This window comes from Dendrobium catenatum, unplaced genomic scaffold (assembly GCF_001605985.2).
Source record: "Dendrobium catenatum unplaced genomic scaffold, ASM160598v2 fragScaff_scaffold_1076, whole genome shotgun sequence".
Classification (NCBI taxonomy): Eukaryota; Viridiplantae; Streptophyta; class Magnoliopsida; order Asparagales; family Orchidaceae; genus Dendrobium; species Dendrobium catenatum.
In genome coordinates this window covers 384,073-456,067 of record NW_021319538.1, presented here as the reverse complement: position 1 = coordinate 456,067, position 71,995 = coordinate 384,073, and the positions used below count along the sequence as shown (strand labels likewise).

Sequence of the window (71,995 nt, the reverse complement as noted above, 5' to 3'; positions counted from 1 at the left end):
TTTTTTTAGCCGAAAAATCTGACGGAAATCAGCCTTTTTACTAAAGTGAGTCATGTTCCACGCAGTGTATCTAAGATATTACAGACGCCAGCCAGAGAGAGAAGCCTAGCCTTCCAACCAGCCAACCGCTTAGAGATGGACAATAATAGAGGTTGATAATCAGTCGAGTAAAGGTTTTTAGAAGAAAGAAGAAGCTCAATATATGTCAACTTAGTGCAATGAGTAGAAATGTTGAGAGCAACGCAAATATCCATAGAAGAACTGATGTACTTTGAAATGATGAGCTTGCTTTTATCCTGATTAATCTTTAAATTAGAAAAGTTAGAGAATGAATTTAAAAATTTAACAAATCTCTCACAGTTTTGAGCGAAAGCATCTCCAAAGACCAGAAGATCATCGACATATAGGAGATGTATAAGATTTAGTCCTTCAGTAGAAATACCAATGAATCTATCCTGGGAAGAAGGGTTATCAATCAAGAAAGTGAATGCATCCATAATATGCAAAACAAATTTTTGAGATTAAGTGGTAAGTCCTCAGGAGTAAATGGCAAGTCCCCTGAGTAAAAGTGGTTGCGAGCCAAAGACAAGTTCAGTCAGTGAAGTCATGATTATAGACCTTATAGGTGTATGCTTTGTGTAATTTGATATGGGACATCTATGATGGGCAGGTTGCCATTATTTTGGGTAACTACTGAATGAGCAAGTTCCCTTGGGCGAGTTCACCTCCAAGCTAAGGCATAGCTCCGCAAATCCTTTAGAGGAAGCCATCGAGAATGAGTGCATCTTGAATTTGATTCTATTTTGGTGATCTCATACATGTGAGTTGGTGCTGGAAATTGCTCTACAATTTGATTCTATTGGACAATTAACAACTACTTGATCATAAGTTGGTGCTGGAAATTGCTCTACAATTTGAGGCTTTTTTAAGCGAGCATTATTTTAACTCCTTGCTTCCTCTGACTGAGTACTAAAGATGGAAACCTATTTAGACAATTGTGAGTTATCTACAATATTATCTTTAATATATATATCGTTTACAAAATTGTTAAAAAAATCTCGAAACGATATTTACATTATTTTTATTCTCTATTGCTCCAAAATTTCATGCATGTTGATAGAAAAGACAAATTAACACTTAACAATCATATACACAATCCTACATATGGCAAAAACTAGATCGTGAATTGGTCGTTCATAAAAAAAATAAAAATAATAATAATATTTTTGTCACATTCCTCAAAAATTCCTTTGTGATCATAATTTATTGTTTATCCAAAAAAGATTAGGATAACACTTATTAGTAACCTTTCCAAGCAGTTAACATTTTTATATATGAATACAACCAAAGAGTCCAAACCATGTTAATTAAAGTGTTCTGTTAAAACACTGTTTTTTTTTTTTTTTTTGCATTTTTTATCCTTTTTAAATTAAATTATATCATATTCCTTCTCCTAAATCTTTCATGAAACAAGGCATCTTAAGAGTGGACAAAATTTTTTGGTAGCTGTGATTGACTTAGCCAACGCCTGTCCGGACATATAAGGGCTAATTAATTATGATAAATTGATTGAATTTAAATAGGAATATTTAATATCGATTTATACACATTTTAAAATTTATATTTAGTTATAGATAAATTTATGTTTCTCTTCTTAGTGGAGAGAAGGTTTAGGGACCTCAAAAAATAATTAAAATTAAAATTTAAATGTTGCCCATCGCAGTCATATACACTCATCAAAAGTGATTGAGATAATACAAATTATATTTACGTAAGATAAGCCAACGGCTTCTTTAATTTTAAGCATCTAAATGTTAACTTTCCAAGTTAAAGAATAAAATTTAAGAGAATGACATTTGAAATAAATAAGCCAACGGCGGAGGATAGCGACAAGAGGAGGTGACAGCATCAAGTGGCGGCCAGCGATTGCAGTGGGTGATGTCTGATGGTAAGTGACGATAATGATTTAGAAATTTGAAGTGTATTTAGAATTCGGCTAAATCTAATGCTATTCTATTACACCAAAAGTTAACAAGAGAGTAACTTTCAAATATTTAAAATTTTACAAAGTGTTTATTTTGCTTCAAACTGAAAAGTCTTTTAACTAGTTTAAAGTGAGATCAAAATACATTTGTGTGTGTATATATATATTTCTGTGTGTGTGCGCGCGCTCACTTACATACATGTTAGAGAAAACTTATGACAATATGCATAAAGTGTTTTTGATATCTTTATTTTGTGCAAAGTTCCTATATACACACAAGTAGAAGTTGTAAGATATATCAAATTTTTTTAATGAAAAATTCAAGAAGGGAAAAATCACAAGGTCTAATCTAGTAGAAATAATTCACTATAATATTAAAAATAGAATGCAAACTTCCCCACGAATAAAAAAGACATAATTAAACAGTTGTGATCAATAATTGTATGATTCACATTGCTGAAAACACAAAAGTAATGGAAGGTGAAAATAACCATACAACATCAATCGAGTCATGACAATATAATAGGGATCATGTATCTCCAATCGAGGTTGAGGTTGTCAAATGATGGGATTGGATGTTAGTAGTTAAGCAATGGTAGCAACATTTGTTAATGATTAATTGTCGTTGGCTAAGATTGTCAGACAGTGCAATAGAGTTCTTCAAATATCTTTGCTATAGAATATTTCTCATGTAAAAAAATGAGCTATATTTATAGCTTTTTAGATGGATATTTTGAAAAAAATTTCTCAAAATAATAACATTCAATCAAACGGTTCACATTAATTCTCTAAATCATAGATTATTTCTTTTAGCATTTAAGTCTTTTAATGATATCCGAATAATGCGATTTTAAGCTTGTTGGATTTCTCTTATCGAGATGCTCGATTTGACTATAAGCATGTAAAATTTAGATTTCATTTGGTCATCCAAGTAATGTCATTAAACTTTTAATTACGCTTCAAGTCCTTAGTTTGTGTTCATTTGAAGTTTGATCAAATAGATCGTTGTGTTGATGGGTTCATCTCATTGAGATGGTCAATTTGAACACAAGTTTGCCAAAATTATTGTTTTGGTGGTCCAAAATTTAATTCTAAAAGTTTTCGATTCAAATATTACCTCAAGATTAGTGTTGATCAAGTGATTTTTTTTTTAAATGTAGTTTTGCCCTCATATTTTTGAACATCAAAAATTGTGTTATCCAAAAATTATATATTGAGTATTCCATAAAATTTATCGCATAAAATTATAATGTAATAAAAAATGCAAGCCACAATCACTCTTTAGATGTCAACATGAACCTACCCTCACGCACACAAATCATGTAAAATATTGTCAATTAAAAAATCATCTTTTCTTAAAGTTAGCACATTGACCGAGCAAGGATTACTAGAAAATTTTGCCCTAAATTGTTTAAAATTATTTGAAACTAGAATTAGAGGCTTAGCTAGGCTCTAAACTTCCCAAGATTGAGCCCCTAAAGTCAAAGCATGGTCCTGAAGGCTCTATTAAAATATTGTCCTAGAGCCCCTTTACATGCTTCAATAATCCTCCAAAAAGAGTAATGTTTTTTGCATTAACAACATTGTGAATGATTTGACTTCATCAACGAGTGATCAAACTCCACCCAAAATTCTAATGACAACTCACATATTCTTTACTCAAGAGAATTGAATAAGAAAATTATATTGATCGTTAGACCGGGCTGATGATGTAAGATCTTCCATCACTAGCGATGCTTGATGAACTTTCATAAGAAATAACATTTTCTCATTAATCTAGCAGTTTTTCCTCCTGGAAGATCAGACCAAGCGCTTTTTCCACCACGAAGATATGTTACAATTCATGAGACGAGTTTATGTGTAAGTTTTCATTTTAATTCCTCCAACTCCTGAACTGCATAAATATCTTGAGGACATATGAGGTTAGCATATCCCAATTTTCATGCATGTTTGAGGAAATTATCATCGGATTCTTCAAAATTTATGGTACAATAGCAACACTAGAATATTTAGAAAGAATACATAGATTCATACATGATTTTCAAGGTTACATCCCTTACTAAAGCAAATGGTTTAACCTTCGAACAAGAAATCATTTGAATTAGTTAATTTTGCTTTTTTTGAATAATAATTTGGGCCTTCCTAAAAAAATGGGGTGAGTTAAAAGATATGGATATTCCCATTCATGCCGTTGAAAAGAAATACAAAGAATTATCAATATTTGAAAATAATGATGTATATACCTTAATAGATATGTAAATGATGACCTTTTTTGCACGTCAATCTATATATTCAAACAAGCAGATCTCATGCTTTGAGGTTAAAAAAATCAAACAAAAATTTGGAGGTAATCACTCATGCTTCAAAAGCTTTATCCAAATTACCTTTAAAAAATCATGTTGAAATATCATGTTTGAAGAAGAAGACGAATGAAGCTTTGGAATAATCATGTTCAAAGAAAAATAAAATTGATGAAACTTAGAAGATTAGTTGGTAGAATGTAAGATTGGGCTATCAACTATGCTACTTGAATTTCTTCATAGCAAAAAGAGTCCAATTCAACACAAAATGATGGGGTTTGGTGTTAGTAGTTAAGTGATACATAATGGTTACAACTATAGAAACAAGTCAACCTGAGATGACCTAAACTAAACTTGGCATGAATTCCATGCCAGCACACATTTAATGTTTGTACAATTTTAAGTTATTCAATATTCATTTTAAGTTTAGAAGAGTCATGATGGCATTAAAAAATTGGAAGAAATTATGTGTCAAAAGTCCTCTGAGGGCGTTGTTATACTATGTGTAGCAGCACTGCCCTGTCTATGTTGAGGCAATTATCAAAGAGAGCACTGTAGCACTGGAATTGGGATGATGTGGCACTGTGTTCTATGCCTAGGTGCATCTAGAATATTCGATGGAGCACTAAGAAATTGATAAAGGTAGTGCCACAACTCTATATTAAAAATAAAATTTTATATAAAAATAATTATCTAAAACCTTTAGCAACTATCACCCTTACCTATCGGAGAAGGAGAAGAAAAGAAAAGAAAAGAGAAGAAGAGGAGAGAGAAAGAAGAGGGAGGCTTTTGGAGGCCGTGGAGTTGGGTTCATCCATCGGTCGTGTTAAGAAATTGTTTAGCACAAAGTAGGCTTATATTTCTCTACTTTACCTTTCAATTTGGGTAATTTGGATTAAAATTTAGGAGGTTTAAATTGATTTAAAAGAGTTTTCGAAACTTTCCTACATTTCATTTTTAATATGTTGCAGAGATCGTAGTTTTTAACATTTTGATAAGTTAAACTATGAATCTTGCCTTTTTATTTTAAATGTAAAAATTTTCATGTGTTTTATTATCTAAATAGATTTTAATAGAAATTTTTGTAGTTTAATAAAATCTCCCACTTGGTGTTATAATTGTTCCCTATGAATATTTCTTTGAAAAGTCAAGGGTATATTCAACTTTTATAAAAAGTTAAGGTTGACTAAATTAGGTTAGGCTAAAATCTTTTCTTAGATTCTGAAGCTTGAGATGATGGTAGTTGATGATGAAAGTCAAGTGAAGGTGATAGCAATTACTGATTATTGTCATTAACAGACATCATTGAGCAGTGCAATAGAGTTATTTAGATCTTTTGACTTCATAACCTTCCACTTGGAAAAAATATAGTCTAGTTTATATCATTTTTTAAATGGGTATTTTGATAACTTTTGTTAAAATAAAAACAATCCATCGAATGGTCCTCATATTAATTCGTGTGATCATAGATAGATTATTTCTTTCAACATTCAGGCACCGTAATGATATAGGAATTAGAAGATTTGGAGCTTATTGGATTTCTCTCGTAGAACCACCCAATTTGACATTTAAAGTGAGAAATTTGTAAATTATTTGGTCTTCAACAAATCTCCTCAAGTTCTCAATTATATTTCAAGCTTTTCATTTAACTTCACTTAGAATCAGATTTGATCACTTGTGGTGTCGATGAATTTATTTAAATTATGAGAATTCTTAATTATTCATATATATATATATATATATATATATTAGCAACATTTAAAACAAAAAATCCTCTCCAATTTTTTTTTTTTCAAGAAAATTTATATCTCAAGATATCAATACGCAGATAAAATTTCTCATCTAAACTCCGCAGCTGACCGCTCTTTTGGCCCTCACCGAAGGCAAAACATCGGCCCTGCAAATCGGACAGCTCGCGTGCGACATCAGCCACCTATCAATACAAGAAGCGTGATAGCAATGGTTACAGTCCAGCAAACGCCGAACTCGCTGGCCGTCTAAGAACGCCGACAAGCACACCGAACATTCCTCCTCTCCCTTCCCCTCGTTCCGCTTGTACCTCCTCGTCGGAATCCGCCGCTCCAAGTCCTCTTTCTTCATCTTTCCGGTCACCACCAACTCCTTCACCGATGATGAGAAGACAATTGCAAAGGCGTTTAGTACAAGAATGAAGACGGCGGCCACCGCCGGCCCGATGAAGAAGTAATAGTAGCTCGGAGCAGCCATGGTTGCTTTTTCTGACAATTCTAACGCTACTGCGGTTTATATAATGCAAAGAAGGGCTCGTTTTGTAAATTTTTATTTTTATTTGTGGTTAACTAAAGTCATTTTGAATATATTTTAATATAATATATATCACTGAACATTTCCTCTTTATATACTTTTGTAGTTTTGAACGTCTTTAAGCCTGAAGGTGCCATATGGCTCAACTTGGTAGTTTTTTTTTTTTTGGTTTTTATATTTATTTGAAAATTTTATCCTGAAATAAGAAGATTTTCTTAATCAAAATTATAAATTTGAATGCATTTTTTGAACATTAAGGTCGGATTTTAGAAATCAGTAAAAAAGTCATCTCAAATAAACCTTCCTAAAAGAGGAACCTTATTTAAGACATTAGCTAAGATTTAGGCTTCCTTTGGGACGGTTTTTTTATTGCTTTCTAAAACAGAGTTTTAATACAAAATTTTTTATTCTTAATACAAAATTTTTTATTCTTAATACAAAATTTTTTATTATAAAAAAATTGTCTCAAACGAAGCCTTAGTTTGGGACAACTTTCTTACAACTTTCCAAAATGGCTTTGTAGTAAAACATGTCTTTTTGATTTATATGAAATTAATTTTGAGATATGAAAAATTAGAATTTTAGTTTTTTTAAGAAGCAATAATAATAATTGTGGTTCATAATTTTGAATAGCTTATTTATCTTCCATTGAGGAAATTGAATTAACTTATTAGAATTATTTAGGAATTTCATATTTTCCCCGAGCTTTATTTTTAGTTGATTTCTCCGAAAATTTATACTTAGGGGCTGTTTGGTATGGAGAATTAGGAGAGGGTAAAGTAATTTATTTACGCGCATTTCATAAATTAGGTCGTTTGGTTTGTTTTGAGCGGAACATAAGTAATTCCTCTGAAGCATCAGCAGTGTATTGCGACTGGCCGTTCGTGCGACTTCGAAACTCACTCAAATTGAGCGGGTTAGAAATCCTCTCGCGCGAACTAATGAGAAGAGCGCAGAGCGCGTGGGAAGAACAAAGAAAAGGGAGAACTTATAAGCTCTCTATTATGCGACACCATCGTGTGAGGTTGAACCCTTGGGCAAACTCTCTCCGCCGTGACAACCACTCTCTCGTCGCACAGTTCACTGCATTGAAGTCGAAGCTCGCCGGCGAAGGCGAGATCCGGAAGGGAGAAGAGAAGCCGCAACCAGCGATTGGCATCGACGGAGCTTGCAAGAGTGATTCGAGTGCTGTGCTGACTCAGGATGTGTTTAAGGTGGAGGAGGATTGGGAGGAGACTTGCGTCACTGGGCTCTTCACCGACGTGCATGGGCTGACTCTAGCTTGGTTCTCCGCTGACCTCGTCGTCGACAGCAACTGGTAATAATGGGGGATTTACGGTGATGGTGAGAGTGATAAAGGCGATGATTTCGCCAGCGAGAGTTGGGAATCTAGGCGGGTTGCTTTCTTTTCTTTCTCTTGAAGAAGAATTTTTGTAAAATGCAAAGTGTAATTAGATTTTAGTTTTCTTACTTAGGTTCATGTCTTGCCACTTCCTCCGTAAAAAATGTCGGCTCCTTTGACGACTGCGAATAAGTGCTGCAGATGGAGACGGATATGGAACTAGAATCAAATAATACTAATTATTATAAATACACTATTTTTATAAATACATTAGTTGTAATGCCAAAATAAATTATTATCAATAAACTACTGTGGATATATACCTAACCAAATAAGGGAAACAATTATCTTGCTTTTATTTTGCAGACAATCAAATAGTCTCAAAGTATTCGGAATACAATACAATTACTTTATATTTCATTTACTTTACACTGCATTTATTTTTCAAGCAACCAACTAGCTCCTTAATAAATGACGAAATATATAAATCAGATGGTCTCGTTCATTTGTTTTCGATTCATTTGTTTTCAATTGATAATCTTAGAATCCTGTAGCTCCATCGGAGCTCCCCCACCATCAAATCCTAGTCAGCCAACCACCTTTAGATTTTTTGTCACCTGACCATTGTTGTTAGATATGGTGGAATTCTAATTTAAATAAAACAAACCCCAAAATCATAAAAATTAAAAAATTCTCATATTTTTTTAAAAATTGAGATAGGCATAATGTATCCTACCTATAGCCGAATAATTTTCAAAACTGAACTGAAAAACATAAATTGGACTAAAGCTGCCCAAACCCAAGATTTCTCTCTCTAGAATTTTTCCTATCTCTTTACCTTGCCACCTTAATTAAAGAAAAGGAATTAAATATTTGATATTTTTATATAAAAATTTGACATGGCACCGATCTTGTGCGCTATAGCACTCCCCGTAGGAAGACATTGCGCCAGAGCGCTGCACCCCAAAATCGTAGGTCCATGCCCCAACATCCTAACACATAATTAAATTGATAAAAAGATAGAGAGCTAAATGTGCAGCCCTGCCTACCCCAATGTCATAACGTCGATCTCATGGAAAAAAATAGATTTTCAAATCATGCACTCTAACTTCAGACCAAATTCATACGCTTGTATACATACAAAATATCCTCAAACACATTCAATCATAGAAACTTAGTTAGCTAGTTTTATTAGGTTTGGTCAGAACAAGTTTAACTGTATACAAGTTATTTATCTCCATCAAATCAATGTGGTTGTGTAGTATTGGTTATCTATGTTCACTAACTACTTTTTATTCTTCTATTCTTCCTATAGTGCCTATCTTCTAATCATTGATGTCAACTCATGCTCATCGCACCTTAGATGAGGTATCCAAATTTATTTGTGGGTAACACTCGATTATAATGGCAGGTCTTAGTAGGTTAGAGCAAGATAACAAAATGAGAAAATAAGCTAATGTGTAGAGTAAGTGATAATCTTTAATATCTCTGTGAATAATCTAAACAACGTTGTCTCCAAAATATGGCTCTTCACTCCCTTATTTATAATCTTAAGAGGGCTACACCTATAATAAAATGGAAAAAATAATATATGATTCAACAACAACAACATCAAGCCTTTATCATACTACGTGGGGTCAGCTACATTAATCCTTTTTCTCCCTTATATTCGATTAAGAGTCAAATTCTCATTTAGTGTTGCAACTTAGTTTTCAAAAAATACGCTTTTATGTCATGTGAGTTTTTGATGATACCAAAATATTATTATGTTGATTACTATTTCTCCTAGCACTTATTGAAAAAATTATGCTTGTGTTGTTTGAGTGTACCAACATTTTTGGATAATCATACTCTAGACTGTTGAAGAATTAAATACAGATTAGATTAGGGTTTCTTATAATTGAAGTATGTACTTTTTATATATTTTTTTTAGTATGAGAGAGTGTGATTGTAATTGAGTAACCGCGCACACACACACTGGGGGAGTGAGTCAAAACTTGTATTTTTAAAACTAATTGTGATGTACGATTCTTGAATCATAATGGACGATTTGGCCTAAAAGTTCCTCCAAAACTAAGTTAATCAAATCATGCCTTAGCAATTTCTTTTGAACTGTTCGTATTGTATGAACTTTGGTTCATACGGACGACGTCTAGAGTATGAAACAAATACATACCAATTTGTCTTGAACAAACTCATCATTTTTTGTATTGGTCATACTATACGAATTGGAGTTCGTATAGACAATGTCAAGAGTATGAAATGGGTGCGTTCCGGTTCGTCCCATTCGGGCAGGTTAAATTTTTGAACTGTTCATAATGTAAGAAATTAGTTTCATACAGACGACGTCCAGAGTATGAAATGAGTTCGTCCATGTTTATACCCTATGAAGTCTGATTTGATTTAACAGTTTGAAATCTATGATGTAGGATTCATACAGATGACTACCAGAGTACAAAATGGGTTCGTACGAAATCATACAAGATAAACTTGTTTAGTTTTTAATTGTTCATATTGTACGATGTCAATTAGTACATACAATAGATAGAGTACGAAATTAGGTTTGTAGAAGATCATACATGAATTTTTGAACTGTTCGTACGTACGAAGTATGATCGTACTTATGATCTAAGTACGTCCATATTGAAATTTTTAGTTTTTAGACGATTTTTTTTTGTCCTTTCTATATAAGGGTCCTAAAAATTGACTATCAAAGTCTCTTCTATGAATTTTCTCTTGAGAGTGAGAGTGAGAGTGTTTTGGGTGAGTGTTTAGAAGTGAGGATTGAGAGATCTTACAAGTGAAAATTGTAAAGGGTTCACAAATTTGCATAAATGTGAGGATCTCTTTGTATGTTCTTCAAATCACTGTCCTACTTCTTTGAAGACTCTTGAGAGAAGATTTTTTGGAGAAGATCCAGTACTCTACCATCACTAGGAGTGTGAGAAAGGACGTTGGAATTTTGCCATCACCGGGAGGATGAGAAATGACGTTGGTACTCTACTGTCACTAGGAGGGTGAGAAAGGATGCTGGTACTTTGCCGTCACCAGGAGGGTGAGAAATGACATTGATACTCTGCCATCCCAGAAGGGTGAGAAAGGATGACGATATTATGCCGCACCGAGGTTGGTGGAAGAGATGTTATTGTAAGTGTTTCTCCGCCTTGCTGTGGGAGCAAAAAGAGAGTCACTTTGGTATAGTGCATTACCTGAAAAAAGAATCTTCATGGAGTGGACATAGGTCTAGTTGTATCGAACCACTATAAAAATTATGTGTTCTTATGTCTTTATTTTTACTGCACTTTTATTTTATGTACATTTACTTTCCCTGGTTGAAAACATTATTTATTTGAAAAATTTATCGTTGTACAAAAAAACTTAAATTAGTTTTATGAAAATCCAAGATATATATATATATTTTAAAAAATTACCAATTCAGACCCCTCTTGGATAACCTTGGGACAATTCTATTAGGTCTAATAACCCATTTGAACTTTTATTTAGATCTAATAAAGAATTGACAAAATGACATGTGGACTAACCTGGGTAATGCACTCAGTCCCCTTTACATCTTTCATAGTCCTATGACAGGTATCTTGAGCAAACCTTCAAGGGCGAATTAGTCGTTCATAAAAATTAATGAAATAATGATATTTTTTGTCCTATTCCTCAAAAAGTCATTTGCGATCATAATTTATTGTTCAACCAAAATTGATTAGGATAACTTTATTTAGTAACCTCTCCAACCTATATTATCATTTTTACATATGAATACAACCAAAGAGCCGCAATTATGTTAAGACACAATACATCAACATATAAACCCTTTAAAATAATTTCTTTAATTTTAAGCCTCTCAATGTTAAATTTCCAAATCAACCAATCAAATTTAAGAAAATGACATTTGAAACAGTTTCTTTAATTTTGCCATTTGTAGGATTATATGTTGGCGATGAGTGAGCTTTATCTACCAATATATAGCTTTGACAGTTATGTATGATTTATGTACTGCAAGCCTTCGCCTTGCAAGCAAAATACAACTCACGATGGACTACATTACAAGCAAATCACACAATATAATATAAATGGATAGGGATTTTTTTTTTTTAGAAAGATGAAATTTTAGAATGCTGAGCAGTCATTTGCGATCATAATTTATTGTTCAACCAAAATTGATTAGGATAACTTTATTTAGTAACCTCTCCAACCTATATTATCATTTTTACATATGAATACAACCAAAGAGCCGCAATTATGTTAAGACACAATACATCAACATATAAACCCTTTAAAATAATTTCTTTAATTTTAAGCCTCTCAATGTTAAATTTCCAAATCAACCAATCAAATTTAAGAGAATGACATTTGAAACAGTTTCTTTAATTTTGCCATTTGTAGGATTATATGTTGGCGATGAGTGAGCTTTATCTACCAATATATAGCTTTGACAGTTATGTATGATTTATGTACTGCAAGCCTTCGCCTTGCAAGCAAAATACAACTCACGATGGACTACATTACAAGCAAATCACACAATATAATATAAATGGATAGGGATATTTTTTTTTTTTAGAAAGATGAGATTTAAGAATGCTGAGCTAGAAGGGTGAGAAAGGATGACGATATTATGCCGCACCGAGGTTGGTGGAAGAGAGGTTATTGTAAGTGTTTCTCCGCCTTGCTGTGGGAGCAAAAAGAGAGTCACTTTGGTATAGTGCATTACCTGAAAAAAGAATCTTCATGGAGTGGACATAGGTCTAGTTGTATCGAACCACTATAAAAATTATGTGTTCTTATGTCTTTATTTTTACTGCACTTTTATTTTATGTACATTTACTTTCCCTGGTTGAAAACATTATTTATTTGAAAAATTTATCGTTGTACAAAAAAACTTAAATTAGTTTTATGAAAATCCAAGATATATATATATATTTTAAAAAATTACCAATTCAGACCCCTCTTGGATAACCTTGGGACAATTCTATTAGGTCTAATAACCCATTTGAACTTTTATTTAGATCTAATAAAGAATTGACAAAATGACATGTGGACTAACCTGGGTAATGCACTCAGTCCCCTTTACATCTTTCATAGTCCTATGACAGGTATCTTGAGCAAACCTTCAAGGGCGAATTAGTCGTTCATAAAAATTAATGAAATAATGATATTTTTTGTCCTATTCCTCAAAAAGTCATTTGCGATCATAATTTATTGTTCAACCAAAATTGATTAGGATAACTTTATTTAGTAACCTCTCCAACCTATATTATCATTTTTACATATGAATACAACCAAAGAGCCGCAATTATGTTAAGACACAATACATCAACATATAAACCCTTTAAAATAATTTCTTTAATTTTAAGCCTCTCAATGTTAAATTTCCAAATCAACCAATCAAATTTAAGAGAATGACATTTGAAACAGTTTCTTTAATTTTGCCATTTGTAGGATTATATGTTGGCGATGAGTGAGCTTTATCTACCAATATATAGCTTTGACAGTTATGTATGATTTATGTACTGCAAGCCTTCGCCTTGCAAGCAAAATACAACTCACGATGGACTACATTACAAGCAAATCACACAATATAATATAAATGGATAGGGATATTTTTTTTTTTTAGAAAGATGAGATTTAAGAATGCTGAGCTAGAAGGGTGAGAAAGGATGACGATATTATGCCGCACCGAGGTTGGTGGAAGAGAGGTTATTGTAAGTGTTTCTCCGCCTTGCTGTGGGAGCAAAAAGAGAGTCACTTTGGTATAGTGCATTACCTGAAAAAAGAATCTTCATGGAGTGGACATAGGTCTAGTTGTATCGAACCACTATAAAAATTATGTGTTCTTATGTCTTTATTTTTACTGCACTTTTATTTTATGTACATTTACTTTCCCTGGTTGAAAACATTATTTATTTGAAAAATTTATCGTTGTACAAAAAAACTTAAATTAGTTTTATGAAAATCCAAGATATATATATATATTTTAAAAAATTACCAATTCAGACCCCTCTTGGATAACCTTGGGACAATTCTATTAGGTCTAATAACCCATTTGAACTTTTATTTAGATCTAATAAAGAATTGACAAAATGACATGTGGACTAACCTGGGTAATGCACTCAGTCCCCTTTACATCTTTCATAGTCCTATGACAGGTATCTTGAGCAAACCTTCAAGGGCGAATTAGTCGTTCATAAAAATTAATGAAATAATGATATTTTTTGTCCTATTCCTCAAAAAGTCATTTGCGATCATAATTTATTGTTCAACCAAAATTGATTAGGATAACTTTATTTAGTAACCTCTCCAACCTATATTATCATTTTTACATATGAATACAACCAAAGAGCCGCAATTATGTTAAGACACAATACATCAACATATAAACCCTTTAAAATAATTTCTTTAATTTTAAGCCTCTCAATGTTAAATTTCCAAATCAACCAATCAAATTTAAGAGAATGACATTTGAAACAGTTTCTTTAATTTTGCCATTTGTAGGATTATATGTTGGCGATGAGTGAGCTTTATCTACCAATATATAGCTTTGACAGTTATGTATGATTTATGTACTGCAAGCCTTCGCCTTGCAAGCAAAATACAACTCACGATGGACTACATTACAAGCAAATCACACAATATAATATAAATGGATAGGGATATTTTTTTTTTTTAGAAAGATGAGATTTAAGAATGCTGAGCTAGAAGGGTGAGAAAGGATGACGATATTATGCCGCACCGAGGTTGGTGGAAGAGAGGTTATTGTAAGTGTTTCTCCGCCTTGCTGTGGGAGCAAAAAGAGAGTCACTTTGGTATAGTGCATTACCTGAAAAAAGAATCTTCATGGAGTGGACATAGGTCTAGTTGTATCGAACCACTATAAAAATTATGTGTTCTTATGTCTTTATTTTTACTGCACTTTTATTTTATGTACATTTACTTTCCCTGGTTGAAAACATTATTTATTTGAAAAATTTATCGTTGTACAAAAAAACTTAAATTAGTTTTATGAAAATCCAAGATATATATATATATTTTAAAAAATTACCAATTCAGACCCCTCTTGGATAACCTTGGGACAATTCTATTAGGTCTAATAACCCATTTGAACTTTTATTTAGATCTAATAAAGAATTGACAAAATGACATGTGGACTAACCTGGGTAATGCACTCAGTCCCCTTTACATCTTTCATAGTCCTATGACAGGTATCTTGAGCAAACCTTCAAGGGCGAATTAGTCGTTCATAAAAATTAATGAAATAATGATATTTTTTGTCCTATTCCTCAAAAAGTCATTTGCGATCATAATTTATTGTTCAACCAAAATTGATTAGGATAACTTTATTTAGTAACCTCTCCAACCTATATTATCATTTTTACATATTAATACAACCAAAGAGCCGCAATTATGTTAAAACACAATACATCAACATATAAACCCTTTAAAATAATTTCTTTAATTTTAAGCCTCTCAATGTTAAATTTCCAAATCAACCAATCAAATTTAAGAGAATGACATTTGAAACAATTTCTTTAATTTTGCCATTTGTAGGATTATATGTTGGAGATGAGTGAGCTTTATCTACCAATATATAGCTTTGACAGTTATGTATGATTTATGTACTGCAAGCCTTCGCCTTGCAAGCAAAATACAACTCACGATGGACTGCATTACAAGCAAATCACACAATATAATATAAATGGATAGGCATTTTTTTTTTTTTAGAAAGATGAGATTTAAGCGGTGGATCGACAGAATTTAATATGTAAGAACGCTGAGTCAGATTTTGAAGTCTTTTTGTCTCATTGGACTATCCGTTTGGATGATAGATCACTCTTCATTTCTTTAATAAATAAATTGTTTATATATTTTTTTCAAATAAATTCCTTGTTATTGAAAATTTTACTTTGCTTATTATCAATTAAAATAAATTAGTGAAAATGTAAGACGCGTTTTCATGAACTATCATAGGCATTTTGTAGGACATTTTCTCTGTTAACGAATGATTAAAGTCAAAAGACTTATAATTGGTGGGAATGGAAGGGTCGTAGTCGAGCAACATTAGTTCAAGGATTGTATTCGAGCGATGGTGCTCCAAGGATTGTAGTCGGCGAGCGACTGATGTCAGAGGATCATATTCGACAAGTGATGGTGGTCGGAAGGACTAGTTGGCGACGAATTAATGAAATAATGATATTTTTTGTCCTATTCCTCAAAAAGTCCTTTGTGATCATAATTTATTGTTCATCCAAAATTGATTAGGATAACTTTATTTAGTAACCTCTCCAACCTATTATCATTTTTATATATGAATACAACTAAAGAGTCACAATTATATTAAGAGCTCTCGTATCAATAGGAGAGGGTACAATCCTAAATTACATAAGTTTTTGAATTGTAAATTACATACAGAGAATAGAAATATGAAATATGGCTAAAGCAGTAACTACAACATTAAAGAACAATTCCAAATTACCTTTAAAAAATCATTATGAAATATCATGTTTGAAGAAGAAGAAGAAGATGGATAAAACTTTGGCAATATAATGTTCAAAGAAAAATAAAATGGATGAAACTTTAACACTATCAACTAACGTTAAATATCACAAAGATTATTCTCCATTTGAATTTCCTATGAAATTAAATTTTTGTAAAGATGTGTTGAATTATAAATGCAATGGTCATCAACTACTTAATAATTAAATTGGTGAGTTATTTTTTGCTTTATCTTCTTCTTTAATTTTTGCTCATGTTGCATATGTAATTATTTAAAATGTTCAAAAGAATGGATATTGATGTTGAACTAAACATCTCCTTAAAGGAATGAAATATAATATTTGTAAAGATTAAATATCTTTAAGATGAATATAAATGGATATATTATGCTAAGATTAAAGATGTGATTGCCTTAGAAGATTAGTTGGTAGAATGTAAGTTTGGGTTATCAAATGTGCTACTTGCATTTCTTCATTGCACCGAGAGACTGATTCAACCCTAAATGATGAGGTTTAGTGTTAGTAGTGATCAAGATATGTGTAATAGTTACTACTATAGAAACAAGTCAACTTGAGATGCTAAACCTAGTAACAATTCTGGTACATGTTAAATGCTTATAAAATTTTAGTTATTCAATATACATTTAAGTCTAGAAGAGTTTGGGTTGCATTATAAAAATGGAAGATATTATGTGCCAAAAGTCCTTTGAGAGCATTGTGGCACTATGCATAGCGGCACTGCCCTCTCTATATTGGGACAACTGTCTAACGAAGTACTATGGCACAGGAATTGGGATGATTCAACACTATGCTCTACGTCTTGGAGCATCTTGAATATTTAATACAACACAAAAACTTTGGTAAAGATAGAGTCACAACATTATATTAAAAACAAAATTTTTATGTATAAATAAATACCTAAAAACTTTAGCAACCCTTGCCAGTTCCTCCCTTAACCCTTAGTTTTCGGAGAAGGATAAATAGAAGAGAAGAGAAGAAGAGGAGAGAAAAAGAAGAGGGAGGCTTGTGGAGGCCATGGAGTTGGATTCATCCATTGATACAATTAAAATAATTGTTGAGCACAAGGTAGGCTTATGTTTCTCTACTTTAATTTTCAATTTTGGTAAAATGAAATCAAGTTAAAGGGTTTAAATTGATTTAAAAGAGTTTTAGAAAATTTTCTTCATAAAACTATGAATTTTGCCTTTTGGTTTTAAATGTGAAATTTTTTATGTGATTTATCATCTAAATAGATTTTAATAGAAAGTGTTATAGTTTAATAAAATCACAAAAATGATGTTTTAATTGTTCCCTATGATTATTTCTCTGAAATATCATTATTAAAAAGTGTACAATTTTCATCCTATATATGTTACCAAATGTTGTACATGTATAAATTAATTATACATGTTGAATATGTTTTTATTTCATGCTCATAAGTTGCATTTGCATGTTCATGTGGAAGATGTGAAATGTGGGAGATGATCAAGTTCAAGTACATGTAATGTTTCAAGTCCCTTATATGTTTTTATGTATTCCTCTCTTTCGTATTGAAGAAAAGTAAGATGATCAAGTGAAGTTATAAATGAATATGGAGTTTTAATGGGAATCGATTATGTAGCCATCTATCTTGTATAGATTTGAGACTTTATCAATTTGAGGTATAAGTGGAAGTGAAGTTATAAGTAGGCATCAGGATATGTGCATAAATCATATTTTCAAAAGTTGCATTAAGTTGTGTTCTATTCTTAATACAAGTACAAGTTCAAACTTCAATTATAAAGATAAGTACAAGTGAATATAAGTTGATATTATTGATACATGCAAGTTTAATTATTGATAAAGTTGATGCAATGTGCAAGTTTATATGTTACTACTTATAAATCAAACAATGTACCATGCTAACACGTTAAATCAAAACCCTTTAAGAATTAAGTAGATGCTGAAAAGATAATATAAATGAAATATTTCATACTTATCCTGCTATTTTAGGTATGATGTACAATTCATCGCTTTTTCCTATTCTCATTTATGTTATTTAAATTAGAGATATTGATTGCTTTAGTAAAGAACATAATGCTTACTGAGCAAGTAGTTTGTGCACATCATAAATTATATGTTATTTCTCAAAATGTTAAGGTCTAACTGAGTAGAGTAGAAACTAATCTCGTTTAAGGCCGTCAAGAAACTAGTTCAATAGTGGTATTCTTTTTATAGGTCAATCCTTATTCATGTATTTTAATGCTTTGCAAGTATTCTAGACTATTATTTTTAATAGTAAAGTGATTTGTGATCATTTGTGCACCTTTTATTTTCATATTTCTGAATCATTAGCTGAATCTGGTAAGAAAAGAGTCGAGGGTGAGTAAATTAGGTTAGGTTCAATTCTTTGCTTAAATCCTAGAGTGTGATACGATGGTAGTCAATGATGAAAGTTTAGTGATGGTGAATATAGTAGCTAATAATGGTCATTGACAACTATCATTGAGCAATGAAATAGAATTATTTAGATATCTTGGATCCATAACCCTCTTTATGGAGAAAATGGAGCTCAATTTATAGCATTTTAAATGGTTATTTTGATAACTTTGGTCAAATAAAATAAAAATAAAAAAATTCCCTTGAACGGTCCTCATATTGATTCACTTTATCATATATAGATTATTTTTTTCAGCATTTAAGAACCTTAATGATGTGGGAATTAGAAGATTTAAAGTCCATTGAACACTAAAGGAAAATCATATATTACCGTTGGAAAATTTTTCAAAAATTTCTGCCATAAGTTTTCACAGAAATTAGTTCATGTGGCGGGTATTCCGACAATTGTTTTCTTGTAAAATTTACTTAATTTCTGATGGACATTTCCGCCAAAAAATTTGCTGGTAAGGGCCCTATTTTGTCCCAAGCCATCCTCCGCTCTCATTTTCATGTTCTTTTCCACCAAACCAAAACTTTCGCCCTCTCCATTGCTCGTCGCCATTCTAGGAGGTTTCTAACTTCTTCCATTTCTTCGATATTTGAGAGGTAAAACTTCCTTGCTTCGTTCATTTTTCTTTTTTAAATGATTTGAACAGTTATATTTTATTAAAAATGCATTTATCCTTTGAAAAGTTGAACCATTTCATTAATATTTTATAGAAATAGGAAAATAGTTTTAATTAGAAGTTCCTCTTATGAGATATTTAATCTAACTTGATGAGATTTTTATATCCTGCTTTTATTATTTCCTCACAAATGTGTTGGAATAATATCATAAAGTTTTCCCTTCACACATGTGGTCATAGGCTATATATGGGAGGGAGGGCAAAAGAGGAAAGTGTATGAATTAAGCTTTCAGTATATGCATATGAAACAAACCTATCCAACTTAGCATCATATGGTGATAGTGGAATTGAGAAGATTATCAACCAAAGGGTGGATGCTCTCACATAGGAGATTGAAGAGATGAGACAAATACAAGCTAATATAATGATGCAACAATTCGAGATACATGCAGAATTATGATCAATATAAAGAAAAATCAAAAGAAGAAGAGCCACCTATCAATACAAGAAGTGTGGAACCAATGGTTACAGACTTACAGTCCAGCAAACGCCGAACTCACTAGCCTTCTAAGATCTCTGACAAGCACACCAAACACTCCTCCTCTCCCTTCCCCTCCTCCTTCTTGGACCTACTCACCGGAATCCGCCACTCCAACTCCTCTCTCTTTATCTTTCCGGTCACCGCCAACTGCTTCAACAACGATGAAAAGACAATTGCAAAGGCGTTTAGCAGAAGCATGAAGACGGCGGCCACCGCCGGCCCAATGAAGATGTAATAGTAACCTGGATTAGCCATGGTTGCTTTTTCTGACAGTTATAATGCTGGTGTGGTTTATGTAATGCAGAGAAGGGGTTGGTTTTGTAAATTTTTATTTTTATTTGTGGTTAACTGTAAAGGTATTTTGAATTTTTTTTATATAATATATATCATTGAACATTTCCTCTTTATAGATTGTACATTGGTTAGTTTTGTACTTTTATAGTTTTGAACATTTTTGAAGGTGTCATAGCGTAGAAAAATTATTCTGTGCGGAGGTTGAATCCTATGTACATGGTAGTTTTTCCTTTTTGTTTGGATAGTTATGTTGGCATAATGGATGGAATTTTTAGGAGGTGGCAGAGAAATTTAATGATTTTTATACTTATTTGAAAAAAATTTTATGAAATAGGAAGATTTTTTTATCAAAATTATAAATTTGAAGGCATTTTACTAACGTTGGGGGAATTTTAATGTGAAACAAGTTTAGGATCCATTTGGGACAATTTTTTTAATACTTTCAAAAGTAATTTTAGTACCAAATTCAATGAAAGTTGCAGAAAAGTAATGGTAAAAAAGGTTTCAAACAAAGAGTTAGACATAGTTTGAGACAGTTTTTTTATTGCGTTCTAAATTGATTTTCTAGCATAAAATTTTTTGAACTAAAATTTTTTGCATTAGAAAGTTGTTTTAAAAATCAGTAAAAAAATTCATCTCAAACAAAGCCTTCGTATAATAGGAACCTTATTTAAGACATTAGCCAAAACTTCATTTGTGACAGCTTTCTGACTACTTTCTAAAATGACTTTTTAGTACATAAAATATCTAATTCAAGAAATTTTTGTACTAAAAAACTGTTTTAAAGCAATAGAAAAACAGCCCCAAACAAAGCGTAAGTTTAGATGTAAGATTTAGGATTGGCTGAACCACATTAATATTGTGATATCGTCCTTGCTCTATAGCTTAAATTTAATTACTTTAATATAATATCAGACCTACACTCTATATTTTAGCTTAAAAACTTAGAGGTAAATCCAAAATGTCACTCTTTGTAGCGATTACTTTATTAAAATTATTTTTAATATATATGGGATTAATTTTGAGATATAAAAAATTAGAATTTTAGTATTTTTAAGAAGTAATAATAATAACCGTGGTTCATAATTTTAAATAGCTTATTTATGTTCAATTGAGGAAATTGAATTAACTTATTAGAATTATTTAGGAATTTTATAATTCACCGAGCTTTATTTTTAGATGATTTTTCTGAAAATTTATATTTAATAATTGAAGAAATATTTAAATTAGATGCTCTCGTTCAATATTTGTTTTCAATTGATAATCTTAAGATCTGAGGAGGAAGAAAAGAAAAGTTTAAAGGAGAATATTAACATTTTCGAGGGAGGTGAAGAGAAAATTAAAATAATAATACTAATTAAGGATAAGGAGAACAAATTACAAATATAAAAGATCTTGAAGGCCTTAGTTGAAAGGCATTTAAGAGAAGAAAGAAGAGGAGCTATTCCCACTACCTAAAGCACCAAAGTTCAATCCAACTCAAGAAAAATAAGTAAAAAATGAAATTATTTTTGAAGGATTTGTCAAAGCTTTTAGAGAATTGCTTTCGGAGTTTGAAAATTTGTAGGTAAATATTTCACCATTGATTTTTTATTTATTTATTCTTTAGACAGGTATCTTGAGCAAACTTTTAAGGGCGAGTATTCTAGGCGAGTCTAAGCAAAGCAAGACTTTGAGAATAAGTGGTAAGTCCTCCAGAGTAAATGGCTCCCCTTAGTGGAAGTGGTTGTGAGCCAAAGATAAGTTCGGTCAGTGAAGTCATGATTATAGGCCTTATAGTTGTATGCTTTGTGTAGCTTTATATGGGGCATCTACGATAGGCAGGTTGTCATGATTTTGGGTAACTACCAAATGAGCAAGTTCCCTTAGGGTAGTTCCCCTCCAAGCGAAGGCATAGCTCTACAAATCCTTTAGGCAAAGCCACTGAGAATGAGTGCATCTTGGATTTGATTATGCTTAGGTGATTTCATACAAATGAGCTCGGCCTAGGAAGCAACTACTTGATCATAGGTTGGTGCTGGCAAATGCCATACAATTCAAGGCTTGTCTAAGTGAGCAAAATTTTAACTCCTTTCCTCTATGAGTTGTGTAGATAGAAACCTATTTAGACAACTATATGTTATCTACAATATTATCTATAATATATATATCGTTTACAAAATTGTTAAAAAATCATAGGAGCCAAATTTAAATTATTTTTATTCTCTATTGCTCCAAAATTTCATGCATGTTAAGGAAAAGACAAATTTACTCTTAACAATCATATACGCCAAGGCAATTAATCCTACATATGACAAAAACTAGACCTTGAATTGGTCTTCCATAAAAATTAATAAGATAATGAAATTTTTGTCCCATTACTCAAAAAGTATTTTGTGATCATAATTTATTTTTCAACCAAAATTGATTAGGATAACTTTATTTAGTAACCTCTCCAAGCTATTATCATTTTTATATATGAATACAACCAAAGAGTCGCAATTATGTTAAGAGCTCTGGTATGAGATAATTGTAAATTACTTAAGACAATAAATTGTAAATTATATACATACAAAATTGATTCTCATCGCTAGCTAACTGGGGTCCTTCCGACCTTCATCACTTGTCGACTATGATCCTCCGACTCCGTCGCCTGCCGACTGCAATCCTTGAAGCACCATCGCTCAACTATGATCCTTCAACTAATGTTTCCCGACTACGATCCTTCTGTTTCCACCAATTTGTAGTCCTTTGACTTTCATTGTTCGTTAACAACAAAAAATGTCCTGCAAAAAACCTATGATAATTCATGAAAATGCGTCTTAAATTTCCACTAATTTATTTTGATTGATAATATGCAAAGAAAAGTTTTCAACGACAGGGAATTTATTTGAATATATTTATTAAAAAAATGAAAGGAGATCTATCCTCCAATCGTATAATCCAATGAGACAAAAAGACTTCAAAATCTGACTCAGCATTCTTAAATCTCATCTTTCTAAAAAAAAAAAAAATTAAATCCTATTCATTTATATTATATTGTATGATGTGCTTGTAATGTAGTCCATCGTGAGTTGTATTTTGCTTGCAGGGCGAAGGCCTGCTGTGCATAAATCATACACAACTATCAACTTTATATATTGGTAGATAAAGTTCACTCATCGCCAGCATATAATCCTACATGTGGCAAAATCTAAGCAAAGTAAATTTTGTCAATCAAATTATGTAAGATGAATTCACTATTTCTCAAAAATAATATTAATTCTCTCACTTCACAAGTGATTGAGAGATTCCGAATTATATTTATGTAAGATAAGACAATATGTGTCCAAATATAAACCCTTTGAAGACGGCTTCTTTAATTTTAAGCCTCTGAATGTTAACTTTCTAAGCTAAAAAAATCAAATTTAAGAGAATGACATTTGAAATAAAAAAACCAACCCCACCGGGCTTAGTTGGATTGGTGAGCAAGTATGGTTGGGATCCCCCCAACCCATGTTTGATTCCCCTCTCTTACGGCGCCACCCCTTAAGTGGAAAGAAAATAATTGCTGGTCATGCACCTGTAAGACTGGTTGCTGGTAGGCTAACTGAGGGATCAGTTACGCCACCAAGCGCCTCTTATGGTGTGGCAGTGGGAACATCCACCAAAACAGATAGTGAGAACATCCACCTAGGTTGCCAAACAAGCCATAGTCATCCTAGGCGCAAGCAGGAATCCTGCTTCACCATTGTCCTTACCTTATTCATGTGCAACAACTTAAGCCAATCCCAAAAATAACCAACAAAGCCATAACTAGGAAAATACTAAAAAGAAAAGTCTTTTTTTTTTTCTAACGTTTTCTATGCTTATTATTCTTTTTGAAAAAACCAGCATATGCAATTTTAAGAATACTTAGGTCAAACTTGTCTCGAGTATCCAATTCTAACTCATTATTCTCCTCCCCTCCTGCTGAAGAAATTCCATCATTAAGATCTAGCCAATCACATTGCCCAATGCATTATCCCGAGCAAGGTGAGCTAACATTCCAACATTGGAAACAACATATAAAGAGGTACATCAACCAAAGGCCCCCCAACACCATCAATATCCTCACCATAACTCACATCATCAAAATCACCCAATTCATCCGAAACTCAAGCATCCCCTGAAACATGAATAGAGCACAAAATCCCACCCACATGTGAGTCACAATGATGATCCTCATAATCATAGGAAGAGCGTTATCACTCTCATTAACATCACCATTAGAATCAGGAGTTTTAAGAATCCAAATTCAGATCCAAAACCTTAGCATCAACATACACAACATTACCCAAATCCATAGCTAATTCATTCACACCAGAATCCTCACAAACAAGGCCAACAAAGACCACAACAACTGGATCAGACGAAACACTCGCAGCACCAGGAATCACACCCACAACTTCCCCACACCCAGGAAACACAATATTAACCTTAACAGTAGGCGAAGGGACAACAAAAGTAGAACATTTAAGGTGAGGATGCAAAATTCGACATTCCACCTTGGAATGGCCCAAAGAACTGCAATGCACATAATAAGCAAGGAAGTCTTCCAATATCAAAGACCGCACGTAACATACATTATCTAGGCCAACCCAAATTTTATTAGAAAATTGTTTGGTAACATTAAGTTCTATCAGAATGCCAGCAACAAATGGCCGCAAACCAGAGGAAGTCGCGTTATCAATCTTTAAGGGTTTATCGAAGATGGAGCCAAAACCATGGAGAATATGCAGAGCGAAAAGGTTAGGCTGAAGATTAGGAAACAAAATCCAAATAGGGATGATAGAAGATTCAACCTCAATGTCTAAAAATGGAGTCCATTTAACCAATTTCATATAGCAGTTACTCACGAATAGGGCTTATGAGCAAAAACCCTGCAGTAATCCATGTCGTTAAAGAACTTAATCCAAACATTCCGTTTATTTGGGATAGTGATTGAACATACACCATTCAATTTAAGGTTGAAGAAAAAATTCCTAATAGCATTAAGATATGGCCTACGGCCAGGGAACTTGCCAACAAGGGCAAATTCAAAGGGAGCATCAAGAGAAAGGATTTTCTCTTCTGAAATCCACAAGGCCGGCATACCACGATGGGATGATACTTTAAGATCGGGAAATTGGATGGAAGTAGAAGACGCACCAAATAACACATCTTTAAAGGAAAGAGAGGTAGATCCATTCAAAAAATCGGGATCGTTAAAAAGGGGGTTGAATTATAAATTTCATACACACAATAGAAATATGAAATTTGGCTAAAGCATCAACTGCAACATGAAAGATCGATTCATGAGTTTTTTATGGGATCACGTCCATTTTCTGCTCTTAAATCTAATGTCAAAGTAGATTTTGTTAATCAAATTATGTAAGATGACTCACTAATTCTAAAAATTAATATTATTTCTCTCACTTCAAAAGTGATTGTGAGATTCCAAATTATATATTTTTATGTAAGATAACACAAAATGCATTGAAATATAAACCCTTTGAAGATGGCTTCTTTAATTTAAGCCTCTGATTGTTAACTTTCTAAGCTAAAAAAAATCAAATTTAAGACAATGACATTTGAAATAAAAAAGCCAACCCCACCGGGCTTAGTTGGGTTGGTGAGCAAGTACGGTTGGGATCCCCCCAACCCATGTTTGATTCCCCTCTCTTATGACACCACCCCTTAAGTGGGAAGAAAATAATTGTTGGTCTTGCACCTGTAGGACTGGTTGCTGTTAAGCGAACTAAGGGATCAATTACGCCACCAAGTGCCTCTTATGGTGTGACAGTGGGTACATACCCCCATTCCCAAAAATAAATAAATAAATATGCCAGGGTGCCAGGGGTGGGGATAGTGAAAAGAGGAGGTAGCAACATCAAGTGGCAGCGACCATGATATAGAATTTAAGGTTTATATAAAAAATCGTTAAATCTAATGAATTACTATTACATCAAAACTAAACTAGATGATAAATTTCAAAAACATTAAAATTTTACAATGCTTATTTTGCTTCAAACCAAAAAGCCTCTTAACTAGTTTGAAATGAGATCAAAATACATTTGTGCATATATATATGTGTTCTAGAAAACTTATGATAATATAGATAAGGTGTTTGATATTTTTGTTTTGTACAAATATCTAGTACACACACTTGTAGAAGTTGTAAGATATATCAATTTTTTTAATAGAAAACCCTAAAAAGGAAAAATCTTAGGGCCTAATCTAGTAGAAAATTTTCACTATTTAATTAAAGATAGAATGCACTCTTCCCCACAATTAAAGAAGGACGAATTTTAAAAAGGAGCATGTTTAATGCATGATTAAGAAAAAGAAATATGATTATTAAATAATTTAAAAAGAAGTGAAAACATCAAATAATTTGACTTTTTCTATATAAAAGGTAATTAATTAAGAAAACACCAAAATTTTCGACATTTTTTATAGAAAAAGATAAATTATTGGTGTTCCCTATATAAAACGCCACATTTTTTGGGGTTTTGGGCTAATTTTGGGTTGAGAGAGATGCGAGGTTAGAGAGAGAGACATGAAGAGATGTGGTGGGATGAGTAGAGAGAGAGGCGTTGTGCACTAATGTTTTTAAGAGAGAGAGTCGAGGGGAGAAAGGAACAATTATTAGGTCCGGTGTCCTGACGTAGCTCTACATCCGGACGCCAATAACATGTCGCCACGTGCTCTTACTTTTTACAGCACGGCCCAACGACCCGACCCAGACCGGAACCCGGTATTGCTATGTTCGAGTATTGCTAGGTATTGCTAGGTATTATTTGGTATTGCTAGGTATTGCTTGACAATAATGAGAAATACCGCTCTGTCAAGACCAATACCTAGCAATATCGAGCAATACCTAGCGAAACTGGGGTATTGCTCGGTATTGCTCAGTATTGCTCGTTATTGCTCGGTATTGCTAGGTATTAATCTTGACAGAATGATATTTCTAATTATTGTCGAGCAATATCGAGCAATACCTAGCAATATCCCGGTCTGCACAAATCAGCCAATACATAGCAATCCTGTGTCCAGTCCGGGTCGGGTTGTCGGGCCGCGCGGTAAAGTGTAAGAGCACGTGGCATTATTTTACTGACGTCCGAACATAGAGCTACGTTAGGACACCGAACCTAATAAAAATTCAAGGAGAAAGAGACAGGAAGAGAGAGACACAAATATTACTTAGTTTAATTAAAATTAATAACGCTATAACTTACTTTCATTAAATTTTATAACTTAATTTAATTGGCAGTCGGTCAAACTTACACAAAAATCCTGCAAAAAGGCACAAATTCCAAATCTTTTCAAATTACAGATGAAGATCCATAACATCAATATAAGACTATTGCCCTATAGAAATCAAATCAAATCAAGTCCCGATATTTTTCTATTCGATTAAAATCGCGTAGAATCAATTCCGACCGGTAAAATCTTCATAGAATACAGTCAAATCGTGTACAATAATCATATCTATAACATACTAAAAGTTGTGCGGTGAAAGTTGTGTCAATAAGAAATCACGTCAAAAAGTCGATTACAAAAACACAAAACAAATCACAACTCGGTCAAAACTCAATATCTTTGAAAACAGAAATAGGGTTCAGAGTCCTTATCACGAGATCTTCACTTTTCCCAACAGCAGCGTCGGACGAAAAGCGTTCCGCGGCCTCCAAAACCAGGTTTTCCTCTTTTTCCCTTCTCTCTTTCTCTCTCTAAAATCAGATATTTTATTTTAAAATGATTTTCTCTCTCATCAAAACGATCAGATTTTCATATATCATTTGTCTGATCAGCCCGGCCGATCGCCAAATCGTTCCGGGACGATCAGGCCAGAAAAATCGTCCTGGACGGTTCCCAGAACTATCTGCAGGCCGATATTTTCTACAGTGCCGATCGGCCTGGACGATCTAAAATCGTCCTGGACGATCCTGAGAGGAAAATTCAAATCAGAGAGGAACAGTAAGGGAACGAGGTCTCACACACTCTCTCTCTCTCTCCCCCCAAAACTAGTGCAAAACATCAAATTATTTAGTGTTTTCTAGAAAATGCATAATAATTTAGCATTTTCTATAGAAAATGCATAATAATTTAATATTTTCTTAACTAATTATGTTTTCTATAAAAAATGTCAAATTGTTTGGAGTTTTTGCTCCCCTTTAAATTATTTAATAATCATGATTTTTTTGCTTAATCATGCATTAAACATGCTCCTTTTTAAAAATTCATCCATTACATAATATGTAATTACACAGTTGTGAATAATTATATGATTCTCATTGCTGAAAACACTGTGTTTGGGTGTTGAAAAAGTGGGTTTTTTAAAAGATTAGTTTTATTTAGGAATTTTAAGATAGGATTTTAGTTTCAAAATCAAACATGTTACTATGAGTGATATATCGACTCCGGAGGTGATGATATCATTCATTGGTGGGTTCAGATAATGAAGCTGAGAATCTCACATTGATTGTAATAATCAAATCAAATTAAGAACTACATATAACCCTGAATGGTCAAAATAAGGTCCTACATGTATTTAGTTATTATAACCTGAATGAAAATATCATTATTTTAATATTCGAAAATATTATGATAAATGATATATCTTCCTGAGGGAAGAAGATATCACTTATCATCGATAATCCGAACATTATGATAATGATCGTCGTTGATCTTAATTTTACCGAAGAAGACTAATTAAGTTTTGAAAAATTGAGTGTAGGTTTTAAATATCTTACGAGCACAAGCCCTCATAGTTAATTACATTATAGAGAGATTGAATTCCCTACGAATACTCTCAATTGAAATAATGGCATGAATTCTATTTAGAGTTTTTCTAGGACTAATATCAAAGGAGGTGGGTTTGGAGTTTTAATAGGGATTGGATCGAATTTTGAGCACTTATTTCTGGAGTCAACTAAGGAGAAGTAGGGGACACATTAAGATTCTTAAATAATTCAGAAATGTCCCGACCTAAGATAAGTGTCGGGCTTTAAGTTTTGGACTGAGAGAATCTTTTTTATTTAGGTTGATCGTATTATTAGGAATTTGATATTATATTCCAAAAGGTTGGGGTTTTATGATTCAGAATCTACTTCATATCCTAACTCTAAATTGGGAACTGGACCATAGTAGTCCGAACCTAGCTAATGCAATTTAAAATCTAGACTTACCTCAGCCTGAATTAAAGAGCCAGCTAACCACCTAATCAATTTAAAATCCATGAGTTCGATCATTTTTTATGAAAGAGTGATAAGGGCGTTGTTATTAAAGTGTTGTAGAATTAGGATTAATGTCTAGAGTGGATCCTAATTGATCTCTTGACTTATGTAGGTTGAAAAATGTTTGAATAAATGCAATTAAAATTTTAGACTTATTTAATTAGTTTCTTATATAATGTGTATTGATCAACTCGATTAAATAAATAAAATGAATATGAAGCAATTTTAAAAAGTCTTGAAAATCATTTTATACTAGAGATTGCATAATATCCCCTTGACAGATCTACACCCTCAAAGGCCTGGTGGTTTGCCAGAATCCACAGACAGGGAGATGTCTAACAAGGAAGAGAAGTAAAAAATATGCTTATGCTGACTCCCGATAATCCCAAGCTTACTTCTTAGATCATTAGAGTTTCCATGTTGACCTAAAAATTTTATTTAAATTTAAGTAGAAGAAGTTTTATATGTGCCCTCGCGAGCCTCTACGTATCCAGGCTAAAATAAAAATAATATGCAAGTAAATTAAAACTAAGATAAGTAGGCAATCCTAATCACAATCAAATTAAATAAAATACATCAATAAATTAAATCAATTAAATAAATATCCATAGGTAGATTTTCTATTTATTTAGGTTGATCGTATTATTAGAAATTTGATATATATATATATCACATTTGTTCATACTCTTATTTATTTGGGAACTAAGAAGTAGAAGTACCTATAACATTTATATTTATTATTAATTTTGCCTCTTGTATTGTCTTGTATGAGCGTGACCACCTACAAAAAACTCAGTGAGCAACTAGATCGATCATAACCTAAAGGTAAACTGCCTCCCATCACATCAATTCAAATATTATAGTTAAAGTAAATAAACACTCACTTCAATCAATTTTTAATCACAACATGTAATAAAAACTAAGAAAATCCGGCACACAGCAGTAAAAGTAAACACCAGCCCAGCTTGGACTAGAGTTGGTTGTCCTAGCAAATAATCTAAAGTGTGTGTTAAAGGCCGCGTGGTTAGGGTAGATCCTAAGCTAGTTGATTTATTAAAGTTGTTTGATGTTCGAGTTTGTTAAGGGTCAAATGGGGAAATTTTAGTTATATTTCAAATATCAGTGTATTAATGTATATTTTAGAATACATTTTAAAGATTAATTGATCAAATGAACTTAATTAGTTAAACATTAAATAATTAATGAATTTTAATTAATTTTATTAGTTATTAATTTTAAAGATTAAATTAATTTAGATTTTTTACCAACTAGTTCATGGCGTTGTCATAAAAGGCTCGAGAAACCAGGCCTCCTTAGGACATTTAGCCCTACAGCTCAAGATAGTTCAACCTATAAACCTGGTTGATGTGGTTGAATTAAGGATTTTAATTTATTTAAATAATTAAGAGTCACTTAATTTTAAGATTTTACACTTCATTGAATTTGTTCATGATGTTGTCAAAGTGGGCTCGAGTAACTAGGTCTCCTTACGACACTTAGCCCCACAGCTCAAGGTGATCCATAATAAAAACTTCATATTAGGAGTACTTATTATGTATTAAAATGTTGTTTAACTTATTTTATTAATCAAGATAGATTTTTTGAGATTTTAATCAATTATTAAAATTTTGGAATTATTGGAATTATTTAATTGCATTAGTTAAGGAGCCAAAAGTTAAATTTTAAAATTAAGGTGATTTATAGATTTTTAATATTTTTCTTAAATATTACATCTTAAGGTGATTAATTAGACTCTAAGTTTGCTCAATTTGTAATTTTCTACATTAAGTTATGATTTTCTAAAGTTTTGACCTAATTCTGAACTACGATTGATAAGAAAATTTACTTTTTAACTTTGCTTAATTTAGGAGTTTTGAAATTTTTATAAAATATTTTATTTTAATTGGATTTGAGTTTGATTAAATTACATTTTTCTAGAGTTATTGGTGATTTTTCAAAGTTTAGATATTTTTTAAATTTTCTAAAATTGTCTAATTAAGAGGATTTTTAGATTTTGTGCCAAATCAGCCCCAAACCTCTTGGAATTACCCCCAAATATTTGTAATGACCTAAGGAGATGTTTCTAAGTATATATATACTAAAGTTAAAGCTAAATTAGAGTCCTGATCATGAGGATTTTATTTTTCATGAGTTAAGGGTTCAATTATAAGTAAATAGAAGGTTTTTTTTTAATTTTTAGGATTTAATTTGAATTAATTATGAATTAATTAAAGTTCTAAGCCAAATTTAGGATGGGATTTGGGGGTTCCTAGTTGGTGAGCCAAATGGGCACCAATTCCTGTAAAATTTGGGCCATGAGATCACTTGAACTTAGGGCCCAAGTCCAATAAATTTGGGCTTAGGATAAATACCCTAAGGTGGTTAACCAAACCACCAAATGCAACCACTAAGTTACCTTATAAAATTCCTAGGTCATTACCTAGGGCAAGGGAGGAGGTGCAATGAGTGTTTATAAACTCCTTATCCCAAGCATAATTAACACACCAAATCATAGATCCTAAGTCTCATTGGATAGATCATAAGATCAATTTGAACTTAGGGGTCAAACCATGACCACTAAGTTTTAATTGAGTCAAATTTGCCCTTAACTTGGTCAAACAGAAGGGAGAATTTTTGGGTAGGTTAGAGACATGTCCAAATTCATTCCCCTAAAATCTTAAAGCCATGGGGACATCAATTTAACACACAAATAAAATAATAACATAAAAATTCAAATTAAAATAGCCATTAACACAGAAATGATTATGGCTTGAGATTAAGACTTATAAAGATCTCCTTGAGATCTTTCCAATGAACCAAAGAACTTCTAATTTAGTCAAGTGTGGCAGAACATATGAATTTTAAAATTCCATATCATTTCTAGAATTTTTAATCCCGAAATTATATAGTCAGTAGTGCGCTTTATGCGTGGCGCAATCTGATTCGACAACTAATCATAACACTGATTGTATAATGGTGGGATTAACCGTAGACATTCGATGGAGGATCGAACGACTGGATTAAATAGTCTTCAAGATTACGAGATTTAATTTGAATCGTTGATTGAGATCAATGAATAAGATTTCATCTTCAACCTCTTACACATGTCCGTAACTATAAACCTTCTCTGACATGATCCAGGCAAATCAAGCTGGTAATCTTCGACAAAATTTTATGGAGAAAATCAGGACGATGAAAGCTTTCAATCCAACGGTGGAAATTCGTTGGATTGAAAGTTGTCTTCACACTTGACCGAACTACCTATCTAGGGAGCTTGAGAATGAAATCTCACTATATAGAAGGCCTCAAGGAATGAGCTTCTCTCACAAAAAACTTTAGGGGAAGATGGAGATCGACTCTCCTTCAAGCATCAAGACTGGAGGATGGCTGGAGGTATGACTTTGAGCGAAGGGCATGCAGATTTCATCAGATCTTGCTTGAATGGATGGTTGGAATAGGCTGGGCAGTTGGGGAATGAGAGAGGAATGCTTAGAGAGCTATATGGAGAGTTTTTTAAAGCTTGGGAGTGAATGGGGAGGCCTGGGTGAAAGTGCCCTATTTAAGCATTACCCGTGGCCTTGGACGGCTCTGATGGAATTGGTGGACGGTTGGATGGATAACAGGTAGAAGGGGACATCGTCCAAGATCCTCGTGAGCTCAAGCCTAATAAAGACAGGCTCTGGAAGCCTTTGGTGGAGCTCAAGGATAGGGGGACCACTGGAGCTAGTTTTTTATTCATTCTGGCCAATGTTGACCAAGTGTTAGGTTGAGATAAGGTAGAAAGGTGTCTGGGGTCCGATGAGCTCAAGAGTGATCTCAATTAGGTAGGAGAAAGCCTGAATCTATGGAGAGGCTCAGGTTGACCCAATCATTTAATGTTTGGGGCAATTTGAGCACCACATGGGTTGAGTCATCAGGTTCTGGGCTTGGTAACTGAAGTAGGTAGGGACATGGTGAACTTAACCATGGATTGAATTGGTCATGGGGCAGCTAAATTCCCTAACATGGCTCGGGTTAACCAAGTTCTGCATATGTTTGGGTCCATTTGGGTTGGATTATGGTAAAGCCACATCAAGGGGTTAGTGGGGAAGATGCATTGGGTCAAGGAGCACCTAATGCAAGTGTCAATTGGGTTGGATATGGTTTGAGGTGGGAGATGGCTCGGATCAAAGTGATTTTGATCACTTTGGGCTAGCCTAGAGGTTGACCCAGGTCAACCCAAGGTTGGGGCTAACTAGGGTAGGTGTGTTGGACTTAGGGCCATCTAATAGGAGTGTTGATTTGGTTTGGTGAGGCCTAGATTAGAAAATGGCTCAACATAGTGGTTTTGACCACTTTGGGTTAGCCTAATTCCTAACCCAAGTTGAGCCAAGGGCAAGGCTAACTAGGGAAGGTGTGTTGGGTCAAGGGGGACCCAATGCCACAATTAATTTGATCCAATTAGGCTAGGGTTGGAACTTTGCTCAAGGGGAACCTCTCTTTGGATACTTGGGTCAAGCCAAATGGCTAACCCAAGTGGACCCAAGTCTTGGGTGCTCAATAGGGGTCTCCTGGGAACCTAATGGGTAACCCAATGAGTTTGGGTAGGCTTGGCAAGGCCTTGGTTAAAGGATTTGAATAGGTTAAAGGTATATGTATATTTGGTCAAACTTAGTTGACTTGGACAACCAAGTAGAACTTGGGTCAAGGGTTTGGTCCATTGAGTTCAAGTGGATCACATGAACTCAATGGAAGAGGTCCCTAGTCAAGGGGAGTTCAATTAGTTTCAAATGGGTGTTTAAACCCTTAAGGGCCATTTTGGTCAACCTTGGTTAACTTGGTCAACCAAGTCAAACCAAAGGGTGGGTTTGGTTCCAATGTATTATTAATGATATTTAGGATTCATTGGGATAGGTTTAAAAGATTGATTGGGTTGAACTATGTTTAGTTTTGGAGAAAAGATAAAAAACCCCTTTAAGAGGTATTTTGGTCATTTTAACCCCCGATCATCACAAGGTCAAATTAGGCCCATAAAAGTGTAGGTTTCTGACCAATAAGTCATGAAAAGGGCCATGGATGTTGTTGGAAGGTTTGGAAAGAATCCCAATGTCAAATTCCACATATGCTGTAAATATTTGAAAGCTTTGTATCCTTTGGAAATCAATTCAGTTTCTGGGGATAGACACCTCGGAAAGGGATCAAATTTGGTTGGATAGTTTTAGAGACAAATCTAGACAATATGAAATTGATAAACTCCAAATTAGATGTCATTTGACTTGGTTTCCAAGTTATTAAAATTTCACCCATAAAGGGATTTAGGACCTGGATCCTTAACCCTGTGATTTGGTTTGGAATATTAGATTTGGATTGGATTTTAAAATTAAATGGTTGAGTTTGAATTATCCACATCAATGACAAACAAATGAATGATTGAGATTATTTGGATATGATTTGAAAGTTGATTGGAAGTTGGTGGAAGACTGGACCAGAGATTGAATTGAAAAGTGGAATTGGATTTGATTTTTATTGGGACCTATATAATTGAGAAGTGGACATCTTTCAATCACTAGATTACTAAAAGGAAACCCAAGTAGGTCCTAGTGACCTCATATAGAAATGAGGCCAACACACAGAAGAAGTGATGGAAGGTGGAAATATGCATACAACATCAGTCGAGTTAAGACAATATAACAGAGATCAGGTGTCTACAACTAGATAAAGATTGTCAAACTATGGGATTGGAGGTTAGAAGCAAAACAATGGCAGCGACATGTTAATGATGGTCGCTGATAAAGATTGTCAGATAATGCACTATAGTTCTTCAAATCTCTTAGCTCTAGAGGGATATATATTTTGATAAATTTGCCAAAAATAATAACATTCCATCGAAAGGTCCACATTGATTCTCTTAATCATAGATTAGTTCTTTCACCATTTAAGTGTCTCAATGATATATGAATTAAATAATTTTGTGCATGTTGAATTTCTCTCCTCGAGTGCTCAATTTGAGTTTAAGCATGAAAATTTTAGATATCATTTGGTCACCCAATTGATGTTTTAAAATTTTTAATTCTACTTTAAGTGCTTAGTTTTGATTCATTTGAAGTTGGATCGAATCGCTTATTGTGTTAATGGGTTCATCTCATCGAGATGGTCATTTTGAATATAAGTTTGCAAAAATTAGAGTTTTGATGGTCCTAAATTTAATTCTAAAAGTTTTTTATTCAAACATTACCTCAAGATTCATGTTGATCAAGTGATTCATTTTGCCCTCCTATTTTTGAACATCAAAGTTGTGTTATCCAAAATATATATATTAAATATTACACAATTTATAGCATAAAATTATAATGTAATAAAAAGTACAAGGTATAATCACTCTTTAGATGTCAATATGAACCTCCCTTCGGGACATAAACCATATAAATTATCTTCAATTATAAAGTCATCTTTTCATGAAGTTAGTACATCGATCAAGCAATGATTATTAGAAATTTTTGCCTTGAATTGTTTAAAATTATTTAAAACTAGATTTAAAGGCTTAGCTAGGCTCTAAAAATCCCAAAATTAAGTTCCTAATGTCAAAACATTGTCCTAAAGAACCAAAAAATTGCTAGAGATGCTTGTTTAAGCCAAATATCAAGTTAGGAATTAGCTAGGACAACTGGGCTAACTAGCCATTGTTAGTAGTCAACTAGGCTAACTGGCCATCGTTAGTAGTGCCACCATTCACCTATGCGGACAAATGCTTGGACTAATATCCTTTGGCACAAGACTATCAGCTCCATAAAATATAAGTGCCTTCAATATCTAGGTGCTATAATTTTTTTTAATTCTTCTCTTTTTTTATTTTATTTTATTTTTTTTGAAAATTTACAAATTTTGTAAATTCCACTTTGCCCCCTCTCCTTCAAGTATAAATTATTTCCCACAACGGGGAAAATTCATTCCTCTCATTGTAAGAACCAATTCATTTTTAATTAGGAGAGATTTTTTTTTTTCTTTTATGTATAAGCAATGCACAATTCTCCCTTTGAAGAATCCATTAAAATATTGTCCTAGATCCCCTTTGCATGCTTTAGTACTTCTCCACAAAGAGCAATGAATTATTTTGCATTAACAACATTGTGAATGATTTGACCTCATCAACAAGTGATAAAACTACTTCCAAAATTCTAATGACAATTGACATATTTTTTACACAAGATAATAGAATTAGGAAATTACATATATCATTAAGGGCTGATGATTTTGGACTTTCCATCACTGGCAATGCTTGATGAACTTTCATAAGATATTACATTTCTTCAGTAAAATAACAATTTTTCTTCCTAGAAGATCAAACCAAACACATTTTCCACCAGCAAGATATCTTATGATTTATCAGACCAGTTTATATGAAAGTTTACATTTTTCTCAGCTTCTGGTCGAACTAATAAATATCTTGATGATATACAGGTTAACATATCCCAATTTTCATGCATGTTTGTGGCAATTATTGTCGGATTGATTATCTTCTTCAAATTTTATCGTACAATAGTAACACTAGAATATTTAGCAAGAATAGATATATTTATACATGATTCTCAAGGATGCATCACTTGTTAAAGCAAATGGTTTAGCCTTCAAACTAGATATCACTTTTTTTTTTCATTTTTTTAATAATGGTTTGGGTCTTCCTAAAAAATGGGGTGATTTAAAAGTGCTAGATATTCCCGTTCATGTTGGAGAGAAGAAATAAGAAGGATTCTCAATATTTAAAAATAATGAGGTACATTCTTAACAAATATGTAAATGTTGACCTTTAATTCAAGTTCAATTTGTTTATTCATACAAGTAAATCTCATGCTTTGATGTTAAAAAAATCAAACAAAAAATAGGAGGTAATAACTCATGCCTTAAAAGCTTTATCCAAATTAACTTTAATAAATCATGATGAAATGTCATGTTCGAAGAAGAAGAAGATTGATGAAGCTTAGACAATATCATGTTCAAAGAAAAATAAAATGGATGAAATTTTAACTGTATCAACTAACAGTAAAGATCACAAAGATTCTTCAACAAATGTCTTTCCTTTGAAATTACATATTTGTAAAGATGTGTTGAATCATAAATGCAGTGGACATCAACTACCTAATGAATTGGTGAGTTATTTTTGCTTTATCTTATTCTTTCATTTTTGCTCATTTTCCATGTTAAAAAGTGGATGTTAATGATTAATAGAACATCGCTTTAAAGGAACAAAATATAATATTTGTGAAGATTAATATCTTTAAGATGAATAAAAATGGATATATTATGCTATAATTAAAGTTGTAAAAATCTTAGAAGATTAGTTGGTAGAATGTAAGATTGAGTTATCAACTATGCTACTTGCCTTTCTTCATTACAAAAAGAGACTGATTCAACCCAAAATGATGGGGTTTGATGTTAGTAGTCAAGTGATACGTAATATAGCTACTACTATAGAAACAAGTCAACCTGAGATGACCTGAACTAAACATGGTATGAATTTCAGTACATGTTAATTGTTTGTACAATTTCAAGTTATTCAATATTCATTTAAGTCTAGAAGATTCAGGGTTGCATTAGAAAAATGGAAGAAATTAGGTGTCAAAAGTCCTCTGAGAGTGCTATGCTACTATGTGTAGTGGCACTACCCTCTCTGTGTTGGTGCAATTGTTAGAGGGACCACTGTGGCACTAGAATTTGGATGATGAGGCACTACAACATTAAGGTTGTGTCGCGACAGTATATTAAAAATAATTTTTTTTATATAAAAAATATCTAAAATCTTTAGCAAACCGCCACCCTTAGCTACCAGGGAAGGAGAAGGAAAAGATAAGAGAAGAAGAGGAAAGAGAAAGAAGAGGTAGGCTTTTGGATGCCATGGAGTTGGATTCATCCATTGGTCCAGTTAAAGAAATTGTGTAGCACAAGGTAGGCTTGTATTTCTCTACTTTACTTTTCAATTTAGATAAAATAGATTAAAGCAAAGGGGGTTTAGATTGATTTAAAAGAGTTTTAGAAAGTTTCCTTCGTTTAATTTTAAATATGTTGTAGAGATCATAGTTTTTAACATTTTGATAAGAATCTATGAATTTTTCCTTTTGGTTTTAAATGTGAAATTTTTCACGTGTTTAATTATCTAAATAGATTTTAATATAAAGTATTAAAGTTTAATAAAATCTCCCAAATATTGCTATAATTGTTCCCAGCGAATATTTCTTTGAAAAGTCAAGGGTGTATACAACTATTATAAACAGTCAAGATTGAGTAAATTAGGTTAGGCTCAAATCTTTTCTTAGATTTCGAAGCATGAGAAGATTGTACTTAATGATGAAAGCCAAGTAAAGGTGATAAAAATTACTAATAATTGTCATTGACAACAATCATTGAGCAATGAAATAGAGTTATATATTTAGATATCTTGACTTCATAACCTTTCCCATGGAGAAAATAGAGCTTAATTTATAGCATTTTTAAATGGGTATTTTAATAACTTTTTAAATGGGCATTTTGACTGCATCGAATGGTTCTCATATTGATTCGTTTGATCATTGATTATTTCTTTCAACGTTTAAGCACCTTAATGATATAAGAATTAGAAGATTTGGAGCTCATTGGATTTTTCTCGTAGAACCACTCAATTTGGCATTTAATTAATGTCCGAAATTTAGAGATTATTTGATCTCAAACTAATGTCCTCAAGTTCAAAACTATATTTCAAGCATTCATTTAAGTTCACTAAGAATCAAATTGGATCACTTATGATGCCGATGAATTCATTTTGTTTAATTCAAGCATAAAGTTGTTGAATTGCAGTCAGAATTATCATGAATTTAATTATGGAAATTCTTATATATATATATAGACCTTATCAAAAAAATAAAAACCATATCTTATACTTTGATAAAAATTTTACAATCCAAAAAATATACATATATTAAATTATTAGCAACATCTAAGCCAACAAATCGCTCTCCAAATTTTTTTTCAGGAAAAATTATATCTCAAGATGTCAATACGTAGATAAAATTTCTCATCTATTTTCCCCAAAAAAAATAAATCTTATCTAAACTCCGCAGCTGACAGCTCTTTTTGCCCTCACCGAAGACAAAACATCGGCCCTGCAAATCGGACAGCTCGCGTGCAACATCAGCCACCTATCAATACAAGAAGCGTGATAGCAATGGTTACAGTCCAGCAAACGCCGAACTCGCTGGCCGTCTAAAAACGCCGACAAGCACACCGAACACTCCTCCTCTCCCTTCCCTTCCTTCCGCTCGTACCTCCTCGCCGGAATCCGCCGCTCCAACTCCTCTTTCGTCATCTTTCCGGTCACCACCAAATCCTTCACCGACAATGAGAAGACAATTGCAAAGGCGTTTAGCACAAGAATGAAGACGGCGGCCACCGCCGGCCCGATGAAGAAGTAATAGTAGCTCGGAGCAGCCATGGTTGCTTTTTCTGACAGTTCTACCGCTAGTGTGGTTTATATAATACTGAGAAGGGCTCGTTTTTGTAAATTTTATTTTTATTTTGTGGTTAACTGTAAAGTCATTTTGAATAAATTTTAGTATAATATATTTCACTGAACATTTCTTCTATATAGATTGTCTTTGTTTAGTAGTTTTGACCATATTTGAAGGTGTCATAGCTTGGAATTTTTATTTGGTCTGGTGTAAGGATACAGAGGAACATTCGGTTGTAGGCAAAAACGCGCCTATACCGTGATGTACCGAGTTTTTTCAAAAAACTCGGTACACCTAGGTATAGGCGCGTTTCGGTACACCTCGTTATAGGCGCGTTTTTGCCTACAACAGGATATTCCTCTGCATCCGATCGGAGGACGTAATAATTGTTCCATAGCTGGTGCCTCGCCGTACCTGTTAGGTTTTTTTAATGGATAATTTTGTGGGCATATATGGTGGAATTTTTGGGAGGTGGAGAAATTTAATGATTCTTTTATTTATTTTAATATTTTTCTTACAAAATATGAGGATTTTTTTTCTATAATTATAAATTCGTTGGCTTTTTTGTGTCACTTAAAGACAAATTTTATTGTGAGATAAATTTTGGTTTCGTTTGGGACGACTTTATTATCGCTTTTTAAAGTAATTTTTTTTTATCAAAATTTTAATTTTTGTAATAAAAATATATTTTAAGAAGCAGTAAAAAAATGGTGCCAAATGAAGCCTTAGACTTCATTTCGACCAACTTTCTTACTACTTTCAAAAGTAACTTTTTAGTAATTGCACAACTTATAAATGTGTTGCACATATTATGATATAAATATGTAGCAAAGTACTGCTATACTTATTTGTTGTAATTTCAATTAATAAAACTTTATTGTAATTTAAAATTTAAAATATTTTTATGAGGGTGCTTAAGGGATAAAATTATTCAATTTTTAATTTAAATTTGTTGGTCTATTATTATATTTATTTTAAGAAATTTGTTATGTAAATAATTTTTTTTTCATCTCAATATATCTAAGCATATGTTGATATTTTTTTTTTAATAAACCTAAGATCGTATATAATGATTAATTGTTCAATATTATTTGAAAGTTATTGATTATATATTTTAAATAATAAATTAGTAAGTGTTATTAATGAAATTTAATCTAAAAATTTATATTTTATAATTCAAGTTATACTATAACTCACTCCTATATTTGCAAATGTACACCGATATTATTTTTTAGATTTTTTTACACCGATATTATTTGAATGACTTAAATGAGTGGAAATGATAGAACGTGTATTATAAGCGTTACGCTCCAAGAGAAAAGTATTTAATTAAAATATTTATAGTGTTCTATTCATTAAAATACATTTCGATTTTGTAGTGGCTCTTTCAATGTTTTGAAATAGCGTGCTTTAGAAATTTTAGTGAAAGAAATTTAAATAATTATTCGACTGCCTATTCCCACTCATTAATTCTATCATTTGGGTCAGGCCATGACACCGTTGCCCATTCATTTCTATCATCAAATCATTGACATACAACTATGATCTGTCTGGCCTCCAATGCTCCCCAACTGCTGTCCTCGGATCAGTGTCAACCAATTACGATCCTCGGACCATTGTCTCCCAATTACAGTCCTTTGACCATTGGCGCTCATCTATAGTCCTCCCAACCTCCATCGCCCATCAACTACAATCTGAACCATTGTTGTTTGACCTTTGTCACTAATCGATTAAGTTCTTAGACCACTATCACCCAACTATAGTCCATTTAACCTTTGTCACCCATCAACTACAATCCATAAACCATCGCCCAATAATCGTACTTGCATCATTGTCACCTGACTACAGTCCTTGGACCATAGTCTCCCAACTACAGTCATCAACTAATGTCACCCATTTATGGTCCTTTTGACCACCATTGACCGTTTATGACCTTCCCAACCTTCATCATCTAACTATAGTCCTCAAACCACCATCGCTCTCCTACTATGATCATTCTAATTTTCATTGCTAGCTAACTAGCCTTCCAAAATCCATCAATTGTCGACTATGATCCTCCGACATCCATCGCCTGCCGATCGCAGTTCTTGGAGCACCATCGCTCGACTATGATCCTTCAACTAATGTTGCCCCACTACGATCCTTCTGTTCCCACCAATTATAAGTCCTTTGACTTTTATCGTTCGTTGAAAACAAAAAATGTCCTGCAAAATTGCTATGATAATTCATGAAAACGCATTTTACATTTTCACTCATTCATTTTAATTGATAATATGCAAAGTAAAATTTTCAATGACAGGGAATTTATTTGAAAAAAATTATATATTAAAGAAATGAAGGGTGATCTATCCTCCAATTTTATAGTCCAATGAGACAAAAAAATTTCAAAATTGATAATATGCAAAGGCTTGTTCTGCATAAATCATACACAACGGTCAAAGTTATATATTAATTGGAAGATAAAGTTCACTGATCGCTGGCATATAATCTTGCGTATGGCAAAAACAAAAACTAGGTCGTGAATTAGTCGTTCAAAAAAATTAAAAAAAATAATAATATTTTTATCCCATTCCTCAAAAAGTCCTTTGTGATCATAATTTATTGTTCATCCAAAATTGATTAGGATAACTCTGTTTAGTGACCTCTCCAAGCTATTATTATTTAAATATGAATACAGCCAAAGACTCACAATTATGTCAAGAGCTCTCGTATCGATAAGAGGGGATAATCCTAATTAATTTTTTTTTTTTTTTTTACAAAAAGGAAATTTATTAGAAAAAGAAAATTACAACATAAGGCCAAAACACAAAAAAATGTCCAAGGAGAGTAAAATTACAGCTAGAGGAATACAATAATCGTAAGGGCTAAACAGTCTGAACGCAAAAAAAGTCAGACGGACTCAGACCGTCACCTGGTTGCCAGGCTTGGGCCATTCAAGGAGGAAGAAAAGGTACCAGCCAAAAAACAAAATCCACCAAAACAGATAGTGAGAACATCTACCTAGGTTGCCAACCAAGCCATGACCATCTAAGGCGCAAGCAGGAATCCTACTTCATCATTGTCCTTACCTTATTCGTGTGCGTCAACTTAAAGCCAATCCCAAAAATAACCAACAAAGGCATAACCAGGCAAATACCAAAAAGAAAAGTCTTTTTTTTTCCTAACGTTTTATGTGCTTATCATTCTTTTTGAAAAAACAAGCATCTGCAATTTGAAGAGTACATAGGTCAAACTTGTCTCGAGCATCCAATTCTAACTCATTAGTCTCCTCCCCTAATGCTAAAGAAATTCCATCATTAAGATCTAACCAATCTTATCGCCCCACTATGTTATCCTAAGCAAGGTGAGCTAACATCCCAACATATGAAACAACATATAAAGGTACATCAACCAAAGGCTCCCAACACCATCAATATCCTCCCAATAACTCACATCATCAAAATTACCCAATTCATCCGAAACTTGAGCATTCCCTGAAACATGAATAGAGCATGAAATTCCACCCACATGTGAGTCACAATAACGATCCCCATAATCATCAGGAAAAGCATTATCACTCTCATTAACATCACCATTAGAATCAGGAGTTTTGCTAGGACAAGCTACCAAATTAATTAAGCAATTGTTAGGTTCATCAACCTCAACAACATTAGGATCAGGCGCCACATCCTCCTCAACATTCAAGGGATAGACCTTAGCCAATGTATCAGTAAAATCCAAATTCAGAGCCAAAACCTTGGCATCAACAGACACAACATTACCCTAATCCAAAGCTAATTCATTCACACTATAATCCTCACAAACAAGACCAACAAAGGCCACAACCACTGGATCAGACGAAACATTCGCAGCACTGAGAATCACACCCATGACTTCCCCAAACCAATGCAACACAATATAATCCTCAACAATAGGCGGAGGGACGACAGAAGTAGAACATTTAAGGTGAGAATGCAAAATCCGACATCCCACCTTCGAATGGCCCAAAGATTTGCAATGCACACAATAAGCAAGGAAGTCTTCTAAAATCATAGACTGCATGTAACATACATTATCTAGGTCAACCCAAATTTTATAAAAAAAAATTTTGGTAACATCAAGTTCTACCAGAATGCGAGCAACGAATGGCCACGAACCAGAGAAAGTCATGTTATCAATCCTTAAGGGTTTACCAAAGATGGAGCCAAAACCATGGAGAATATGCAGAGCGAAAAGGTGAGGTTGAAGATTAGGAAACAAAATCCAAATAGGGATGATAGAAGATTCAACCTCAATGTCCAAGGAAGGAGTCCATTTAACCAATTTCATATAGCAGTTACTCACGAAATAAGACCGATAAGCAAAAACCCTATAGTAATCCATGTCATTATGGAACTTAATCAAAACATTCCGTTGATTTAGGATAGTGATTGAACATACACCACTCAATTTAAGGTTGAAAAAAAAATCCTAATAGCATCAAGAGATGGCCTACGATCAGGGAACTTGCCAACAAGGGAGAATTTAAAGGGAGCAACAAGAGAAAGGATTTCCGCTTCCGAAATCCGCAAGGCTGGCGTACCACAATGAGATGATACTTTAAGATCTAGAAATGGGACAGAAGTAGAAGATGCACCATATAATGCATCTTTAAAGGAAAGAGAGGGAGATCCATTTAAAAAATCGAGATCCTTGAAGCGGGGGTTGAATTGTAAATTACATACACACAATAGAAATATGAAATTTGGCTAAAGCATCAACCTCAACATTAAAGATCGATTCATGAGTTTTTATGGGATCACGTTCATTTTTTTCTCTTAAATCTAATGGCAAAGTAGATTTTGTCAATCAAATTATGTAAGATGAACTCGCTAATTCTGAAAAATAATATTATTTCTCTCACTTTAAAAGTGATTGAGAGATTTCAAATTATATATTTTTATGTAACAACAACAACAACATCAAGCCTTTGTCCCACTATGTGGGGTCGGCTACATGAATCCTTTTTCGCCAGTGTCCGCTTAAAAGTCGAATTCTCATTTAAATCTAATAAAGAAATATTATTTCTAATATTTTCTAACCAAGTCTTTTTAGGACTACTTCTACCTTTCTTAACATAAGTCAAATCCAATACCTTAATTTTCCTAACCGGATCATCGGGAGGCCTATTTTTTATGTAAGATAACACAAAACGTGTTGAAATATAAACCCTCTGAAGATGGCTTCTTTAATTTTAAGCCTCTGAATGTTAACTTTCTAAGCTAAAAAAATCAAATTTAAGAGAATAACATTTAAAATAAAAAAGCCAACTCCACTGGGCTTAGTTGAGTTGGTCAGCAAGCATGGTTGGGATCCCCCCAACCCATGTTTGATTCCCCTTTCATACAAAGCGACCCTTTAAGTTAGGAGAAAATAACTATGAGTCCTGGGCTTGTGGGGCTAATTGCTGGTAGGGTTATCGAGGGATTAGTTACGCCACCAAGCGCCTCTTATAGAGTGACAGTAGGTAGATACCTCCATTACCATAAATAAATAAATAAGTCAAGGGCGGAGGATAGTGAAAAGAGGAGTGGCAACATCTTATGACAGCTGCAATGATATTGAATTTAAAGTGTATTTAAAAAAAAAGTTAAATCTAATGAATTTCTATCACATCAAAAATAAACTATATGAGAAATTAAAATAAAATAAAATAAAAACTTTTAAAATTTTAAAAAAGCTCTTAACTAGTTTGAAATGAGATCAAAATATGCTTGTGTGCGTGTGTGTGTATATATATATTTGACATTTTTTTATAGAAAATGCTAAATTATTTGGTGTTCACTATAGAAAATGCCACATATTTTGGGGTTTTGCACTAATTTTGGACAGAGATAGAACCGAGGGGAGAGAGAGACACAGGAAGAGAGAGATGGTGGGCGAGAAGAGAGAGAGGCATTTTGCACTAATTTTGGGAAGAGAGAAAGCCGAGAGGAGAAAGAGACACATGAAGAGAGTGTGTGAGAGATGCATAAATATAACTTAATTTAATTAAATTTAATTACATTATAACTTACTTTAATTAAAAAATTTAAAATTAGATTAAGTTATAAAGTTATTAATTTTAATTTATAATTATATTAAGTGATAAATTATAATTTAAAAGTTATAAATTATAATGTAGAATTAAGTTATAAAGTTATGAATTTTAATTTATAAATTAATAACTTTATAACTTTATATAATTATACTTTTAAGTTATTAATTTTAATTAAATTTAGTTATAAAGTCATTAATTTTAATTTATAATTAGATTAAGTTATAAATTATAAAGGTAAATTAATTTATAAAGCTTTAATTAAATTAAGTTTTAAACTTATCTAAGAAATTAATAAATTAAGTTATAATATCCTCTCTCTCTTCCCTCACCTCGCCTATCTCTCTTCCCGTCCTACCATCTCTCTCTTCCTTTCTCTCTCTCCCCCCAGCTCTCTCTCTCTTCTTAAAATTAGTGCAAAACATCAACTTATTTACTGTTTTCTAGAAAACACCTAATAATTTAGCATTTTCTATAAAAAATACCAAATAATTTAATATTTCTTAATTAATTATGTTTTCTATAGAAAATGTTAAATTGTTTGGCATTTTTGCTCCTTTTTAAATTATTTAAATTGTTAGAAATTCTATTTAAGGATTTTCTATGAGTGATATCAAAGGAGGTGAGTTTGGAGTTTTAATAAGGATTGGATCAAATTTTGAACACATATTTTTGGAGTCAACGATGGAGAAGTAAGTGACACATTGAGATTCTAAAATAATTCAGAAATGTCCTGACCTAATCTAAGTGTTGGACTTTAAGTTTTGGACTGAGAGAATCTTTTTAATTTGAGTTGATCGTATTATTAGAAATTTGAGATTATATTCCTAAAGGTTGGGGCCGGGCCTTATGATTCAAAATCTAAACTCATATCCTAAATCTAAATTGCGCATTGGAACTTAGTAGCCCCAACCTAACTAAGACAGTTCAAAATTGGACTTACTCCGGCTTCGATTGGAGAGCCAGCTAACCACCTAATCAATTAAAATCCAAAAATCTAGTAATTTTTATGAAAGAGTGGTAGGGATGTTGTTATTAAAGTTTTTAAGAATTGGGACTGAAGTCTAGAGCGGATCCTAATTGGTCCCTTGACTTATGTAGGGTGAAAAATATTTGAATCAAATATAATTAAAATTTTAAACTCGTTTAATAAGCTTTTAGTGCAATACATACTGATCGACTTTATTAAATACATAAAATGAATATGAAGCCATTTTAAAGGACTTAAAAATCATTTTTTTCCCAGAAATTGCACAACATCCCCTTGACAGATCTGCACCCCTCAAAGGCCAGGTGGTTTGTTAGAACCCACAGGCGAAGATATGCCTAATAAGGAAGAGAAGTAAATAATATGCTTATGCTGAATCCTAACGATCTTGGGTATACTTAATAGATCGTTAGAATTTCTATGTTGGCCTAACATATTTATTTAAATTTAAGTAGAATAAGTTTTATACGTGCCCTCACGAGCCTCTACATATCTAAGCTAACACAAAAATGTCATGCAAATTGCTAAAAAACTAAGAAAAATAAGCAACCCTAATCACAATCAATTTAAATCAAACATATTAATAAATCAAATCAATTAAATAAATGTTCATAGGAAAATTATATGTTTATTACAACCAAAAATTTATACAAATTAAAAGTGTCTAGGCACCACTAACCACAAACATGGATTATAATCCTAGGATTGACACAAGTTTACTTTGAGCGAGTACTCTTCATCTTCAACTACTCGTCCTCCTCTTCTTCGGGTTTCTTGGATTCATCATATTTGGGGACCCAAATGAAAATAAAAACTCTTTCACCGAAGAGGAGGTTATTCTTTTCACTTTGAGTGCTGCAATGATCCAAATTTGAGCTTCCAAATGAAGAAGGACCATCCCCTGAGGGATGTCCCTTCCCCTTTGGGATCCAAATTTGGATCTATGTATCCCTACTCAAGGTTTAACTTTCATAACTCTTAACTTCAAACAAATTATATTGAGTTTAAAATGTAAAATCTAGACTCTCCTACAGAGTTATCCTAAGCATTTTAAATCAAATAAATTCCAAGTAGTTTATATATATGTACATTAAGAAGTAAATCACACTTATCCACTCTCCTATTTATTTGGAGAAAAATAATAGAAGCACCTATATCATTTATATTTATTATTTATTATTATATTTAGCCCCATTTTATTATCTTGCACTAGCATGATCACCTTCAAAAAACTCAGTGAGCAACTAGATCGGTCAGAACCTGAGGGTAAAATATTGTCCATCATATCAATTCACATATTACAGTTAAAGTAAATAAATACTCACATTAATCAATTTTTAATCACAACAAGCAATAAAAACCTAGAAAACCCAGCACATAATAGTAAAAGTAAATACCAACCTAGCATGGACTAGAATTGGTTGTCCTAGGAAATCATATAAAGTGTGTGTTAAATATCATGTGGGTGGGGTAGATCCTAAGCTGGGTAATTTGTTAAAGTTGTCTAATGTTTAGATTTGTTAAGGGTTAAAAGGGGAAAATTTAGTTATAGCTCAAATATTAATGTATTAAGGTTTTCTTTTAAAATACATTTTAAAAATTAATTGGTCAAATGAATTTAATTAGTTAGAGATTAAAGGATCGATGAATTTTAATTAATTTGATTAGTTGCTAATTTTAAGGATTAAATAAATTTAGATTTTTCACCAACTAGTTCATGGCATTTTCATAGTGAGCTCGAGTAATCAAACCTCCTTAAAACACATAACCCAGCATATCAAGGTAGTCCAACCTATAAGGATTTTAATTTAGTTAAATAATTAAGATTAATTTAATTTTAAGGTTTTACACTCCATTGAATTCGTTCGTGACTTTATCATAGTGGACTCGAGTAACCAGACCTTCTTAGGATACTTAGTCTCGCAGCTCAAGGTAGTCAATCCTAAAAACTTCATCTTAGGAGTGCAAATTATGTATTAAAATATTGGTTATCCTATTTTATTAATCAAGTTAGATTTTTCTGAGATTTTAACCAATTATTGAAATTTTAGAATTATTGGAATTATTTAACCGCATCAGTCAAGGGGCCAAAATTTGACTTTTACAATTAAGGTGATTTCTAGAATTTTAATATTTTCCTAGAAGATCAGACCAAGTGCATTTTCCACCACCAAGATATCTTATGATTTATCATACCAGTTTATGTGAAAGTTTACATTTTCCCCTAGCTCCTGAACTAATAAATATCTTGATGGCATACAAGTTAACATATCCCAATTTTCATGCATGTCTATGGCAATCATCATCGGATTGATTATCTTCTTCAAAATTTATGGTACAATAGTAACACTATAATATTTAGCAAGAATATATATATATTTATACATGATTCTCAAGGATGCATCACTTGTTAAATCACATGGTATAGCCTTCAAACCATATATCACTTAAATTTTTATTTTCTTTTTTTGAATAATGGTTTGGGTCTTCTTGAAAAATGGGGTGATTTAGATGTGCTAGATATTCCCATTCATGTTGGAGAGAAGAAATAAGAATTAGGATTCTCAATATTTCAATATTTAAAAATAATGAGGTATATATCTTAACAAATATGTAAATGATGTAAATGATGACCTTTAATTCAAGGTCAATTTGTTTATTCATACAAGTAAATCTCATGGTTTGATGTTAAAAAAATCAAACAAAAAATTGGAGGTAATCACTTATGCCTCAAAAGCTTTATCCAAATTACCTTTCATAAATCATGATGAAATATCATGTTTGAAGAAGAAAAAGATGGATGAAGCTTTGATAATATCATGTTCAAAAAAAAATAAAATGGATGAAATTTTAACAGTATCAGCTAATGATAAAGATCACAAATATTCTTCTCCAAATGTCTTTCCTTTGAAATTACATATTTGTAAAGATGTGTTGAATCTTAAATGCAGTGGTCATCAACTACTTAATGAATTGGTGAGTTATTTTTTTGCTTTATCTTATTCTTTCATTTTTGCTCATTTTCCATGTTAAAAAGTGGATGTTAATGATTAATAGAACATCGCCTTAAAGGAACAAAATATAATATTTGTGAAGATTAATATCTTTAAAATGAATAAAAATGGATATATTATGCTATGATTAAAGATGTAATAATCTTAGAAGATTAGTTGGTAGAATGTAAGATTGAGGCTTCGTTTGTTTTTTTTTTTTTTTTTTTTTTTTTTTTGTGCTTTTATAAAAGACAGTTTTAAAAAGCATTAGTTCAGAAAATTGAGTTTTCTAACGGAGAAGCATATATAAAAAGCTTTCTCAAAACTGCAGAAAAATAAAAAACATGAGTTATTGGGAACGTGATTTGACGAACCAAACAAGTCAACCTAAAATGACCTAAAACTAAACATGGTACAAATTCCAGTACATGGATCTCATTGGATTTTTATCGTAGAACCACTCAATTAGTCATTTAATGTGTGAAATTCGGAGATTATTTGATCTCTAACTAATGTCCTCAAGTTCTCAATTATATTTCAAAGTGTTTCATTTAAGTTCACTCGGAATCAAATTGGATCACTTATAGTGTCGATAAATTCATGTTGCTTAATTCAAGCATAAATTGTTGAAATTGGAGTTAGAATTATCATAAATTTAATTATGAGAATTCTTACTTCATATATATATATATATATATATATATATATATATATATATATATATATTGATGCATCTGATTATGGGGGTTTAGGAAGCTCCCTTCGTACTGGTGGATGTGTTCCTTATACTAAACATAGATGACAACTGGTAAGATCTTTCAATTAGTTTAATATATATATATATATATATATATAATTTTAACATTACAAGAGTTTCATTCATTGAAATAAGGATCAGACCTTATCAAAAAAATAAAAACCATATCTTATACATTGATAAAAGTTTTACAATCCAAAATATATATACACATATTAAATTCTTAGCTAATTTAAGCCAACAAATCCTTCACCAAATTTTTTTCGGAGAAAAATTATATCTCAATATATCAATAAGCAGATAAAATTTCTCATCTAAACTCCGCAGCTGACCGCTCTTTTTGCCCTAACCGAAGGCAAAACATCGGCCCTGCAAATCGGACAGCTCGCGTGCGACATCAGCCACCTATCAATACAAGAAGCGTGATAACAATGGTTACAGTCCAGCAAACGCCGAACTCTCTGGCCGTCTAAGAACGCCGACAAGCACACCGAACACTCCTCCTCTCCGTTCCCCTCCTTCCGCTCGTACCTCCTCGTCGGAATCCGCCGCTCCAACTCTTCTCTCTTTATCTTTCCAGTCACCACCAACTCCTTCACCGACGATGAGAAGACAATTACAAAAGCGTTTAGTACAATAATGAAGACGGCGGCCACCGCCGGCCCCATGAAGAAGTAATAGTAACTCGGAGCAGCCATGGTTGCACTTCCTGATAATTCTAACTCTCATGTGGTTTATAACTTTATATAATGCAAAGAAAGGATCGGTTATGTAAATTTTAATTTTTATTTGTGGTTAACTGTAAAGTCATTTTGAATAAATTTAATATAATATATATCACTGAACATTTCTTCTATATAGATTGTCTTAGCAGTTTTGACCATATTTGAAGGTGTCATAGCAGGTGGCTCGCCGTACCTGTTAGGTTTTTTTTAGGGGTAATTTTGTTGGCATATATGATGGAATTTTTGGGAGGTGGAGAAATTTAATGATTTTTTTATTTATTTTAATATTTTTCTTCTAAAATAGGAAGATTTTTTCTCAAATTATAAATTCGTTGGCTTTTTTGTGATATATAAAGACAAATTTAATTGTGAGATAAATTTAGATTTTGTTTGGGATGATTTTCTTACAGCTTCTTAAATCAGCTTTCTAGTGTCAAAATTTTATTTTTTTTACTAAAAAATTATTTTAATAAGTAATAAGAAAATCGTCCTAAACAAAATCAAAATTTACTGAAATTTTCTACCCCACTTGCAGAGCTGTTCTGAATATTTATGCCTACTGGATGCCAAATTGTTGAGATCCCCGTGCAAACCTGGGAAGGAGCCGAGATTATTCTGTGCGTACACCGGACAGGAGAACCGTCCGGTCCGCACTTGGTACCGAGCATCAGTACCGCGCTCGGTACCGAACGCGATACACTTTTGGGGTGACGTAACGCATTTTTGTTGGTCTCTAGACGACATCTAGACTCCGCATAGAATAAACATTCTTGATGTTGTTTTTCCAAATCGAGAATAGAGGGTTGTTGTGTGGATGTGTTTACCATTAGGATTAATAGTATGCTAATAATTTGATTAGGCTGGAAAAACCTGCAATGCCCAAGTCAGTAAATTATCAACAACACTTCATTACGGAGACTAATCTTTTTCTGATGTTGTTGAAGCTTTTTTTCCGACTGATTATTCTCATAAATTTTCAGTAAAATTACTGCCTACAGTAATTGCACGACTCAGAAATGTGTTCCACATATTATGATATAAATATGTAGCAAAGTACTGCTATACTTATTTGTTGTAATTTCAATTAATAAAACTTTATTGTAATTTAAAATTTAAAATATTTTTATGAGGGTGTTTAAGGGATAAAATTATTCAATTTTTAATATAAAATTGTTAGTTTATTATTATATTTATTTTAATAATTTTGTTATGTAAATAATTTTTTTCATCTCAATATATGGAAGCAAATCAAAGTAATTTGTTCTCAAACAAAATATATTGATTTTTACACAGCAACTTCAGAACTCAGTTTTCTATACAATAATTTTAAACTTACTTTATCAACAGCTGCAATCATCCCAAAAAAATCCTTAGAGTTCATTTGGGATGACTTTTTTAATGCATCTTACAATAGCTTTTTAGTACAAAAAGTTATCACAAATGAAGCCTTAGGCTTCATTTTGAACAGCTTTAGATCACTTCTTTTTTTCTTACAGGAAATTTTTGTATTAAAAAAAAAATTCACAAAACAGTAAGTAATTCATCACAAATGAAAGCTTAGTATAATAGGAACCTAATTTGAAGTAATGTGTTTTAGAAATTTTAGTGAAAAAAAAATAACCATTCGACCGCCTATTCTCACTCATTAATTCTAGCCTTCGGACCAGGTCATGGCACTATTACCCATTGACTACTATCCTCAAACTATTGACACCCATCTATGGCCTGTTTGGCCTCCATTGCCCCCAACTGTAGTCCTCAGATCATTGTAGCCCGATTACGATCATCGGGTCATCGTCTCCCAATTACATTCCTCTTATCATTGTCGCTCGTCTATATATGGTCCTCCCAACCACCATCACCCATCTACTACGATCTTAACCATTGTTGCCTGAACTTTATCATCCATCGATTAAAGTTCTCAGACAACTATTATCTAACTACAGTTCTTTCAACATTTGTCGCCTATCAAATACAATCCACAAATCACTATCACCCAACTACAGTCCTTGCACCACTAACGCCTAACTACGGTCCATGGACAATAGTCTCCCAACTACAATCATCAAACCATCGCGCCCATTATTTGAGGAGTTGAATACAGCCAATGTTGCTCGACTACTATCCTTCTATTCCCACTAATTATAAGTCTTTTGACTTTCATCATTCCTTAACATCAAAAAATGTCTTGCAAAATGCCTATGATAATTCATGAAAACGCGTCTTTCATTTTCACTAATTTATTTTAATTGATAATAAGCATAGTAAAATTTTCAATGTTTGAAAAATATATAAACAATTTATTTATTAAAGAAATGACGGGAGATCTATCATCCAAACGGATGGTCCAATGAGACAAAAAGACTTCAAAATCCGACTCAGCGTTCTTACATATTAAATTCTGTCTATCCACCGCTTAAATCTCATCTTTCCAAAAAAAAAAAAAAATCCCTATCCATTTATATTATATTGTGTGATTTGCTTGTAATGTAGTCCATCGTGAGTTGTATTTTGCTTGCAAGGCGAAGGCTTGCAGTACATAAATCATACATAACTGTCAAAGCTATATATTGGTAGATAAAGCTCACTCATCGCCAACATATAATCCTACATATGGCAAAATTAAAGAAACTGTTTCAAATGTCATTCTCTTAAATTTGATTGGTTGATTTGGAAAGTTAACATTGAGAGGCTTAAAATTAAAGAAATTATTTTAAAAGGTTTATATATATGTTGATGTATTGTGTCTTAACATAATTGTGGCTCTTTGGTTGTATTCATATGTAAAAATGATAATATAGGTTGGAGAGGTTACTAAATAAAGTTATCCTGATCAATTTTGGATGAACAATAAATTATGATCACAAAGGACTTTTTGAGGAATAGGACAAAAAATATCATTATTTCATTAATTTTTATGAACGACTAATTCACGTCATAGTTTTTGCCATATGTAAGATTATATGTCGGCAATGAGTTAACTTTATCTACCAATATATAACTTTGACAATTGTGTGTGATTTATGCACTTGCGATGGACTACAAGCACACCATGCACACAATATAACATAAATGGATAGGATTCACTAAGCATTTATTTTATTTCAAATAAAAAATAATATATTAACTAGTTTGAAATGAGATCAAAATAAGTCTTTGCATAAATTTAATTTTGTATATATATATATATACACACACACACACTTACTCATATAACAAATATTTGAATGTAAAGCCCAAAAAGGAAAAAATCACATAGTCTAACCCAATAGAAAAAATTCACCATATAATTAAAGATATAATGAACTCTTACCCACAATTAAAAAATAGATAATTACCGAGTTGTGAATAATTGTACGATTCTCATTACTGAATGTTTATAGCTTTTAAGATGAATATTTTCATAAATTTGTTCAAAAGTCAAAACTTTTCATTTAAGTGTTCACATTGATTCTCTTAATCATAGAATATTTATTTCAGCGTTTAAGTGTCCTAATAATGTTAGAATTAGATAATTTCGTAATAGCCTGAATTTTGACTTTGACATTGACACTTTTTTTGGAGTCATTATAACTTTAAATTGCAAATCGTCTTCGCCATAGCATTTTTATTGTAATATTTTAGTTACATGATTTTTTTTTTTTTTGTAATTTTTTAACCCTGAGAAAATCCTTTAAAATTAGTACATATTGATACTAAATGAATATTTAGGGATCTTCAGGTGTCCATTTTACAAATCGGTTTCACTAATATTTTATAAATAAAAGGATTTACTTTATGGATATTTTTCTTTAATTTTTGAAGTCCTAAAATAATTTATTTGAATTTTATACTAAAAAATTATTTAAATTAATATTATATTTATATTATATAATTATTTTATTATAGTATCTAAAAGTATTATTAAACAATTTTAAATCCTTTTATTTCTCTCTAAGCAAATGGTAAACAGAGAATGGAAAGAGTAAAATAAGAGAGAAAAAAGAAAATTCAGATTTGGAGGCCGTAGAGCGATTTTTATCAATCGGGCTTGTTGAGATATTTGCTCGTCAGGTTGCAAGAAATTTTCATTGCGTAACTTTTTATATGTTATAGAAATCATGATTATGAGAATTTTGAGTATTTATTTGAGATTTTTCATCTGATAATTTTGAAAATATAGTAATTTTTATATACATAAGTAAATACCGGTTAACCCGTTGGTTGGAGACTGATTGACATATAGAGGATGATGACCCGACGGGCTTTCCTTTAAATATTATGGTTTGGTATTATCCTTTACTAATTCACGTGATACATTGATTGGGAGTTATAATGAGATCATTATTGTGCCGACGGATAAAGAGTGATGACTATATTTATTGAGCAAACATTTTACTAACACTAATTTTAACACTGAAAAACATCGTGATGGTACTAGGACTTCTTACTTATTTAATATGACTACTGAAATACATGTTCCTGAGGTATTATTCTTATTATTGTACAGATTTATTATTATTGCATGAATTTACTATTATTGTATCATTCTATTAATTGCTCCTGTCATTGGATTATTATTGTTAGTGATTTAGATACCGATAATATTTATTATTATTGATTTATTGTTTTAATATTAAATATATGATATACTAAGCACATGATATAGAATGTCTGGATAGCATGTGTACATTCATATATATTTTTATTACATTATTTTAATTTTTATAGTCTCTACCAATATTTTGATTTGATATTTTATTTGATTTATATACTTATTGATATTACTGATATGATGATTGTTTTATAGATTTAAAACTCATACTGGTTTACAACTTTACTAGCTTTCATACCATAATATTTTATTATTTACAAATGTTACTATTGCTGAGATTTATTATTTATACACTAATTCAATGATCATATGAATATAAATACTATGATTTAACTGTTGACATTCATATTACTTCTTTATTATGCTTTGATTTTAGTTATAGATTTTAGTAATCTACTGGGCTTTTTAAGCTCATTATATATGGTAAAATGATTTCAAGTTAAGGTAGTGGAGCAAGAGTGTGAGGCTGGTTAGGATCAAGAGTGTGGGGGTTGTTTGGGTTTTTCAGGGTTTTTTTTTTTTTTTTTTTTTTTGTTATTCTTTTGTACTTAAGATAGAGTAGTTGTGATATGATTGTGTAGATCTTAAGTATTACATATATTTTTTTTTGGAAATAAATATAGGTGTGTACATTAATGTTTTGAATTATAGCAACCCTCGCCATTCCCTCCCCTCACCCTCAACTATTGGAGAAGGAGAAGAGAAGAGGAAAAGAGTATACAAAAAGAAGATGGAGGGTTTGGGAGGCAGTGTAACTTGATTCGTCCATCGATACAGTTAAGAGAATTATTGAGCACAAGGTAGGATTCTATTTTTCAAATTTAGTGTTTAATTTTGGTAAATTGGATTAATGTTAAGGGTCCTAAATTGATTTAAAAGAGCATTAGAAACTTTCCTCCATGTATATTTTAATATGTTGTTGAGAATGAAGTTCTAAGCACTTTGATAAGTTAAACTATGAATTTTGCCTTTTGGTTTTAATTGTGAAATTATTCATCTATTTTATCATCAACATTGATTTTGATAAAAAGTTATATAGTTCAATAAAAACACCAAAATGATGTTATAATTGTTTCGTGTAAATGTTTCTCTGAGATTACATTTTTGAAAATGTATGCAAGCTCTACCTTATATATGTTGCCAAATAGTGTACATATGTTATATTATAAGTTAACTATATATGCTGAGTATGTATATATTTCATGCTCATATGTTGCATTTGCATATTCATATGACAGATGTGACAAGTGGGGGATAATCAAGTTCAATTACAGCAATGTTTCAAGGGCACTTATATATTTTGGTTTATGTATTCCGCTTAATTTCTTCCTTGAACAAAAATGAGATGATTACGTGAAGATATAAATGAAAGTGGAGTGATAAGGGGAATCGGTTATGTATCCATCTATCTTGTATAGATATGAGATTTGATCAACTGGACTTATAAGTGGAACTGAATTTATAAGTAGGCATTCGAATATGTGCATGAATCATATTTTCATAAGTTGCATTAAGTTATATGTTCTATTCTTAAGTCAAGGACAACTTCAAACTTCAATTCTAAAGACAAGTACAAGTGAATATAAGTTGATGTTGTTGATGCATGCAAGTTCAATTACCGACCAAGTTAACATCATGTTCAAGTTTATTGTTACAACTTATAAATTAAAGAAAGTACAATGCTTGCATGTTAAATCAAAACCCTGTTAAGAAGTAATTAGACACTAAAAACATGTTATAAATGAGATATTTCATACTTATCATGTTATTTTAAGTGAGATGTAAAATTATTGCTTTTTCTCATTCTCTTTCATGTTATTTAAATGGGGCTATTGAAAGCTTTGGTAAAGAAAGAAAAGCTTACTGAGCAAGTAGTTGATCCCACCATAAATTATATGTTATTTCATTAAAAATGAAAGGCTCAATTGAGTAGAGTAGAAATTGATCTTGTTAAAGTCGTCAAGAAACTAGTTCATAATGATTTTTTTTTAGTCCGGTCCTTATTAATGTATTTTGATGTTTTTCAAGTATTTTGGACTATTGTACACAACTATTTTTGAAATTAAAATGATTTGTGAATATTTGCTCAAGTAAGTAAATTAGATTAAGTTCAATTATTTCCTTAGATCCCCGGAGAGTGAGACGAGGGTAGTCGATGATGGAAGTCAAGTGATTATTATAGCAACTGCTGATAATGGTCATTGATAGCCACGTTGAGCAATGCAATAGAGTTATTTAGATCTCTTTGCTTCATAGCCATCCTTATGGAGAAAATATAGCTTAATTTATAGCATTTTTTAAATGGGTGTTTTGAAATGGTCCACATAATAATTCATTTGATCATATATTGTTTATTTCAGCATTTAAGCACCTTATTGATTTAGGAATTAAAAGATTTGATGCTCATTGGTTTTCTCGCATAAAACTACTCAATTTGGCGCTTAAAATGCAAAATTTGGAGATTATTTGGACTCCAACTAGTGCCCTCAAGTTCTCAATTATATTTCTGTTGCGTCCTGGAATATTCACGGCGGTAGAGAAATATAAAATTTAACGTCTTAGCATTGCACAAAGATCCAGCACACAAGCAGATTAGATAGAGGGTGTAACATTCACAAGAGACACCAGAGTTTTTACGTGGAAACCTTTGAATAGGGGGAGAAACCACGGGGCCTGGCCTAGTTTAAATGAATCCACTAGTATTTGTTGTCGATTACAAATGAGGCCCTTCCTTAGGAGATGGCATTGGCTTGATGTCACAAACTTACATCATTTAGAGCACATTACATGGTGGGAGTTACATAGACATTTTTGTTTGGTCGACAAGACCATAGTCAATGGGATAGAGGTCGGAAAGACCGTTGTCTGATGATGAAGGTTGGAAGGACAATAGTAGGCGACGGAGGTCAGAAGGACCGTAGTTGGCAGGAGACCGGGGACTGAAAGACTGTTGTCTGGTGATGGAGGTCGGAAGGACCATAGTAGATGACGGAGGTCGGAAAAATCGTAGTTGGCAAGAGGCTGGTGTCAGAAAGATCATAGTAGAATGGTGATACTTCGGGAGAACTCTTGGCGTCATGTGGTGGCCCGACAGAAGTCCGGAACTCATGTGGTGGTCCAGTGGAGCGACGACATCATGCAGTGGTCTGGCGGAGGTGAGGGTCTTTGACGGTGGTCCGACGAAGGTGAGGGCCTCCAACTGTGGTCCGGCGAAGGTGACGGCCTTCGGCGGTGGTCCGGCGAAGGTGAGGGCATCCAACTGTGGTCCGGCAAAGGTGAGGGCCTCCAACTGTGGTCCGGCGAAGGTGAGGGCCTTCGGCGGTGGTCCGGGGAAGGAGAGGGCCTCCGACGGTGGTCCAACGAGGGTGAGAGCTTATAGAGAAGGTGAGGGCCTCCGGCGGTGGTCTGAAGAAGTTGAGGACCTCCGGTGGTGGTCCGGCAAAGGTGAGGGCCTCCGGCGGTGATCCGGCGAAGGTGAGGGCCTCGGATGGTGAAGGATGAACAGATCCCCTGATTGCCAAAAATGCCCCGATCCTAGGCCATCCGAGGGGAGAATAGTAGGATTGCCATCATCATCGTCCTTCAAAACGCCAGCCGCTGGTTGCCAGAAATGGCCGTCCAGAGACGCCAAAAATCGGAGATTGTGAGGAGGTATGGTCCAGCAGGCCTTCCAATCATAAGAGGTCAGTATCAGGAAGATAAAATATGGGTGGAGCTGAAGCATTTCTTCTTATAGCATTTGAGGTAAACAGGCCTTTTGATTTTCAAAGCAATGCTTGTGTGGCTTTCAGATCAATTACCAAAAATCCGGTCATTCCGAGCTTTCCAGGTGAAATAGACAATAGCAGAAATTAAAAGGAAGCAAAAATTCTTCCTGTTTCTATCAGTTTCCCTATCATCAATGTCAATAAAAACCTGCCTAAGGTTCGGTTGAAGCAGCATAAAGTTCATCCTAGGCATGAAGCTCTTGAGGATATTGAAAGAGAAATCGCATTGGAAGAACAGATGGTCAGAGGTTTCTCTTTCAGTTTTGCAGAAAATACATATAAGATTAACAGAAATGCTTCTAGCTAGCAGTGTATCAGCCGTTTTGAGTCCTTTTTTAAAAACAAACCATGAGTATAAAGAAAAGCGCAAGGCACAGCTTTTATACCACACAAATTTGTACCAAGAGACCACCTCATTCCCAGCATAAAATTCCTTAATGAAGTTTTTGAAAGACGGTTTATCAAGATTAGCCCAGCAACAATCATCTAAATCAAAGCAGATAGGGACAGACTGAATGACAGCAGCTAAATGGGATGGAATATACAGAGGCAAATTCCAACCGCCATTAGAAATGAAACTGCTAGTAGTAAGGTGAGTATGTGTAGAAGGGAAAACCAAATTAAGATCCCTCAACCTATCTGCAATAGACTTCCCAGAGCACCAGGGATCCCAAAGGAAAGAAAGGGTGCTGTCTTGAGTAACATTGAAATTAAGGGAACGTAACATGCAGTTAGCCACATTATAGATAGCTTTCCAATACTGAGATCTTTTCAAATTGCTAGAATTCCATATAGACCCATATTTAATTTTCCACCATTGAAACAGAGTGTTAGTAGATGTATAAAATCTCCAATCAGTATTGCAGCAAGAGGCATAATGCATGGCATCAACCGAATAAATACCCAGGCCACCATACAGTTTGGGCATACAAGTCCCCTTCCATAAAACCATGTGCAGGCCTTTCTTATCAACATCACCAAAAAATAAGAATTTGGAACAAAGACTATTGATAACTTTAACACAGGTTTTAGGAATGATGGTCCCTCTCACCCAATAAGCCAGTATGTTACTAACAGTGTATTTTAAAAATTGCAAGCGGCCGGCAAGAGAAAGGTTTCTAGCTTTCCACCCTTCCAAAGAAGTCTTGATTTTAAAAATCAGCGGCTGGAAGTCATCATTTTTTAATCTTTTGTGAAAGATGGGAATGCCCAGATACTTGATTGGGGTGGTGGAGGATTGGATGTTAAGGGTGGTGCAGATAGAATGCTCATCAGCCACATTTTTGGAAAAAAGGATGGTGCTCTTGTTGCTGTTAACAACCAATCCATAAACTTTAGCAAAATTATCCAAAAGATTTTTAAGAGCAATGGAATAATCATGAGAGGTCTTAGCAAAAATTAGAAGATCGTCTGCATAAAGAAGGTGAGATATCGTAAGGTTACCAACCGTCATACCCTGAATGGAATTAGTCAGGGTGGCTTCCTCAAAGAAAGAAGAGAGGCAATCCATGACAATGCAAAACAGATAGGGTGATAAAGGACAGCCTTGTCTTAGTCCAGAGGAGGAATTGAAATAACCTTCAAGAGCCCCATTAATAATAATAGAGAAATGCACATCAGTAATGCAGCCCTGAATCCAAGTGACAAATTGAGGAGGGAAACCCTTAGCAAGCATACGACCAAGCAGGAAATCCCTCGAGACCGTATCAAAGGCCTTATGAATATCAAACTTTGCACAGAAAAATTGACGCTTAGCACTGGAATTGAAATCTTTGAGAAGCTCATCAGCCAGTAGGATGTTATCAGAAATAATACGGTCCATAACAAAACCAGATTGGCTAGGATGAATGATGGAAGGCATGACATCCTTCATCCCATTAGCTAAGATTTTAGCAATTATCTTGTAGAAAGTGTTGCAAAGAGAGATAGGCCTAAAGTCAGATATGTCTTGAGCATGAGGCCTCTTAGGAATTAAAGCAAGTGCAGTAGCTTTTGCATGCTTAGGCATGGAACCAATAGAGAAGAAATTTTAAACCGCTTCACAGATTTGTTTGCCAATTATATTTCACGTGGATTTATAGAATTCAAAGGTGTAACCATCGGGTCCAGGTGCAGAACAGTTGGGTGAAGAGAAGATGACATTCCTAATCTCGTCCACGGTGATAGGAGAGATCAGGCGGTGAGAATGATCATCAGTAAGCTTTAGATGAATTGGTGTCTCCCAAGAAGATAGGGTGGCCGGATGAGCAGTATTGAAGAGCTTTTGAAAGTGATTTATAATAGCAGGGCTAATCTCAAAAGGATTATAGAATGTACCATCTCCAGTTGTTATGCATTTGATGTGATTGGAGTTGTGTCTGACATTAATCCTGGAGTAGAGAAACTTTAGGTCATCTTCACCATTAGTTAACCAGTTAACCTTAGCTCTTTGAAGAAGCCACCCCGACCAATCCAAATTTTTTAAAGCAAGACTATGATTGGTGTCTTTCAAAGCCAAATTGAGGCCCGGATCCAAAGGAGAATCATGTATTATGCTAAGAAGTGAATTTTGTTGGTTAACAAGCTCAGAAATTTCCTGAAAAAGAGAATTAGAAGAGACCCATTGTTTTCCTTTGATGCTAAGCTTAAGAGTTTTGAGCTTTTGAAGAAAGGCATTGATAGGGCTGCTGTGAAACCGTTGAGAGAAAACATCAATGAGAACATCCCAGAATTCAATCTTAGACAGCCAATAATTCTTGAAAAGAAAACGATGCTTGTGATGTTGAAAATGGTTATAGTGAAGAATGATAGGGGAGTGGTCGGAAATCTGCGGATCATCAACAACAACAACAACAACAAAAAATTATTTTAAAAAACTATTTTAAAAAATAAAATAAAAAATCATCTCAAACGAAGCCTTATACTTCATTTGGGGCAATGCATTGTAACAGAGATTAAAATTTACATGTTCGCAACTTCCTTTGGCGACCAAAATACCTCTATAGTTGTATGTTGCATTCCGTTGTTCTAATACAAGAAAAGGGCGTAAATATCATTTCCTCTTCCCATGGTATCCCACTGAAATTTTCTACCCCCACTTGCAGAACAATTTGGAAAATTTATTCCTACTGGATACCAAATTGCCGAGAACCCTGTGTAGACATAGGAAGGAGCCGAGCTTCCTTTGTGCGTCTGTGTCGAACCGAGCAACTTCTCTTGTGCGTGTGCCAGAGACCGAGTAGCTCGCCTCCTATTCGTGTGGCTAAAAGAGACGGGAGCTTCCCTGCATGCGGCATCCAGAGCAGAGCCCTGCATTTGGTACTCATATCCACACCCACCCATGTACCCACCCATACCCAATGGGTATGAGTGGGTATGGGTACACCCATGGCCTTGTGGGTAGGTATGGATGGGTACTCAACATCGAGGGATAAATCGATTTACATTGCTAATCATCATATATCTTATATTACTGCAATACTCACTACATAGTGTGCATCACTTAAGCATGCTACGACTACGATAAATTCTGATATGCGTCTTGAAAGTTTGCAATCAGAGCAAAGGGAAATTGCCTCAATGCCATCAATCCGTGGCAGACTGCGTTCAAAATGCATGGAAAGTGGGTGGGTATAGGTGGGCATGAAATCCCGAAAGTCACCATGGGTGAGCGTGGGTGGGCGAAGACCGTTTGAGTAAAGCATGGGTACCCAACTAGGACCCCATGTAGGGCTTTGATCCAGAGCCGTGCATGACGGGCAGAACGGACGGGAGAGAGGGAGCATGAACTGTTGGTGCGTAACTGAAAGAGGAAGCCAAAACAAAGAATAGTGATTCTTTGGGTTGTTGTGTGGATGTGTTTACCTTCATAATTAATAGTATGCTAATAATTTGATTAGGCTAGCTAGAGAAACCTGCAATGCCCAGATCGGTAAATTATGAACAACACTTTCATTGCGGAGACTAATCTTTTTCTAATGTTGTTGAAGCATTTTTTTCTGACTAATTATTCTCATAATTTTTTTTTCAGTAAAATTACTACTAAAGTAATTGCACAACTAAAAAATGTGCTCCACATATTATGACATAAATATGTAGCAAAGTGTACTGATATACTTATTTGTTGTAATTTCAACTAATAAAACTTTATTGTAATTTAAAATAATATATTTTCGTAAGTTTTGTTTTGTTGTCTGAAGGTGTTTAAGGGATAAAATTATTTGATTTTAATTTAAAATTGCTGGTTTGTTATTATATTTATTTTAAGAAATTTGTTATGTAAATAATTTTTTTCATGTCGATATATTTAAGGGTATCAAAGTAATTTGTTCTCATATAGCTGCAGCACGTACAGCAGCTTGAAAGTTATACTTCTCAAATAAAATATATTGATTTATATACAACAACTTAAGAACTCAGCTTTCTGTACAACAACTTCACAACCTACTTTACTGATAGCTGTAACCGTCCCAAACAAATCCTTAAGCTTCATTTGGAACAATTTTAGATCACAGCTTTTTTATTTCAGGAGATTTTTGCATCAAAAAATAGTTTTACAAAGCAATAAGAAAGTCGTCCCAAACAAAATAATAGTACAATAGGAACCTTATTTAAGGCATTAGCTTAATTTGATGTAAGATTTAGGGTTTGGCTGAACCACATTAATATTCTGATATCTTTATTGCTCTATAGCTTAAATTTTTTACTTTTATATGATATCAGACCCTCCACTCAAGATTTAGCTTAACATCTTAGAGTTAAAATCCAAAATGTCACACTTTGTAGAGATTATTATATTAATATTATTTTTAATTTATTAAAATAATTATCAGATATGAAAAATTAGAAATTTAGTATTCTTAAGAAGTAATAATTATACATGTGGTACATAATTTTAATAGTTTATTTATCTTCCATTGAGGAAATTGAATTAAGTTATTTGTATTATTTAGACCAAGCTTTATTTTTAGATGATTTTTCACGAAATTTATATTTAATAATTGAAGAAATATATAAATTAGATGCTCTAATTCATCTGTATTTAATTGATAATCATAAAATATGGGAGGAGGAAGAAAATAAAAGCTTAAAGAAGAATATCAACATTTCAAAGGAGGTGAAGAGAAAATTAAAATAGTAATGCTAAAAGCCTAAAAGTATATAAATTTAAAGATCTTGAAGGTCTTAGTTTAAAGTCATAGAAGAGAAGAAAGAAGGGGAACTACATAGTATTTGCGCATTAGAATAAAAAAATATAAAAATAAACTTTATTTAAACATTTAGAATATTTAAAACAAGTTAAAATTCAAGTATTTTGTAAGATAATTTACACCTCATAGAGAATCACCTAGCTTCCATGGGCATGGATCTTAAGAAGCAAATTTATACCTCTCATAGTTCTTATAGTCTCGTTGAGGCGCTTGATTGACTATAATCTTATAAAAATTAGAGTTTGGATGATCTCAAATTTAATTTTTTAAGTTTTGAGACTCAAATAATCTTGATGCTCCACCAGAGCACCCCCACCAGCAAACCCTCGCCAACTGACTGTTGCTAAACTTTCGCCACACGGGCACCATCATTACAACTATGATCCCTCCAACCTCTATCTTTCACCTACTACAGTTCCTGGACCACATTCACCCGACTGCAATCCTTTCAACCTCCGTTGCCAATCTGTTATTTTCATTAGACCACCGTCACCCTTCAAAGGTTCTCCCGACTATCGTCACCCACTGATAATAGTCCTCAAACCACTATCACCCAATCTTCATCTGTAATATCCTTAACCACTCTCATCACTTGGAGTTGCATAAGCCTAAGGGGAGGTGTCAATGACTATTAATCTCCTTTTTGTATGAGGTTATTATCCTAAAGCATCTAGATTCTTGATTGTCAATCTGAAGGTTGACAGTCATCCAATTGTCAATTATCCAGTTTTCAATCATAGATAGTAAATCTATAATCATCAAAACAGCAATCAGTGATTTTTATAATCACTAGATTAATAATCATTTTGGGCATTCAATTACCTTAAGCATATCCAATCATCCATACATTCAATCTTTTTCATGCAATCCATCAACCTATAGTTCAATCAATCATGCATTCAATAATCTTCAAGTTATCAATCAACCTTCATTTATACCTCAATCAATCAACACTACAATCATTCAATCATCATCCATTATAATCAACTTCAATCATACAGCCAACATTCAATTAAATGTCAATCACCTTCTAAAGTCTACAATCATTGAACTACAATCAACTGATCTAGTGCATTGCCTTGCATAGTGTACTGACTCATTGATCTCAATCATCATTCAAATCACTTCATTAGGAACTCCATTCATCAAATCACAAATCACGAGCTCAGTAATTGATCAAGTTGACTCAGTTGAGCTAGCTCAAACTTGCCTAATTAATTATAAAGCTCAATTAAACTCCAAATCACATCTAATTTTTACTAGAACATCACTCTAGTGAATTAAGCTTGACGAATCATCTAAACCCAACCAACAATTTACTTGGTCAATTGTATCCAAGAATAATCAAACTTGACCTAAATGAGCCAACTCATAGCATACAATCAAATCAAGTTATCGTAGCCTCCTCAATCCTTCACTACCACTCTAATGCATGGTCTAAACACCTCCAAGCTTGCCATGAACTCAAACCAACCATTGGTGATCAAACCTTATTACCCATTGACCCATTTGCTTATACATTAAACCTACCCCTTTTAAACCTCTTAGAGGACAGCAAGCATATATACACCTCTAGACTTGACCTCACCACCCATTGGACCAGGTGACTGGTCAAACACTCAACTCCAATATATGAAGGAGGGTTGAATGGTCAACACATTTATCTTATGCATTTCCCTCCATACCACTCCATCCAGCCCATTTAAATGACCTCTAGAACCATCATGGACCCTAACCTGACCCAGCACAGTCATTGGTTCAACCCAACCAGCTCTAGTGGTCATGTCCCATGTGGAACAATTTAGGGGTCTTTTTCACCTGAACCAGCCCGCCTCCCTGTGTTCTAATGGCATGGGAGAGCTTTAATGCATCCAGAGGCTTCACTTGATCAATTCGGTCATCCAAGGCAACTCCAGTGCCTGAATAGGGTAAACCATGCAAAAATGTTCATTCGGATTTTACACTCTATGTAGTTGCTTCCTAGACAAAAGCTTTTTTGATTTTTCTTCCTCAGAGCCTCTCCTTCAGTCCATGATTTTTTTTTTTTTTTTTTTTTTTTTTTTTTTTTTTTTTTTTTTTTTTTTTTTTTTTTTTTTGGTGTTTGGAAGCTGCTGGCGGCAAGGTTGACAAAGGACCAAACGTTTGCCTATCCAGCTGTTCAAACTCTCTTTCTAGGCCTTCTCTTTGCTTACAGACTTTAGAAAAGTTGTAAAAGAGCTCTCAACGAGAATAATAAGACCTCAAGCGCCTTCTAATACCATCTGTGCATGGGTAAAACTCAAACCCTAGTTAGTTATCTAGATTTTCAAATAAGGTCTTAAACGTTGCATCAAAGGCCTTAGAAACTCCTCCCCACTCTTTCTTAGATCCTACTCTACCTCTGTTTAATCTTTCAAGCCATTTGGTCTACTGTATCGAGCGTATAAGGCTAAGTGTGAGCTTAAGGTTTACGGTGAACTCACGAGGAAGATGAAATCATTCATAATTAAAAATAAAATTGGCTTAATTTGATTAATATTATATTGATTATTTTAATAATATAAATATTCTATTTTTTAATTTAAAAAAATATATTAATCATATTAATCTAAATTTTGGCATCATTTTACTAGGGTCTATCCCTGATCTTTTCTTGGTTTTTCTAAGGCCATTTGACGCAAGCTTAATCAATACATGAATTTATAAAAGCCTAAGTTATGATTTGACCTAAATTTTTAACAATTCATAATTAAATCAATCCATGTCCAATCATTATATGTTAGGGCTCTATGGAATCAGTGAGAGAGCCGCTTTTATTTAAAAATAAACCTAAGGCATGGTCCTACATAGTTTAAGAGAAAATGATCATTGATGGTTTAATTAAGGACTTTTGCACAATGCTCTCAATCTAATCTGAATCACACATTTCTAATAGTTGGATTATCAAGCTTGAAGGCCATTATGTGACCTATAACTTTGATAATTCACTCTAATAATTCCATAGAGCATTAGGTCTTCATATTGATGTGGTGTGATTGTATAATTGTAAACATGGGTTAGTAGTGATAATGATTTGTTAACCATTCAAACATAAGAGACAATTAAGGATGACAATTAATTAAGGACGTGTCTACCAAACTTAGAAAAATTATAGAAGATTCCACACACACTCAATTAGGGTTAAACTTAAAACTAGTAAACATAAAGTCATCATACACCCTAGGAATCAAACTTACTTTGATTTGACACTAATCAATCTTCAAATAGAAACTAATTCAAATTAACCCTTCATTAAGGGTTAAAACTTTAATAATTCATAATAAATCAAATAAAATTCACAAAAATATAAAACCACCTTCAATCAACCTTAAATCAATAATAAAATCAAATAAAATTAAAATCTAAAACCAATTTTCATTAAAATTTATTTAATAATTAACTAACCCTTAATTAAATATTAATTAAACAAATTCATTAAAAATAAAATATAAATCAAATTAATTTGAAACTTTCAAATATTGATATATTGGTTACTCCTAACCTATGATATCAATTTCATCAGGTTTAGAGTTGATTTGATATCAAAATCAAATTATCCATCTTATATTAATAATTAAATCATTAAAATAATTTATTAAATTCTTAATTTCAAACATAATAAATATAATTTAAAAGTACATAAATAATTAAATAAAATCTAATAAAATTCATAGATTATTAATTTGAGTTCAAATAAAATTTTTAAATTATAATTTAATAATAATTCAGTAATAATTAATTAAAATTTTTAATAATTAATCAAAAATTCTAAATAATTCAATAAAAATCAGATAATTCAACCAAAATTTAAACATAAAAAAAAATTAATTTGATAATTTATCTGTTTAAAAAAAAATTATTATATAAATTTGATAATTACTATTATTTAAACAATAAGACTTTTATCTTTAATGCTTGATTCCATTTGGAGAGCATTGCAGTATTAAATTCAAAGCCTTTAACATACATTAAATTCCACTATAATCTCTTTATGTGATGCATAACTCTTTTTAGGAAAGCATTCACATATTTGATTAGGAGATTTTAATAAACTTGTATAATAAATTAAGGGTTTTTATACATTATGCTATCCTCCACTTGTGGAAGGTATAATGTGTTAGATTTATAACCCTTAATAAACCATTAATAATATATTGACCCTAAACATCTTGCATATTTCCACTTCGAGGGCATGAGAATTGAACTGAAGGGTCCTTTCTCTATCCTTAATAAATCATAAATAAATCTCTTAAAGGTTTTATGTGATCATCTATCTTATATGGGGATGATTGCATTTTGATTGCAAGCCTTAGGATTTGTAGATTAATGATTCCCGCACTTGAATTAAGTCATTAGTTTATTTATTCTTTAAAACTAAACAATCAAACTCCAACCCTTAAATATTCAGATACATATAAGTTAAACTTTAACTAAAGTTCTCTTCTGGCCTTTAATAAATAAACTTCCCAAATTTATACAATCTAAATATTAAACTCCTATGGGGCATACCAAAGCTACACAGCCTCTTTCACACACTTAGATGGTTTACTAAGACAATCAACTTTAGCCTAAGCTAGGTCGATGGTGTGAATTACTTGGCATATGCTTTACTTAGAGAGCATTCTATGTCTATTTATTTATTTCATGCAATTTGGATATCATGCTTTTTAATTTCTATTAGTGCACTTTGGCTCTTTAAGGACTGCATTAGAAGCATTAGGTGAGTACACAACTACTCTGCATATTTTATATTATATGTTAATGCTTTTATACATGTTATTACAGTCCTACAAGAGTCAAACTAAAATGTACCTAAGAACTATTGTATACATGTATAAGTGTCTGTAAATTATAGTTTGTATATAGATCAAGTTATAGGGTATCCTAAGTTGTAAAAGAATTAAATACGTCTGCTTATAAATACAAGTGGGGCTCCAAAAAATGATATTCTCTCCTTTGGAGGATAACCTCTTTTGGAATCCCATAGAAGACCTGGAGCTCAAAGATTTTTAGCAGATGTATTTGGTTATATATATATATGATCTGGAGCTCAAAGATTTTAAGTAGATGTATTTGGTTATATAGTAGGCTTAGAAACACAAGTTTGTTGTTGTGGAGCCTGTCCATATTACTTTCCTGTAAATTATGAGTCTGTTATATACATTCAAATCAATAAATGAATAAACTTTTATTTTATTTATATAATTCTCTTTTTTGCATCATTTCATACATTACATTCATGTGGGTGGTAGCTTAAATTATGAGGTTTTAGCTTTTCTTAGATTTTTCTTAGTGTGCATGTTCGGAATTTTGTAGGAATATGTATAATAGTTTTAGGAAGACATAGCTTTAATTACTATAGATACCAACCTCTTTACCTATTCATACATACATACATGCTTGTTTTACTTCAACTGTGTACGCTATAGCCTAGAACTTTTATGCCTGTCTTTGGCAAAGTAACGGGGTCCCCATTAAATAATAAATTAGTAAGTATTATTAATGAAATTTAATCTAAAATTTTATTTTTTTAAATTTAAGTTATCATATAACTCACTCTTATATTTGCAAATGTACATTATTATTTTTTTTAAGAGAAATTTATTTAATTAAAATACTTAGAGTTTTCTATTCATTAAAATACATTCAGATTTTGTAGTGGCTCTTTTAGTGTTTTGAAATAGTGTGTTTTAGAAATATTAGTGAAAGAAATTTAAATAACCATTCAATCGCCTATTCCAACCTCATTAATTCTAATATTTGGGCTAGGTAATGACATTGTTGCCCACTGACTAATACCCTTAAATCCCTGACGCCCAACAACGTCCCATCTTGCCTCCATTTCCCCCCAATTGTGGTACTTGGACCAAAGTCACTCGATTACGATCCTCATGCCATCATTTCCCAATTACAGTCCTCCGACCATCATTGCTCGTCTATGATCTTCCCAACCTCTCTCACCCATCAACTACGATCTTAACCACTATTGCTCGACCTTTATCGCCCATCGATAACGGTTCTAAAACAAATGTCGCCTGACTATAGTAATTTCGACCTCTGTTGCCCAGCAACTACGATCTACAAACCACTATCATCCAACTACCTTCCTTACACCATTGTCGTCTGACTATGATCCTTGAACTATAGTCTCCCAACTACAATCATCAAATCATTGTAGCTCATTTATGATCCTTTTGACCACCATCGATCGTTTATGATCTTCCGAACCTCTGTCATCTAACTATAGTCCTCAAACCCCCATCGCTCGCCAACTATGCCATTTCTAATTTCTGCACTAGCTTACTAGGGTCCTTCTGACCTTTGCCACTTGTCAACTATTAGTCCTTTGACTTTCATCGTTTGTTGACAACAAAAAATGTCCTCCAAAATGCCTATGTTAATTCATGAAAATGCACCTTACATTTTCACTAATTTATTTTAATTGATAATATGCATAGCAAATTTTTCAATGACAGAGAATATTTTTTAATATATATACATATATTAGAGAAATGAAGGACGATCTATCCTCCAATCATATAATCCAATGAGATAAAAAGACTTCAAAATCTGACTCAGCCTTCTTACAAATTAAATCTGTCTATCCACAGCCAACTACGTGGCGAGTAACTTAAAAATTGAATTCACACGCTTAAATCTCATATCTCTAAAAATAAGTAAATCCTATCCATTGATTTTTAATATAGATATAATCCAATGGCAAGGAGCTCTTTGAACATTTCCTCTATGTCGATCAGAGAAGGTAACATTACCGCGTTTGGATAGATTTTCTAATATATTTTTTTAATTTATTCAATTTTGTGAAATATATTTGGACAGGGTGAAATGTGGATAAATGACAACTAACAATGGATGGTAACATTTGCCGAACGCAGCTGTAATATGTTATTATGGAAGAAAAAGTGGTGCTATTTTTCTTTTTTTTTT

General features: G+C 32.8%; 4 protein-coding genes across 4 annotated transcripts; all 4 read right to left on the bottom strand.

The window, feature by feature from the left end:
- Positions 1-6,126: 6,126 nt before the first annotated feature.
- Positions 6,127-6,510, bottom strand: LOC110094541 (RING-H2 finger protein ATL74-like). The gene has a single exon (XM_020819799.1). It carries the CDS (start codon positions 6,508-6,510, stop codon positions 6,127-6,129), a length of 384 nt encoding a protein of 127 aa, XP_020675458.1.
- Positions 6,511-39,561: 33,051 nt separating this feature from the next.
- Positions 39,562-39,945, bottom strand: LOC110094542 (RING-H2 finger protein ATL74-like). The gene has a single exon (XM_020819800.1). It carries the CDS (start codon positions 39,943-39,945, stop codon positions 39,562-39,564), a length of 384 nt encoding a protein of 127 aa, XP_020675459.1.
- An 11,123-nt stretch (positions 39,946-51,068) lies between these two features.
- LOC110094543 (RING-H2 finger protein ATL74-like) lies at positions 51,069-51,452 on the bottom strand. Its single transcript, XM_020819801.1, has one exon. The coding sequence runs from the start codon at positions 51,450-51,452 to the stop codon at positions 51,069-51,071; it is 384 nt and encodes a 127-aa protein (XP_020675460.1).
- Positions 51,453-61,905: 10,453 nt separating this feature from the next.
- LOC110094545 lies at positions 61,906-63,161 on the bottom strand. Its single transcript, XM_020819802.1, has 2 exons — positions 62,964-63,161; positions 61,906-62,646 (listed from the first exon to the last, which is right to left on the bottom strand). The coding sequence occupies exons 1-2, from the start codon at positions 63,159-63,161 to the stop codon at positions 61,906-61,908; spliced, it is 939 nt and encodes a 312-aa protein (XP_020675461.1).
- Between the last annotated feature and the right edge of the window lie 8,834 nt (positions 63,162-71,995).

Bases quoted from the DNA above. Each gene is read 5' to 3' on its own strand.
- LOC110094541 (XM_020819799.1), bottom strand. From the start codon at position 6,510: ATGGCTGCTCCGAGCTACTATTACTTCTTCATCGGGCCGGCGGTGGCC.
- LOC110094542 (XM_020819800.1), bottom strand. From the start codon at position 39,945: ATGGCTGCTCCGAGCTACTATTACTTCTTCATCGGGCCGGCGGTGGCC.
- LOC110094543 (XM_020819801.1), bottom strand. From the start codon at position 51,452: ATGGCTGCTCCGAGTTACTATTACTTCTTCATGGGGCCGGCGGTGGCC.
- LOC110094545 (XM_020819802.1), bottom strand. From the start codon at position 63,161: ATGGGTGGGTGTGGATATGAGTACCAAATGCAGGGCTCTGCTCTGGAT. The intron at 62,647-62,963 runs GCAATTTGGTAT...GATGATCCGCAG, and splicing joins ATGTCTACACAGGGTTCTCG to ATTTCCGACCACTCCCCTAT.